The sequence below is a fragment of the Cervus canadensis genome, chromosome 24, assembly GCF_019320065.1.
Source record: "Cervus canadensis isolate Bull #8, Minnesota chromosome 24, ASM1932006v1, whole genome shotgun sequence".
NCBI lineage: Eukaryota > Metazoa > Chordata > Mammalia > Artiodactyla > Cervidae > Cervus > Cervus canadensis.
In genome coordinates, this window is record NC_057409.1 from 36089939 (window position 1) to 36162027 (window position 72089).

At 40.4% G+C, this 72089-nt stretch overlaps 1 protein-coding gene across 3 annotated transcripts; it reads left to right on the forward strand.

Annotated features, from left to right (window-relative positions):
* The first annotated feature begins 9439 nt into the window (after window positions 1–9439).
* Window positions 9440–57012, forward strand: LANCL1 (LanC like 1). Of its 3 annotated transcripts, none has more exons than XM_043445089.1 (10): window positions 9440–9484; window positions 9797–9893; window positions 13322–13439; window positions 30968–31175; window positions 41780–41915; window positions 42444–42590; window positions 45684–45866; window positions 52667–52843; window positions 53291–53363; window positions 53972–57012. In XM_043445089.1, exons 2-10 carry the CDS (start codon window positions 9810–9812, stop codon window positions 54046–54048), a joined length of 1203 nt encoding a protein of 400 aa, XP_043301024.1. In that variant the 5' UTR covers window positions 9440–9484; window positions 9797–9809; the 3' UTR covers window positions 54049–57012. The 3 variants fall into 3 exon arrangements, with proteins under 3 accessions (XP_043301024.1, XP_043301025.1, XP_043301026.1); XM_043445090.1 differs by having other exon boundaries at window positions 9483–9622; XM_043445091.1 differs by lacking the exon at window positions 9440–9484 and adding an exon at window positions 9489–9588.
* Window positions 57013–72089: the final 15077 nt, after the last annotated feature.

Consider the following 72089-nt stretch of genomic DNA (forward strand, 5'->3'; position numbering starts at 1 on the left):
CAGTTAGTTTTCTATTCCCAAAACCTAGGAAACAATAGACGTTCCAGAAACATCTACTTGAAACACCTATTTGAAAAGTAAAGAGGTGAATGAATAAACAAAAGAACCAACCCAAATGAATCAGAGAATATAATTTGGAAGCATGTTAGAGGTCCAGCCCTTTACCAGTCCCCACCCCCTACCCCCAGGCAGGGCTAAATCTGAGTACAAATCAACTACATGGAAACAGATAAAATGTGATTTTTGCAGGCACGTGTAAAATTTTACCTCCCACCACATACATCTGCAGCAGTTTATTTGAACTCAAATGTTCAAAGCACCTTACCTTCCTCCTAAGAAACCTGTATGCAGGTCAACAAGCAACAGTTAGAACAGGGCATGGAAGAGTGGACTGGTTCAAAATTGGGAAAAGAGTACATCAAGGCTGTATATTGTCACCCTGCTTATTTAACCTATATGCAGAGTACATCATATGAAATGCCAGGCTGGATGTAGCACAAGCTGGAATCAAGATTGCCAGGAGAAATATCTGTAACCTCAGATATGCAGATAACACGACCCTTATGGCATAAAGCAAAGAGGAATTAAGAGCCTCTTAAAGAAGGTAAAACAGGAGAGTGAAAAAACTGGTTTGAAACTCAGCATTCAAAAGATGACGATCGTGGCATCCGGTCCCATCACTTCATGGCAAATAGATGGGGGAACAATGGAAACAGTGACAGACTTTAGTTTCTTGGGCTCCAAAACCACTGCAGATGGAGATTGCAGCCATGAAATTAAGACGTTTGATCCTTGGAAGTAAAGCTGTGACAAACCTGGACAGCGTATTAAAAAACAGTAGGTTTTTCAGGTAGTCATGTATGGATGTGAGAGTTGGACCATAAAAAAGGTTGAGTGCCGAAGAATTGATGCTTTCTAACTGTGGTGTTGGAGAAGACTCTTGAGAGTCCCTTGGACTGCAAGGAGATCCAACCAGTCAATCCTAAAGGAAACCAACCCTGAATATTCATTGGAAGGACTGATGCTGAAGCTGAAGCGCCACAACTTTGGCCACCTGATATGAAGAGCCAACTCATTAGAAAAGACCCTGATGCTGAGAAAGACAGAAGGCAGAAGGAGAAGAGGATGGCAGAGGATGAGATGGTTGGATGGCATCATGAACTCAATGGACATGAGTTTGAGCAAGCTCCAGGTGATGGTAAAGGAGAGGGAAGCCTGGCATGCTGCAATCCATGGGGTCACAGAGAGTCAGACATGACTGAGCAACTAAACAACAAATTCAAAGCAAGAGAAATACAGACTTGGAGCAGGAAAAATAAATAAGAATATTTAAGGAATGGCAGGGATAATGAGTAGCCGAGGGGCAGCACTGGAGCCCTGATGTCAGCGGGCGAAGGTAGAAGCTCTGAGGGCTGGAGCTGCCTGAGTCCAGTGACAGGGATCATGTGGGAGCATACTGCTGTCCATTTGGAAGATCTAGGGCCACCTCTTGCTCCATGGTGGCCTTGGGAAAGTGTCTTCACTTTGTAAGTTTCACTTGCCTCATTTGCAAAAGCAGGACATTAATAGTAGTGACAACTCACAAGACTGTTGCAAGTATCAAAGGAAACTCAAGGGAAGCCCCAAGAATTACCGGGTCGCTATTTCTTTCTCCAGGGTATCTTCCTGATCCAGGGATCAAACCCAGGTCTCCTGCATTGCAGGCAGATACTTTACCATCTGAGTTGCCAGGGAAGCCCAGTAAAGTTCACAGCACACAATATAAAGGCTTTGTATACAGTAGATATTATTATTAGAATGGGACTGTGGACCAGTCTCTCTCTTCCTTGGCCTCTTTATAGCCCCATCAGAAACACCAAATGCTCCAGCAGGTTTATGAGTGGCAGCAACCTCCTGCTCCCTTCAGCACTATCTGCCTGGTTCCCAGCTTGATGAGTCAGGGCTTTATTAAAGAGCTCTTAGTTAGCCCCAGTATGAAAAGATGTAAAATGCAATTATGTAAAACACTGCCTGAAGAAAAGCAAGCTAAAGTTTCAAAAAGACTTGTCCTGACAAGTTGTTCTCTATCTTGCTCAAAAGATGTTTAAACTTCTGGTTAAGAAATAGGTAGGTTAGCATCTAGGTTGCTTCCATGTCCTAGCTATTATAAACAGTGCTGCGATGAACATTGGGGTACACGTGTCTCTTTCAGATCTGGTTTCCTCGGTGTGTATGCCCAGAAGTGGGATTGCTGGGTCATATGGCAGTTCTATTTCCAGTTTTTAAAGAAATCTCCACACTGTTTTCCATAGCGGCTGTACTAGTTTGCGTTCCCACCAACAGTGTAAGAGGGTCCCCTTTTCTCCACACCCTCTCCAGCATTTATTGCTTGTAGACTTTTGGATAGCAGTCATCCTGACTGGCGTGAAATGGTACCTCATTGTGGTTTTGATTGGATTTCTCTGATAGTGAGTGATGTTGAGCATCTTTTCATGTGTTTGTTAGCCATCTGTATGTCTTCTTTGGAGAAATGTCTGTTTAGCTCTTTGGCCCATTTTTTGATTGGGTCATTTATTTTTCTGGAATTGAGCTGCAGGAGTTGCCCATCAGCAGATGAATGGATAAGGAAGCTGTGGTACATATACACCATGGAATATTACTCAGCCATTATAAAGAATTCATTTGAATCAGTTCTAATGAGATGGATGAAACTGGAACCCATTATACAGAGTGAAGTAAGCCAGAAAGATAAAGACCATTACAGTATACTAACGCATATATATGGAATTTAGAAAGATGGTAATGATAACCTTATATGCAAAACAGAAAAAGAGACACAGATGTACAGAACAGACTTTTGGACTCTGTGGGAGAAGGCGAGGGTGGGATGTTTCGAGAGAACAGCATCAAAACATGTATATTATCAAGGGTGAAACAGATCACCAGCCCAGGTTGGATGCATGAGACAAGTGCTCGGGGCTGGTGCACTGGGAAGACCCAGAGGGATCAGGTGGAGAGGGAGGTGGGAGGGGGGATCGGGATGGGGAATACATGTAAATCCATGGCTGATTCATGTCAATGTATGGAAAAAACCACTACAGTATTGTAAAGTAATTAGCCTCCAACTAATAAAAATAAATGGAAAAAAAATAATAATAAATAAAAATGCAGATTCAACCCCAAACTCCTGAATCAATCTCTGGCAGTGAAGTTAGAAAAGCTGCATTTTTAATAAGTTCCGAGGTGACATAATGTGTCAATTGCTTTAGAACTTGCAATTACCTGGGGGAAAAGTCACTCCTTAGGTTCCAAGGCCTGTCCCTCAGGGCTGGGAAATCAGCCTAAGAATTTGCTCCCGGCTTTCTCAGCCACTTCCAAAGGGCAGCTTCTAGGCTTCAAGGTTCAACCCAGATGTTGTAACAGTGGTGAAGGAGCCAGCCCATCCCGGGTCTGCAGCTCTTCTCTGCACCAAAGCCACTGGTTGACCAGCAATGTGGTCAGTTCCAGATAACCCCACGTGGCAGTGGCAGGACAAGTCAGCTGAACTGTTTTTTACTTTTTATTTTCAATTGGATTATAGCTGATTAACAATGTTGTGATAGTTTCAGGTGCACCCAGCTGAATTCTTGAAGTTTCCTTCTAAATCTGTTAAGTTGTATAGCAAAGCTCATATACCCTGAAGTAGCAGTTTCTCTCATCTCTTTTTATAAACTAGTTACTCCCTGATCCATCTGAACTGTCACCTCTTATGGCAAATACAAAGGAAAGATGAAGTACAAATAACGTGGCTACCAGGCAAGTTGGGAAATTTTGAAGTTTCTCTTTCAAATGATTGAAAAGTACCCGCTGTGAGGCAATTCTGGAGCTTAAAATGAAGGACTGGATGAACCAGAGTGTCTCTCTGTTGGGAAGCAGGACTGCCAGAGATGCCAAAAGAACACCTTGAAATGGGACAACATTTTCCAAGGCTTTGGTAATAAATCATTTCATTCCATAGGTGAGTTTTACATGCTTGAGTGAGGATGGAAGCAAATATAAACCACCTGATTAATGATTTGTTGTCATGAGAAGGCTGCTCATTTCTACCTTCCTTATGCATATTAAGCATATAGAAAATGGAGATCTGCATAATTTTAACAACCAGTAGGGGGTTCAACACCCACTCCAGTGTTCTTGCCTGGAGAATCCCAGGGACGGGGGAGCCTGGGGGGCTGCCGTCTATGGGGTCGCACAGAGTCGGACACGACTGAAGTGACTTAGCAGCAGCAGCAGCAGCAGGGGTCCAACAATAACAGAGAAAACCTCTTTTTTTATTTTGCTTGTAAAGACATGAACTAACACTGTTGATCAAGATCCCTTCTCAAATGTGAAGTGTAGAGAGGAAAAGACAGTTTAAATGTTTGTACTTTTTTTTTTAATCAACTTTCTATACTTTTTTTTATCAACTTTCTATACACAGTCTTTAATCTCGCAAGGAAACCCCAGCACACCTGTCTCACATAATATCGGTTCTCACCCAGCAGGTACACTTAGAGAAAGGAATCTGACAGCACACTGACAACACTCCTGACAAGGGAGGGAGGAAATGCTACCAGTACCTTAGGAAATACTGTCTCCGGGAAATTAAAAGTGTACCTTAGTGCGTGTGGTGTATGACTGTTTATGTTCTTGTTTCCTCCTCTGGCAATATAGTTCCTGTCAATCCATGAATTCTGTACTGTAAACAAAATAGAAAATTGTTTTAATATTACACAGTCCCAGATGGATGTTAAACCAATAGCATAGTGATATTAAACTCAAACTTAGATAACGCTTGCTTTATACTTCTTTGAGCTGAAGTTAAAATAGGGTACTCTTCACAGAAAAGATAATACTTAGGTGAAAAGTGAAAAAAAAAATCATAGCCTTTTGCCTGATTTTGTGCATATGTTTCAATCTGTTTTGTTTTGAAAGGGGATAATTTTCTAGGGAAAAAAAAGATATGGAGTCTTACAGTCTGTCTTCTATCATAAGTCAGTGACCCAGTCAATGACCCAGAAAGTTCAAGGGAATATGCAGGAGGAAACACAGATGATGTGGTTGCTAGGAGGTCAGAGGAAAAGGGAACACCACAGAAATTTAAGCATGTTGCCCCTTTGATGGGAGACACAGAGTATCAATAACTAGAATTTCCATTCTGCGTTGGCGATCAACTGTCTACCACAGCGGGTCTTCCCTTTCTTTTATTCTAGGTGGGCATTAAGCAGCTCAGCAAAGGATTTCATCCCACAGCCACCCAGGCAGCTGGAGGTAGCCATGTGCCTGGATTCTCACAGATGGAATACTGGGGGAAGTGATTGGTTCCACTTTCTGCTGAGGGTGAAGGCATCAGATGGGTACTTCTCTGTTTCCCCGACCCTCCCACAACCTGGAAGAGACATGCCTATGGCCAGCATGGATCCTGCAGATGAGGATGGCTCAGTAATGGAGGAAAAAACAACAAGATGGAAGGAACCTAAGATCATAAATGGCTACACTGAGCAAAGCTACGCTCAAGTAAGAGAAAAATAAATTTCTATTTATGTCAGTGATTGTGCTTTTGAGCCTCTTTATAACTGTAACTTAGTGTTCACCCTAATACACATCATAGCATTTTGAAATTAAGATCTTAGAAGAGAACTAAGGAGCTCACTGATGATACATGTTTTCTCAAGGAAGTTTAATATAACTTCCTAGATTTCTAGAGGTATTCTTTTTTAAAGGAAATAATACAATAACTGTTTCCTAAGGGTCCACACAAAACAGATTCACAAATTAAGAGAAAGAACACTATAATGGTTTTTTCAAAAAATCTAAATTTATCAAAAGTGAATGGTCCTTGAAAAATAATCAACAACCAAACTGGTATTAACCACAGATGTATGCAGACACTATTGCCATATATGAAAACATAAGCACTATTATGGGTTGAATTGTGTTCCCCCAAATTCATTTGTCGAATCCCTAACTCCCAGCACCTAAGCACATGGCTAAATTTGGAGACATAGGCTTTTCAAGGAAATAAGGTGAAATGAGGTCATGGGGTGGGCCCTAATCCAATATGACTGGTGTCCTTATAACAAGAGCAGATTAGTTCGCAGACACTTACAGAGAGAAGACCATGTTAAGACACAGGAGAAAACAACCATGTGCCAGGAAGGAGAGAGGATTCAGGAGAGATCAAGCCTGCTAGAACATTATCTTGGCTTTCCAACCTCAGAACTCTGAGATGATAATTTCTGCTGTTTAAACCAATCTGTCTGATTGTACTCTGTTATGGCCACCCCAGAAGGCTTATACAAGTATGTCAGAACCAAGGGGAAATTCTTTGGGTTGCTTCTAAAACAAGACAAATGAGTTCTATTTGATTTCTGGTCATTCCAATCTTTGGTTTTTTTCTGATTAACAAAGAGAGAACTTGTCCTGCTTTGACTATATCTTAACTTTCAAAACAATTCTACACCCTTCCAAAATAATTTTGGACCCAGGCTTTATACTATATTCATAACTGAACTCCAGATAGATTAAAGACCTAAACATTAAAGTAAAAACCTAAAAAGAAAAAAAAAAAACAGTAAAAAGCTAATAAAATAAAATGTAAGTTACCTTTGAAACTTAGGAATGGATACAGACTTTTTGAGCATGAAGTTAATCCTGAAATTACAGTGTTAAAGTTGAATTGGCTTACCTTCATCAAAATGAAGAATTGTGGTTCAATGGAGAAAAGCTTAGAAAAAGTTAACAGATGAGAAGATATCTGTAACAGCTAAAGCCAAAGGAGATTAATAACTGGAATAAACTCTCCCTCCATCAAAAAAACAAAAGCAAAAAACAACTGCTGTTAATCAATAAAAAAATAATACAATGCCCAAAGAAAAATGGGTAAAATATGTACGTAGGTAAATCTTAGGGAAAGGACAGATTGTCTAACAAGTATACAAAGAACTCAACACTATTAGCAATAAAAATACTGAAAGTTTAACAATCAATGAGATTCCACATTGCCATTGGAATTGCAAAAAAACAGAATACTAGATAATATCAAGTGTTGGAGAGGCCATGGGAATGTCAGAAGCTATTAGGTACTGTTGGAGGGAATATAAACTTGCCCATTAGTTCTGGAGAGCAATCTAACAGTACTGTGAAAATTAAATATGAAGACATCCTATGATCTAGAAATCCATTTATGGTACATATCTCAGAAAAAAATCACAACCAGATCCTTTTAAGCACAAGTACTTGGATATTCCTGGCTGTATTATTTGCGATATGGAAGTTAGAATCAATGCCTATCCTTGAGGGGAAGGATAAGTAAGATGAGTTGGAGACATATCATAAAAATATTAAGTATACAAGTATCTAAAACAACCAAGTATACATAGAGCAACATGAATAGATATAAAACACAAGTTGTTATTTATAGCACTACTCCACTTATTAAAAATGCATACCTACACAACCCATGACATATTTTCCAAATATTATCTAAAGTAAACATAATGTTATGATTGCCTCCTGAAGGAGAAAAATGAGTGAGAAAAGGGAATTAAGGGAAAAATTGAAATAGAACATGGTCTTTCATGCATTTCAGTGGTTTACAACCAGAGTCAATTTTGTACTTCCTTTTCCCCAGGATACTTGGCATTTGGCAAAGTCTGAAAGCATTGTTAGTTATCACCACTTGGGGACAAGGTACTACGGTCATCTAACGGGTAGGGGCCAGGGATGCTGCTAAATACACTACAGTGAACAGGATAGCTTCCACAGCAAAGAGTCATCCCTTCCAAAATGTCAATAGTGTGAGCATGAGGGCCCCTACACTATCTCACCACATTATTTATTCCCTTCTTTGGTTGAGAGGCTGCCTTTCAAGCTGACTAAAATGTTTCTTTCTTCTTTCCCATCTTCCTCTTCTGCCATCTCTCCCTGCATCCTCCTTCCACTCTTCTTACATTTCTGCTCAAGCTCAATCTACTGTTTTATGATGCCTTCCTTCTTCTCAGTAGCTAAGTTGTGTCTGACTCTTTTGCAACCCCATGATCTGGGGCTCACGAGGCTCCTCTGTCCATGGGATTTCCCAGGCAAGAATACTGGTGGGTTGCCATTTCCTTCTCCAGGGGACTCTTCCTGACCCAGAGATAGATTCCCAGTCTCCTGCATTGGCAGGTGGATTCTTTGCCACTGAGTCACCTGGGAAGCCTGACTCCTCTAGTAGTCATGAGTATAAATAAATATCACTCTGATTTTAATTGCTCAAAGACTGTGAATAGGATAAACTGATAGTAAGCCTTAAATAATTAAAGAAAAATAATTGAAAATGGCTCTCACTCTATTTCTTTCCTCTTACGAGTTGCTCCTCCACATACCCATCTATTACAATAAGAAGATTTCCAATTTAAGATTCACTGAGGTTCTTCTACTAAATTTTCATGAATTTGATGAAGGAGCTAACAAGTGTCCTAGTAGGGCAGTGGTTCAAAAGAACAAGCTGAGCCAGAGCAAGGGCAGGAGACTTTGGGATGACAGCCACAGAGGAACAAGCTTAGGCCACGATGGGGGTGGGCTGGGGATTGAACTTCCACAAGAGGTTTGGGGCCAGGGACCTTCATTGGAACATGAGGAAGGAAAGAGAAGAGAAAGTGACCGTTTTTGATCATTTAACTGAAATTCAGAATTCTCTGAGCAACAGAATGGGCCTAATGTGTACCAGGTGGGATTTAAATGAAAGCAAAATTTTTCAAATACTAGAGACTGTTAAGCATTGAAATTGAATGTTACGTCTTGCTCTGTTGGACATTGTTATCTTTTTAAAGGGCTTGGGTATACAGTATTATGGTCTAATTTAAACTAAAGGAGCAGATTAAAGTTCTTAAGAGCTGTGATTTGTGCTTTCATGTTATTTTCCTTGAAGTTTTAGCAGCTGCCATGTGACACCTTGCCGTTGGCCACTCACATTGACTGGGTGCCTTTTAGGTTAAATTATCATAAATTATCTCCAAAGATCTTTGTCACTAAGAGTGATGATGGTGTTTTATTACATTTTTTGTTTAAGAAAAAAAAAGCTTGGCAAATCTCTGGAGAGACATAATCCTCCTCAATTTTATTCAGTCCTTCAGTCCTAGCAGTAGGACTATGAATGTGTTTAGATCTCAAAGTTTTCTTCTCCAAATTAAAAAAAAAAAAAAAAATGAATTCTTGAGAATCATCTGGACTTAAATTAGTTTACTTGATTTTTTTTTTTTAATTTAAAGGAGAATAAAGGTAGGAAACATTGCCGACAGTTGCACATTACTCTAAGATCTGTTCTGTCTCCAGCTCTCCAAGAATTAAATCACCTGTCCCACCCTTTAGAAACAACACTTCTGTCTCTTTAACAACTGAAAATGAGAAGGGGGCGGGCCTCCGGAGTAGCGAAGGCTCTGATTGGTCCAGCTGGCAGGAAGTGGGCAGTGAAAGCGTCGCTTCAGTTTTGTCCGGAGGCGGCGGGGTGAGTGGCCAGAGACCGAACCGGGCTTTGGGACCTTGGACGGGTAGTTGCTTAAAATCGCAAGAGTGTGAACGTGGGGTGCAGAACGGACCCCCTTCGTCGCGGTGGGTTAGGAGCCCTGGCAGCCCTTTTGCGGAGGTGCCACACCCTGACGGCTGGGCCGCGGGGGGCCAGGGGTCCTCTCGAACCGCCAGGACCGCGCAGTGGCCGAGGGACTGGAAGGAAGGTGTTCCCCGGGCGCTGGCCGCCGCCTTCGGAACGCGGCCTTGGCCCGTATCTCAACGTAGATTCTCTTTTTCCCCTGTTCTGCAGGCTCGTTTCTGGCATGATGGCGCAAAGGGCCTTCCCGAATCCTTATGCCGATTATAACAAATCCCTGGCCGAAGGCTACTTTGATTCTGCTGGGAGGGTGAGTTTGGGAAATTTCTGCCTCCACCCCTACCTCCAAACCGCAGTGTTTGGAAAGTAGTTCGATTTTGCCTGAAAGAAAGGGATGACCATCCCTTTTTTAAAAAATACATAATTTCAGTATAAACATATAAAATACTTCAAATATATAAAGTACATATGAAAATAGCTTGAGCTCTAACATGTTGAACTTATATAAGAAGTTGTTGATAATATTTGTAATAGTAATTGATCATTGAAATAACTTCAGCCATTGATATTTAAATTATCAAAATTGGCAGCTCTGCCATTTACTGTGTAATCTTGCTTTTTTTTTTTTTTTTTTAATCATTTTTGGTTTGTTTTTAAAGAGAGGTGAGAAATCGTGCTGGCTTTTCACATGGGCAGTGTTACTGTTTTCTCATTGAACAGGAGTACCGGCAGGATAAGGACGAGGGTAAACCAGAATGCAATGAAGACATCTTTAAACTGCAGCTGCTAAGAGAGGTTTGGGACACAGGCCTGAAATCTTTGTCCCATTTCCACTCAGCCCCACAACTGGAAAATAAATAAATGAATGAATACGTGAAAGTGGTCAGTTAAACTGATGGGCACCTCACAAGTCACCGTAGGGTTACAAAGAGAACCTGGGCTTGAGATTCCAGAGGCCTGTGTTTTCTCATGCCTGTGAACATAATTGTTAAGAGGATATACACCTAGTCGAGAAAGTGTTGGGTGGGAAGTGTTAAGTGTTAGGTGGGAAGAGTGATCTCTTTAAATGTGCACACATTTTTAAATTTTACCAGCTAATTTCTTCTAGGCTCATCAGCCATACAGAAAGCATTTTGCTTGTGATTGAAGGGCCTTAGAGATTCCATATCTGCCCCAAGTGAACTTTCAGTAATTCTGTTGATTCTTTAAAACACTAAGCATTGTAGTTTAACTTGGGTAGTGCAAGTAGGAGGAATGGAAGAGATGGCAGAGAGTTGTAAGATAGAAGGCTGCCTAAGTGTATATAGAGCTGGAATTAATATGATTCTTTTAAGACCAGAACTGAACTGCCGAAACAAGGCCTCTAATCACTACCTTGAAGCCAGATGGCTTCCTTTTGGCTTTTTGGACCTGGGTTCTGCCTAGCTCTGCAGATCTTGAAGCTGAAGCATTTGTCTTGTCTTGTCTTTTTGGAGGAAGATCTGCAGCTTCATGTTTCTTGGCAAAGAGAACAGTTGAGTATAGATCCTAATGACAGAAGCCTTCAATGGAACGTAGCTCGCTGTTTAGGCTGCTTATAAAGTAAATGCTAATTACAAATTTAAGTCTGTATCTAAGGGAGAAAAATAACAATACTCATAAATTTGAACTCTGGCACCAAAATAATAGTGTAATTTATTGCCTGACACATGGTTTTTGGACAATCCTCTTCCCACTCCTAAAATTGTTTAATGTTGAACACTTAAGAAACAGACCCTGGAGATCTGTCCTCCTTAATTTGTTAATGCAAATATTTCAATAAGGAACTGCTCTGTTTTCTGGCGTCTATTGAAAAAGGGCTTTTAGAAACTCTGCATATTTTTGCTAGGTTTGAATAATTTTTTGGTCTGCCACAAGCAATCAATATTCTTAGGCAGGTCGCTTTTATTAAATGCAATTATGTGCCAAATGGAAGGTAACGTCCCTTCTTGAGGCTGAGGCATTCTCATTATTCTTGGTCGCTTACAGTAAGGTCAGGCAAGATGATAAATTATCCATGATCTACGAACAGAATATGACATGTTCTTATGTAGATGCACTCTTCTATCTAGTTAAGATTTATAGGCCTTTTATATTAATACTGAAGTATATTTTATCTTACTAAATGTGTTTTTAAGGCTTGTTGAAATCTTAACGTCTTGGCAGACATTGTTAAATGATGGGAATGTGTCCGTCAATGTGGTTTCTTCTTCAGAGTGTGAAATAAGGGATCATAATGATGCAGATCATAGTGATGCTTTAGAATAAATAACCCAGGTATGGTTGATCATCTAATTTGCCTTATCAGAGGTAGTCTTCAAAGTATCAGTAAAATTTAATGTCTTTTATTACCACTAATAATTTTGATACTGCCTTTCCTACATTTTTCTTTCCTACATTTTTTTCCTACTGCCTTCCTACATTTTTTAAAAATGCCTTTTTAAAAAAAATGAGGTTATGATGCTTCCAGGTCATTGTTACATATGTTTTTACCATCCTTATGTGATGAAATGTTTGTACCTTCGTAATGTTCCCCAACATTATTTCACTATTTTAATGCTTTGTGAAGTCCAAGTCTGAGAATCAGAGCAGATTACTAAAAATAGAGGTATATATTAAAGTGACCTTTTAATACACTTAATGATTCAACGTATCCAGAACTTCCTAAATGTTTTTCAGTTATTAGAACAAATAACATAACTTTTTGGTAAGCCTCACCATTTGCCCTTCATCTGTGGTCCTTTACATGGATGTCACCAACCCCACACCCCAGTCTTAGTGTGTTTTCAGTCTATATCCAAAATATTTTTATAGACCATTGGATTGCTTAAAATAGTAAAAATGTCAGCATTTAAATCCCTGAATGCAAAGGATATGAGACCCATGATCTCATTTGGTCCTCAGTGCACCTTTGACATTGGTGGGTCAGGTGTTATTATCCTGACTTTACAAGGCAGCTGAAGCATAAAGAAGTTACAGGTTGAGCATGGTCACTCAGCTAATAGCAGACAAGGATGTAGCCTGGCTCATTCATTGAGCGATATTTGTGAGGCCCGTAGCCTGCCAGGCACTGTGCTGGGCATGGGTTTTTATGTGGGTTTTTGATCCAATGTTCTTTCCACTCTGCTGAAGGCTCCTAATATCTGTGAATTTATTTAGCTTTTCTTATGCTACTTCTACAGTTTTTTTTTAAATGTTTATACATTTTTTTCTAAATGGATTTTTTATAAATATTTATCATCACTTTTTAAACAACAGAAGCAATTAGTATTTTTTTAGGGAATTAACATTGCATCTGCCTGAATACTAAAAATCCAATTGCTTGAAAACAGCAAATATCTTCTGTTTTATGCTTAGTTTAATAAAATGGTTTTTATTATAAAAAGAAATATTGAGTTAAATAATAGATGATTCCTAGTAAATGGAAATAACTGTGATCCTGTTTATCACTGGCAGTCTAATATTTAATTAAAATTTGTATGTAAAACATTTAAATTACACTAAAAATATTTTGTTACTTGAGTAAGAAAATACAGTAGCACTTTTACATTTTGTTCATTCATCCTTGTTGTTTAAGAATAAAATAATTGTCCTGTTCTCTCAGGCAAAAAACTGCAGCTTGAAAGGAAATGAAGTACCCTCCTATTTCTAACAGCCTATAGTCTAGGACACCAAGTGGCCTATATTTTTTGACACTTGTTTTCCCTTTAATATCTACAGCTGACTCCTGAGTTCTCACAACGCTTGAACAATAAGATTCGAGAGCTTCTTCAGCAAATGGAGAGAGGCCTGAAGTCAGCAGACCCTCGGGATAGCACTGTTTACACTGGTTGGGCAGGTATGAAGTGCTGACGGGGAGCTGGCTCAAGCGTAGGAGAGGAGAGCTGCCTGGCTGAATGGTACACCCTTAAGTGCTTCCTGCATCTGCATAGGAGTAATTGCTTCTGGGGAGAAGGCTGTGCTCTCAGCCTAGCCTGGTATCTTCTGGATCTTTAACAGTGTCCAGAATTTAGAGCAGAGTAAGCATATTCCTAGAATTCGTGCCTGACACAAATTTGGGTGGCTTTCATACTTGGGTGAAAAATTGATGTTCAGTGTTACATAGTTAATTCAGAAACGGAGTTTCACTGAGAAGAGTTGGAAAGATTCCCAAAATGCAGTGCATGAAACAGGCGAATTTACCCATGGAAAATAAAACATGTCCAAAATTGTCTTTTTTTTTTTTTTTTAAGTTACCATATAACAAGTGTCCATACGGGAACTCAGTATAGAGTATAGATTCCATGAACTAATCCTCCCTTATAGTCATTGCTCATTGATGTGCATTCACTGTTTTGCTGGCCATTGAGAGGTTGAGAAAGTTTGGGGGGAAACTGTACATAGATGTCAAAAAAGTGAGAAAGAGGGAAACCAAAGAAGGAAAGTTGAACTGCAGCTAGCTTACAAATGCAGAGAGGGAAGACAGCTTTCTAATCTTGAAGGAAACACAGCTTAGAGACTTCATGTTTCCCAGTCATTCTGAAAAGCAGACAAGGAGGAATAGGTTTTTAGCTTAAGAGGTTTGGATTTGATTTTAAGGCAATGGTGCTTATCATAAAAATGCAGGTTCTTAGGCCTCACGGCAAGATTCTGCCTCAGTACTCTTGAGCAGGACCCAGGAATCCGCAGTTTACAAGCCTCCATGGTCCTGATGCAGATGGTGATGGTCTTTCTCAGAGCATACTTTGAGAGCTTTTCTAGTAGAGGAATTTACTGTTAATAGTAGCAGCCTCTTAGTAATCCTCTGTTATGGCAAGTGATTCTGTTCCTTCTCTTGAGTATGGGAAGGCAGAGTAAAATTTTAATCTCTCAGGGATGTTTAAGGTCAGTATTTTATAAAACAGAAGGAGTGGTCTAGATAGTGTTATTGTTAGTTGCTCCGTTGTGTCTGACTCTTTGAGACCCCACAGACTATAGCCCGCCAGGCTCCTCTGTCCATGGGATTTTCCAGGCAAGAATACTGGAGGGATTGCCTTTCCCTTCTCCAGAGGATCTTCCCAAACCAGAACCCGGGTCAACCCGGTCACACCCGGGTCTCCTGCATTGCAGGCAGATTCTTTACCATCTGAGCTACATGTTGGACCCTCCTTTTTATAGTATAGTGTTATAATTTTTGTGGATTTAGAAGCTTAACACAAGAAATGTTAAGATGACAATAAAATGAAAGTATTTTGTTTCAAGAGAGACATTATAGCAACAGCTGTCATTTATTGAGTAGCTATGCTGTGTTCCAGGTGTGCAGTCATTGGTAAATAAATCTTATTGATTAGTATTGCTCTTCTTTATTTAAAATTATGAGGATTTGAACAGAACAGGACAACTGAGACAGATGGCTGGATCTCATTCCGTAACTGATTGTTAAAAGAATGACATAAATCTGTAACTCACCTCCTTCAGGTGAGCTTATATTATTATATATCATAAGGTACCTTGCTTTAGGAGCAAAAGAAGTGGTGATTGATTTCAAGTTTGAATTGATCGTTTGACAACCTAAGGAAAAACTTCACTATTGGCAGAGCTGGTTGAGAATCAAAGTTAAAATTTCTTTGGAAATAGAAAAAAGAAAAAGTTACTCCAAAGTAGAATGCAAGTTTGTTTAAAATTTTTCTGGCAATATGGAGTTTTGGGCATCATTTTCTTTGAATTGCCTGTGTCCTTCAACTCTTTTATCCTTCCGTATCTATGATATTCATTGCTGTCTCCTGAAAGCAGGGGCAAATTGGCATAGTAAGCAGTTAAGGATTTCTGCAGTTGTTGGTTATTTTATGATGTAGCATTAAATTTTCTAGATAAATTTGATAATGGCTTTCAAGGCAAGGTTCCTAATGCCTCCTGATCAAGCACTGCTATAAAGCCGTTGTTGCCACATAGAATGGATTGTCTCCTCCAGTGTTTTCCTAAGTAAAATGCTTTCCTATGCAAATATTCCATCTGAACAACATAAAATTTGTTGCGGGAGAAACTAAAGCTGATTCAACCACAGAATATCATAATATCATATTATGTTTTATCAACTATCATCTATTCATAACTGCACTTTTATTAGCAAAAATACATTCATGAGCATCTTAACACAATAAAAATACTTTGTGTTCTGTCTCAAAGCAGTGTTTACATACTAATGGGTAGCTTTGTGTGTTACTTTTGTGCCTTATTATCTTTCAAAAAGTAATTCTTTTGAGGAGGATTGTATATTTTTAACTTTGGTCACCAAATTTAGGATCATATTTCTATAAATATTATTATTTCCTCTTGTTATTAATTTTGCCAAAATAACATTCCTTTGGGAAACACTAATTATAGAAACTTTTTAAAACTTTATTTCCTTCTTCAGCATTCACGTCTATTAAATATTTATTATCATATGCAGTAAAACTCTTTTCATATGATATGTGGTTTATTTGAGAAACTATGATTGTAACATGGTTGTTACAATTAGAACCTTAAATTTCTGTCTTATTTTGTTAAGTTGCACTCCCCAGTAGAAATACAGTCTGATTTCTTTGCTGATTTGGATAGGATTGTTTTTGGACTAGGATTGGGTTCAGTTTCATATACCCAAAATAATCAAAATTACAGTGGCTCAAACACGATAAATTTTTTTTTTCTCTGATGCAATAGAAGAGGCATCGCTTTGCTGACTGTATAGTCAAAGCTTTGGTTTTTCCAGTAGTCAAGTGTGGATGTGAGAGTTGCACCATAAAGAAGGCTGAGCACCAAAGAATTGATGCTTTTGAGCTATGGTGCTGGAGAAGACTCTTGAGAGTCCCTTGGACAGCAAGTAGATCAAACCAATCAATCCTAAAGAAAATCAGCCCTGAATATTCATTGAAAGGACTAATGCTGAAGCTACAATACTTTGGCCACCTGATGCGAAGAGCCGACTCATTGGAAAAGATCCTGATTCTGGGAAAGATTGAGGGCAAGAGGAGAAGACGGAAGCAAAGGTTGAGATGGTTAGATAGCATCACTGACTCAATGTCCATTGAGTTTGAGCAAACTCAGGAAGATAGTGAAGGACAGGGAAGCCTGGCCTGCTGCAGTCTGTGGGGTAGCAAAGAGTCAGACATGCCTTAGCAACTGAACAAAACAAAAAGATGTAAAGGAAAGCCAGAGGGAGGTGGTCCAGAGCTACGGTGATAGCCTCAGGATGTCAAAAGGAACCCAGGCTCATTTCTTTCTCTCCATCGTCCCTCAGCCAATCCTTTGGCATTGCCCTTTTTTGGATTTCAGAGAGTCAGATGCCACTTAGTGACTCAGCAATAGCTACAACATCCCTCAGCACTAGCTTCTGTCCCTTGACCAAATAACAACTGAATATCCAGCGATTATATGGGCTTTTCAAGGCTGCAGGGAGGAAAAGGGCAAAGAAAAAATGCATTTCTTTCTTTAAAATAAGACTTCCAGGAAATCCTACTCAGCATTTCAACTCTACTTTCTTTGCATTGGGTAGAACATAGTCACATGGTCATACCCCTTAACAAGGAAGGATGGTGAATGTAGTCTAAGCTGGGGTCTGTTACTGAAGGAAAGAGGAGCGTGGATATGGGGTAAGACCTAGAAATCTCTAAGTTCTGTACAACATGAAAAAGGATCCTTTTTTGTTCCTTTGTTCGCACAAGGCATGTAGACAGTAAGCCACAGTTTTTCCATCTGCAAAAGGCTCTCTAACCTGGCTCTCTAATTTGGGAGAATTTTTATAAGGATAAATTTATCATTAACATGAGTTGGAGTAAGCTCCGAGAGTTGGCAGTGGACAGGGAAGCCTGGCGTGCTGCAGTCCAAAGGGTCACAAAGAGTCTGACTATTTCTCAGACTGAACTTCTGAACTGAACTGAACTGATAAATGTTTGAAATATGCTAAGCAATATTTTGCCTACTCTGTATTTCTAGGGAGATTAATATTTGGATTTTGACTGAAAATTTCTTACTCACTTGTAAGTTCCTTAATTTCTATAAGTAATAGTCTTTTCATAAAACCTGCCATAGAAAGGAACTATTCTAGAAATGCCAAATCATAAATCATTTTTCTAGAGCCAAGTATAACTTAAACTTAGAAATGGGGCTATAGCAGGCTCTAAACACTGTGAAACATTAGTGGTTTCTCAGCCCCAGTAGACAGCTCTCTGCCTCTCCTTTCCGCTTCCTCTCAAAGTCTCGCTGGCTTGTCACAGAGTTATAAAGTCCTTAATTTGTTTGTAACATTTGTCAATTCTCAGTACACCCTGTAGTCCTGTATCTGTGTTTCTGGTTCATGACTCCAAAGAAAACCACAGGGCTAGGCTGCCCAACTTCATGATACTTCATTCATGCTATGCCTAGATTTGTCTCAGTTGTTCAGCTTGATCTTGAAAGAGTTTCAGTGAAGAGAAAAAGCACCCATATGTTTTTAATGTTTATATATGAACTTACATATGTAAGTTTTAATGTTTACATATGAAAAATGGGACTCGAATCATTTTTTAATTTTCCAACAAAAACTGAGACTAATAGTGATAGATTACTTTTCTGCTAGAGTACCTCTGTGTGTTGTATGTGCTTTAGAAGACACTATACTGCTTTACTGGTAAGGGTGACATATACAAGTTTAAATTGACACTCAAAAGAAGTAGATCATTGCTTTAGAAAGTACTTAACATCGACTTTACAAACTTTTACAACTAAAATTATCTTGGCTTTTATTTTTAAATGAAAGCAGAGGATATATATAATATGGTGATGAGAGTGATTAACATAAACTTTTAATAGGATTCAGATATCATCTCTGAAGCCTTTATTTATACCTGTGGGTTGTCGTAGTGCAGTTTTACAAGGTGTATTCTTTGGTGTTTATCTTTTTTTATTCACTGCAGAGAAGTGATATGCTTTGATCCTTAGGTAGGAAAGAAAGAATAATTTTAAAATCTCATAACTATCTCTTATTGGCAAATGAAGCAATTTTTACCACAAATCCCTCTGGTCTCTTTTTTACTTATTCAGGAATGAAGTGTTGTGAATAATCAATTTTTTCAGTCAGTAATTGAGAATTAACACATTATTACTGTACATTAATGTTCAAAACACAATTCAATACTTTAATAATAAAATACATTGATTGAATGAATTTTGGCTCCTAAAGGAATGAGGATCGTCAGTATGCAATTTCATGATCATTTGACTGTGGAAAGATAAGGGGAAAAATTAAAATTTGATTCTTGTTAATAAAGTGCTAATAGGACTTACATTTGAATGACAGGAGCGAGTGTGTGTGTGCATATATGCCAGTCACCGATGTTATATGCCAGGCTTCAGGTAGGTGCTCTGCATTAAATAACGCTTCTACATCTCAAGGCAGCTCCATGGCATGCATACTATTCATACCCTGATTTTGCAGATGAGAAACTGAATCAGAGCGAGGCTGAGTACCTTGTTCAAGGGTACACAGCTAGTTGGTGACAAAGATAGAGCCCTGCTCTTTGGGCTCTGAGAATGTGTGTGTGTGTTGGCGGGGGTGGGTGGGTGGAGTTTACTCTCCACTCCTACATTGGGTTTACTCCATACATTTGATAGGTAAAAAAGACAAGTGAAGAAGACCAACACATAAGCTATGAGATGAAGTAATGTGAGCCATACCAACTTTTTAGACATGGCTAATGACTAGTCAATTATAAGTGTTTTAGAAAAAGTCAGAATAAGCCCTGCAAAAACATGACAGGAATTTGGAAAGATTGAGGGAATCATGGCTTGTTAGAAAGGCAAGAATAACTACTATTAAAATGTCTACAGGAAAAAGTTATTTGCGACTGGACATAGAGTAAAAACCCTAGAAAGATTTAAGGGCATTTGCAGCTAGAAAAGTGTAATCTGCAGCTTTGTTCCTTAGAGTGTTCTTCCGCTTTCTAATCCTAAATTAATATATTCAGAGCATGGCTTCAGGATAGAAAATTAACTGGGCCAAAACAGAAGCTTTTCCTCGTAATTGCTTGTATTTGAAAAGGCTTGTTGAGGATCCTCTTGTGTAAAACATTACCCATAGTCTGAAAGCAATCAGTAGCTCTTGCAACTGTTAATAAGCAATATTTGACATGAACAGCCTCAGCTCTTTTCACTGAAATCCTCCCCTGTAAAATCGAATACACAGAAGTGTACTGCATCGTGATATTGATGTATGACATACACCAGCAGTAAGCATTGAGTTGTTCATTTTTAGCTTTAATCCTTTCCCAGTAGAGTTTCAAGAATTCTTTGCTATACACTGCCAGCTTGGGAGGCAAGGGAAGCCGTTTAGATCTTTAGGTGCCCCTTCAAGAACCGTTCACTGTGCCCATGCACACAGCAGACGGTGCGTCTGTCTGGCATAGCAGGCATGGAAACCCCTTAAGATCAAATCTGAAGTCCAGCTATTAAGTGATGGTAGGTGATGCCCCTGCCAGGGACTGAACCCATGCTCCCTGCACTGAAATCATGGGATCCTAACCACTTACTGCCAGGAAATTCCTATCCTAGTAAATATACTTAATCACAAATTGAGATTGTTTTCAAAGGTTATTTTTCAGAGATAACTCCAGATCAAAGACCCAGCAAGGGTTAGTCCATTTCTGTTCAGTAGCTTGTTTTTTGAACCATCCTGAAGGACTAACAGAAGGCAAGTTTTCAATAACTTTTAAGTAAATTATGGTTAAATGAGTTAAGTTAAAAAAAACTCATCTAATAACTTGCTCGCATTTAAAAAATGAATAGGGACTTCCTTGACAGTGAGCTTCCCATGTGTCTCAGTGGTGAAGAATCTGCCTGCCACTGCAGGAGATGCAGGAGACACGGGTTCAATCCCTGGGTCAGGAAGATCCCCTGGAGAAGGAAATGGCAACCCACTCCAGTATTCTTGCCTGGGAAATCCCATGGACAGGGGAACCTGGTGGGCTACAGTCCACAGGGTCCCAAAGAGTCAGACAGGACTGAGCTTGCATGCACACATGTGGTGTCCAGGGATCTGTGGGGACTCACCAGAGGACATGATGCCCCCTGCCATCTGGGTTTTGCTCCAAGTCGATTTGTTCTAGGAGGGAGAAGATTGTAAAGTGCTTTATAAAATGGAAAACGTGAAGCACTGGTGAGGTACTATTATTATAAAGGATTAGTGAGCAGATGAAGTTTTCTCACATTAGAAATTAGCATTTAGTAGGAAAGATTGCTTCCCTTGCAGATAACAAAGTAAGAAAAGTAAACCCAAGGGATGGCTGATCTCACTAGTGTCTTTAAGAGGGAATGAGGAAAGGTGCTAGCCCTCATTTAATTTCATTTTTCCCCACTCTTAACTATGATAATTCCCAAGGGAAATAATGATCGACTCACATTTAAAAAATACACACAGGACTCTAGCGGCTTTAGTTCTAAAAGACATGACCCAATCTTCTGTACCAACTCGCAAAGTTAATGAGGCTAAGATTGGCATATATTTCCTCTTTTCAAGTATTAGATAACATTTTAAATAAGAGGATGTGCAGCATAATCCCTAGAGTAATATTAACTCACGCTCTAAATGCAAGTTATTAAAGTGTTTCAAGATGCTGTTCCTCTGATCTGCCAAATGTATAGCCTCTGAGCTACAGTTTTAGCATGTGGGTCTTAGTTTCTGCTGATACCAGATATTTGAAAGGAATTGCTCTGGCCAGGTGTCTTTTCTTTGCAATTTGATATTCTTCTAAGTAGCTCTTTGTCAAAGCCAGCATGTCAGTGTCTAATTTGAGCCTTGACCAAGTGTCCTTCACTGTCATGAGAGGCATCGGTGCCTCCCACCCAACACTGTTAGGACAAATGGAAGGAATCAGTGGCGTGGATCTCCAGTGGGGCTGTGAGGGCCCTTCACGATGATCACTGGATAGATGCATGCACCGTGAATGCTGCCTGCTTTCTTTATGCCTACAGTTTATAAGGTGCGGATGTCATTGCACTGTCAGTGATCTTACTAATAAATGGCTGAGACTGAGGCCTGAAACAGCTGTAGGGTTTAGATATCACCAGTGTGCTTGGGGGAAGCAGGGTGAGAGTGTTTGTAGGTAGATCAGAATTGACAGGAGGTAAAGAAAGAAGACATACATCTAAGCATTTTATTTTTACCCACAATACCAGGTGGCATGTCTTGTCAATTTCATTCCATTAACTTTAGCAGTTAACACAATGCCAAGTCCATAGTTGGTGCTTAATAAATATTTGTTGAATGAATGAATGGATAAGTGAAAGGGAAATGACCTGTCTTTTACTACTCTAGCTACCATCTGTGCAAACTAAAAGCAGTAACAAACAAAACTAGAATGGGGAAAGAGTGAGAATCCAACTCATTTCATGTCTCAAGGATGTGAAAGAGTTCATTACATCCCATTCCCTTCAACCTCTGATGCAATTGAGAAATGAACTCAGCAATGAGACAGGGCTCATACATAATATTCACTTTATACTTGGCAGGATTGGATAAAGAGCATATCGTTTAGACCTGGACATAAAGTGGGCTTCCTCCTTCTTGCCCCCAGTTTAAACTTACCTGCTGTCATGTGCGTGCATGCTCAGTTGTGTCCAATTCTTTGCGACCCAGTGGACTATAGCCCACCTAGCTCCTCTGACCAAGGGATTCTCCAGGCAAGAATACTGGAGTGCGTTGCCATTTCCTGCTCCAGAGGATCTTCCTGACCCAGGGATCAAAACCCAAGTCACCTGCATGTCCTGCATTGTCAGGAGGATTTTTGACCACCATGCCACCTGAGAACTCCCTAGACTTAAAGAGCCTCTGGACAGCCAAGGAGTAGATGACAACATGAAAACAGGATTGAGGAGAAGAGAGACGGCCTTATTCGGGGAAGATTTTCAGAACATGTGCAGGAAACACTTTGCTAACCCTCCTCAGAGGAGCCAGTGAGAGAGGAGAGAGGCAGGAGCTAGGAGGAGGAAGAAGAATATGGTTCCCTCTGTATTTTCTGTCCCTTTAGATCAGGCATCAGTGTTGAGACAAAGCAACTCATTCAGCACTCAGAGAGAACCCCAGACTAATGGGAGCTGGGCGTTCACTGAGTAGTTACTGGGTGCTGAAGACGGTTGTGCTGATCAGAATGATTTACAGTTAACTATGGAGCAGCTGGGCTTCCCAGATGGCGCTGTTGTTAAAGAACCTGCCTGCCAATGCAGGAGACATAAGAGACACAGGTTTGATCCCTGGGTCTGGAAGATCCCCTGGAGGAGGCATGGCAACCCACTCTAGTATTCTTGCATGGAGAATCCCATGGACAGAGGAGCCTGGCAGGCTACAGTCCATGGGTCACAAAGAGTCAGACATGACTGAGACGACTTAGCATGCACACACACATACATGGAGTAGCTACTGTTATTTCCAGTTAATAGATAAAGATGCTCAGGCACACATAGGTTTAGTAAGTGGAGTGAGATCACACAGCTAGGAAGTAGCATAAATAGGCTTCGATCTCAAGCAGTGAGTCACGAACCTGTACTGTTAATAACTATTGTGTTAAAGGATTTATCACCTATTATGGCAGTCTAAGGCTTACCTGATGGTTCAAACGGTAAAGAATCTTCCTGCAATGTGGGAGACCCGGGTTCAATCCCTGGGTCAGGAAGACCCCCTGGAGAAGGGAATGGCTACCCAGTCCAGTATTCTTGCCTGGAGAATGCCGTGGATAGAGGAGCCTAGCAGGGGGCTGCAGTGCATGGGGTCGCAAAGAGTCGGACACAACTGAGTGACTTAACACTTTCACTTTCCATGGTAGTCTGAATAACGAATAGGAGCGCTTCCTAATTTGACAGTTAGGAAACAGTACTCTGCAGGGCACTGAGGGAAGGAAGGAGGAAAGTATAATATCCCTCTTTTTTTTCAATTTTAATCTCTCTTCCTGTTTGGTTCTGGAAATAGATAATGGAGAAAAGAAGACACCTCTTCAGCGTGCTCATTTGCCTTTTTTTATTTACAATTCCACCTCTTCGTTTGGGTCAGTATTTTTAAATTAAGGATTTAAAGTCACAACTAGTTTCCTCCTCAGCTTACCTGTATTAAAAGTGCTGGAGTATTTGGGAAGCCTGCGCTACGCCCAGCTTCAGTCTGAAGACAGACTGGATGTACTGGTCCGTCCAGTGCTTGCATCCAGACTCTGTGGGGAATGACTGCAGGGACCGGGAACCCCGCCCTAAAGATGCTGTCGTTTTGCTGAGGAAATGGAAACACACAGACTCAAAACACACACGGTTAAGATAATTATTAAAAATAATGCATTAGAAAATACCAGCCTGCTTAGAAAGCAGGTGATCATACTAGATGGGGTTATTTAGAGAAAACTTTCATTTCTCATATGTCTATTAATCTGAACAAAAAAAAAATTGGTGAGCTTTTGAAATTTCAACTAGAGAACCGTTCATTTGAAACTTAGGGTGAAGCAACCCATTCCCCCTCCTTTAGGAAGTTCTTGTCTCCATATCACTCAAAATTATTAAGACCCGTTCTTGGGCGTTGACCGAACATCTCCAGTGGTTGCAGCAGTATCCATAATCTGAACGTGATTTTCCCCACCAGAGCATACATGAAGAAGAGTCTTCAAAAGCACCTAACCTATAAGGAAATAACTTGCAGAGCTGAACTACCAAGGCAGAGGTTTTTATGTCAGCGTAGGCTGGTTGTAAAATAAATGAATAATGTTAAGGAATAATCTCAAATGCAGAATTACGGAGAAGTGCTTTGAGAGCTTCATACATCTGTGGAGATTTTTATCATCTCCATAGACATTTGAGATGCATCAAGGTCTTGATTGGTCAAGATGAATAGGACTAATGATCCCTCAGAAATTCAAAGGCTTCCTATTAATTACTTCTCAACAGCTGGCTATATTTATAGTACTGCTGGGGATAAGTAGCTGAGTAAGGAAATTGCAGATTTAGAAGTGCCCCTAAACAATTCACCCTCCCTTGCCAGAGTTGTAGCTACAGAAGGAAACAGAATAGAAAAAAATCTGGTTCAGAGCATTTATACTGAAAGCCAGGATCCGTTACAGCAAAGTTTTATTTGTTTTTTGTCTTTCAAGTAAATTAGTTTTCAACAATTTAAAACCGAGAGATTCCTGGGATGATCTGTAAGCAGTGCCAGACATCCTGAACTTTTTATATAAAGAAGGACATCTGTCCCTAATGCAGTAATGTCCTTGAACCTTTCTGCAGTGATGAATATGTTTCTTTTCTGTCCATTCAGCAGCCACTAGCCATATGTTAATTACATTTCCAAGTGTTGGAAATGTGGCCAGTGTGACTGGGAAACTGAATTTTAAATTTGTTAATTTTAACTAACTTAGGTTTCTGTAGATACTTAATGGTTGCAGTCTGTCATAGTGAACACTGTAGTTCTGAGCAACCAGACAGATTCCACAAGTTATTAGATCAAAGTAATAGATATCTGGGTTTCTACTGGCCTCTGAGATCATAGGAGATAAGTAGGTTCTTTTTTTATTTTCTGGAGGACATTTGTCCAACCTGTCTTCCCTAAACTCAGACCCATGCATCCTGCTGCCTGCTTGATATCTCCACTGAGATGTCTGATGAACATCTCAGAACTGACCTGTCCAAGATCTGGCTTCCTCTTTCTGCCACCTCCCCACCAGGCCCTGTATCAGACAGTTCTAGTGCTCATTCATATCTGGTTGCCCCTCTCCTTCTTGGTTTCCAGGAGGGTTAGACCTCTCAACTTCTTTCTAGTTAGGTGAGACCCCCTCTGGTCCAGGGGCCGCACGTGGGAGCAGCATGCAGTTGCTGGCATGAGGCCCTGCGGTACCCTTCATGTTACTTGTGTCCCTAGTGAAGTCCTGCATGTTCAGTCCCATCTTGCAGGACCTAGACTAACACATATGGCTGAATTTATCTTTGAAAAATAGTGTTTTTGAATACTCCTTCTTCACATAAATTGACAGTAAATTAGCATTAAATCTAAATTTCTGTGTCTCGTTTTTAACAATTTGAACCCCCAAGGAGTCCAGTCTTACTAGCCAGGTCATCCCCTGGTCTTCTTGTCCACGTGGATTTGCTTAGATGATTCCATGTGCTGGGAGCACTCTCTGCGTTTGCTCTGTTTCAGGCTTCCCACAAATGAAGCTTCCCTTTCAGTCCACACTCTGCCCATACCTCCTTCCTGATGATGTTTTTTTATCTCTGGGGTAGAAGAGGGTGCTATAGAGGGTACTGTGTCCACCTGTCTGTTCCTCCTCTACCAGGTCAGCGTCCGAGGCTATGAATAACCACAGAATTAACATGCTGTTTCTAAAGCAATTACTGACTTATCATGCTTCATTCTAAATGGCACTTGATTGATTCATTTTTACTGATATTACTTAAACGTGTCTGACTTTACATGTAAACTGGAGGTGGCGGCCCAGTAACAGCTTTCCTGTTCCCTTTGGGAAGTAAAGACACCATCCAGAGCAGGAATGGTCTCTTCTTCCTGAAGAAAAGTACTCATTGCTTGACAGAATTAGAATATTTTCCCCAATACTTCTTATAAAGTCACCTTTAATGACTTGAAGATTAATGGGAAAATAATGGATTAGATTTTGCTTTACTAATAATCTCAGTGTATAGCTTCATGTGGGTTATCTTCTCTTTAAAATAGGTCAGTATGTTTCCTAACCAGATAGTCAAATTAAGACCAAAAAGCATTAGTTTTCATAGTTTAATGACGGTGGTCATCATGGAGTGGGCCAGCTAAAATAATAGAAGAATATTTTAACTTAAATTTTATATCAATGAAAACTTCATCCAGATTCATAAAAGGTGGGGCAGTCTTTCCTTTTTCTTAAAAACATAATTCTAAAGTCTAAAACAATCTGGAGCATATTTTTACAATTAACTGCAAACAAATTTTAAATCTCATTTCAGTCTTTTCTGGTCTAGAAGAAAAGGTGAAAGGGTAGAAAAAGGAAGGAAATCTTGATTATTCTACCATTTGCTTACCAAACAATAGAGAAGGACATTTTATCTGCTGCTCAAATTTGAGCCCAAGAATAGTCTTGATTTCGTAACATATTCTGTGATTGATGAAAACATTAAAAAGTTTAAACTCCATATATCATCCTGCATTGAGCCTCATGACCAGTTCTGATGGGTGTTACCCTAGAAACCACTAAAAACATTCTTTCTCATTACATCAAATGTCCATTAGGAATTGGAATCATATTTGGGAGTGAGTTTATGAATGGATACAGCTGTAGTCTTCCCTCCTAAGTGGCCCTCCCCTCGAGGTGTTGGCCATCTCAGAGGTGGCACCGTCGCCCATCCAGCCGTTGAAGTTAGGCACCTGGGAGTCCTCCTGGTATTTCCCTCTCAATCATTCCCCAGCAGGTTCTGTTGACTTGTACCTTCCAGACAGGTGTCTTTTCCATTCAGTCTTACTTCATCTCTACTGCAACTACTGTGCCTCTCACTTGTATTCCTCAGCCATCCTCCTAACTGCTCCTGCATCCACTGTTCTGTATATTCTTTTCCAAATCTTACAGTGCAATTGCAGTGAAATTTTTTTTTTATAAAATATCTTTTAATGTATTTTTTTTTAACTGAAGGATAGTTGCTTTATAGTATTACATTGGTTTCTAGCAAACATCAGCATGCATCAGCCATAGATTTACCCATGTCCCTCCCACTTGAACATCCTTCCCACCTCCCTCTGCAGTGAAATATTAAAAACACAAACTTAGTTACGCTCTTAAATGGTGCTTTTCAAATAAAGCCCCAAATCCTTAACCGGTTTACAAGACCCTATGTGGTCTACGTTCTGCCTACCTCCTGAGCTTTGAAGAGAGCTTTGTTCTTTAGGATTAGGCTTGCTCGCGTAAGGGGAATACACCTAAAATAACAGTGGCTTTAACACAACAGAATTTCTGTCTTGTGTAAGATAGTCATAATGTGGCACCTTCACAGTCCTCTGGCTTCTAAACTTCTTTGATCTTGATGTTTTACCATCCTCATCACAGAACTACCACCTCATGGCCTAAAGTGGCTGCTCTAGGTACACCATCACCTCTACATTCCAACCAGGAAAAAAGAAACAGCAGGTCTGCTCCCTTCAAGAACATTTTCTGAAGTTACCCCTATTATTTCCACTTTGTCTCATTGGTCAGAACTTACCCATGCACATGTTCTTACCCAGACTGTTCTGGGTAACCATGTGCCTAGCTAAAATCCAAGGCAGTATTGTTTACAGAAAAGGGAGATAAATTTCGGGGTTCCATTTAGCTGTCTCTATTGCAAGAGTTAAGCCCTTATTTTTCTGGAGTGAAATGTGAATCAGAAGTATTTGATGAAGAAAAATCAAGACAAAGCACATAGCTTGTTATTGGAAATATGAGGCAGATACAACAGAAAATAACTAAATTATTGAAAGTGGTTGCTTCTGGGAGGCAGGAATAGAAGTAGGGCAAGAGACTGCAAATGTATATTAAGCGTTGCAGTACTGTTTGACTTTTTCCATGAAGGACACATTTATTTTGATTTAAAAATTCCATTTGAAAAGAGAGTTTAAAAGCCTGGATTGAGGCCAGGGTTGTGAGGAAATGTAAGGACTGGATGAGTTTACCCTGAGAGCCCTTGAGGTTGTATCTTTTATTTCCCACCTTGCCAGTTATCAGTCAGCCTTCAGTATTATGCAAAGATGATGTTGTATACATGACTATTGTCAAAGGTTAGAAGATCATAAGAATCAAGTTCAAGATGTTTGGTCACAGACAATTCCCTCATTTTTTCTTTTATTAGGCTCCCTGGGGTAAAATATATTGATGGAACATTAAATGTCTTTGACTATTATAATGCATCTTGCTTTCTTTTCCTGACCTAGACTGGTTTATGCTTCCCCGGTAACTCAGATGGTAAAGAATCTGCCTGCAATGCAGGAGACCTGGGTTCGATCCCTGGGTCAGGGAAGATCCCCTGAAGAAGGAAATAGCAGCCCACTCCAGTATTCTTTCCTAGAGATTCCCCGTGGACAGCTACATTCCATGGGGTCTCAAAGAGTCTGACATGACTGACGACTACCACACACACACAGACTGATTTATAATAAGTTTGCCCAGGTAGATTTTTCTAATTGGCAGTAGCACTCCTCACTCGAAACCCTTCTCTTCCTTCAGTGTCTCATAGCAGGGAAGAAGGTAGGTAGTGTAAACTATAAACCTGCAGAAGATTGCTTAATCAAAATATGTGGACACAGAGGCCCAGAATGAAAACACAGAAATAGAACCTGAAGCTGTGGAAAGCTAATTTTCTGCTGATCAAAAAGAAATAAAAAAAATTTCCATCTAAGTGAAGTATCATGAGACTTGTAAATAATTACATTTTTTCACGAGAAATGCATCAGACTTTAAAATTGCACACACCTTTAATGAGTTTTGTTTGTTAAATGTTTAGTCCAAAAGGAATTGTTGATAATGAGAGACAAAGGTCTGAAAAGGAAAACAATCATCGGGCTTGTATTTAATCACTTTTTATTTTCTCGGACCTCAGTCATGTCATTATCTGGCTTTGGTGCCTACATAACTTAATTAGGGGAGTTCAGGCAGTGATGGGAACAGGAGGGCAAAATCAAAGAGTAACAGTTTAAACAGATTGTCTGCAGACGCCTGGTATGGATGGAGATGAAGCCTATTAAGAACCTAATTCTAGAAGAAGCTCTTGACGTTGATCATTTGTGAAAAGGAGAATTTTTTTTTCTAACCCACATGCATGGCTTTGTACACTTATGTCTATAAACCTTAAGTATTGGTATGTCTGATCAGCAGCTTATGGAATTACTAACACCAGGCCACTTTGAAAGAGCAGACAAGGTTATTAACTTTGGCAGGAAATGAAAATTTGGCCTTAATATACATGCGAAATTGAATTGTCTGTAGCACAAAGCTTTGGAGGTTACCCATGCAAAATGAGAAAACTATCTAAATTTAAAATTGTCCTCAGTACAGTGAAAAGTAATTTTGCAAACTGCATTTTTACAGCCCCGAAATCCATGAAGAGATTGGCTCTATTAATTTAGATTTAAACAGAGGCTCTGTATCTTCTAAAAATGGTAAATGAGATGGAAAATGTACTTTAAGGGAAGAAATGAGTTTCTGGAAATGCTGCAGGCAGGCAGGCTCTCTACCCCACCACTCTGAGTCTGCCCTGAGACCAGTCGGCTTCCGAGAAAAGGCTCTATCTACTGTGACAGGCATTTGGAATGTGGACATGCACACAAGGCCTCAATTACATGTAGCAACCTTCAAGAGCAGGATAAGAAGCAAATCAAAGCCCAAAGCAAAAGTTATTGGCAGCTTTTCTAGTATAGTTCCTAAAGTGGCTGGGTCTTCAACAGGGTTAAAAAAAAAATTGAGAAACTGAATTTATTTTCTTAGATCTCAAATAGCTTAATACTTTTCATATAATCCCTGCCTGGAACGGTACTGGGATGGAGGATTTGATTATTACTCTACCTACCTTCTCATGCAAAACATGATCTTCTATACAAAGAAAAATTGAGTTTTTCATTCCCCAGTCTTTGAATTTTTTTCAGCTCATAAGAACAAACATTTCTTGTTTATTATTAAGTAAATTGTTATTTGTAAAATAGATAGGTGATGATTTATTATACCAAAAATTGGTGACGTATAATTTTTGTCATCAAAAACAATACTATCAGCGGCTTCCCTGGTGACTCGGTGTTAAAGAATCCACCTGCCAATGCAGGAGACACAGGTTTCAACCCTGATCTGGGACGATCCCACATGCCGTGGGGCAAGTAAGCCCCTGCACCACAACTCTTGAGCCTGTGCTCCAGAGCCAGGGGGCCACAGCTGCTGAGCCCACGTGCCGCGACCACTGAACCTCACGTGGCCTGAAGTCCCTGCTCGGTAGCACAAGAAGCCACCACCATGAGAAGGCCGTGCACTGCAACTAGAGAGTAGCCCCCGCTCACCGCAGCTAGAGAACAGCCCATGCGGCAGTGAAGGCCCATGACATCCAAAAATAAATAAAATAGGAGGACTCTCAAAAGAAAAAAAGAACACAATAGCTGGAGCATAACAAGGATTCGTAGTAAACTTGGGTTTAGCGTTCTTAGAGTTCCTATTTTAATTTTGAGTTGATGAGGAAACTGAGAAAAAGTGAGTATTTTCCTTAGAGCTACTTAGTAATAAAGCTGAGTCTAGAACTAAGGTCATCTGAATTTTCAGATAATTTACATATTTGCTGTTAGCTTATCAAAAATCAACACTGCTGAGTAGACAATACCCCAGAACAGTACAGTCAACTGCTCTTTCCTTATCTGTACATGATTTTCTTTTTGCTTTTCAGGTATTGCTGTGCTTTACTTACATCTCTACGATGTGTTCGGGGACCCTGCCTACCTACAGATGGCACATGGCTACGTAAAGCAGAGTCTGAACTCTTTGAGCAAGCACTCCATAACCTTCCTCTGCGGGGACGGGGGCCCCCTGGCGGCCGCTGCTGTGGTGCATCACAAGATGAACAACGAGAAGCAGGCGGAAGAGTGCATCACCCGGTACTCATGTTTCTTTTTGAGAATTACTATCTACACGTTTTGCCTTAACTCCGTGTGTGTTAGCAGAAGAACGTTTTATTGAATTTACTTTTCTCTCAGCAGTAAATCTTACTGCTGTCATTTGATCAAGTCTCACATTATTCCTGAGTTGTAGTTAAGGAACAACCATTGTAATCCTTATTTATTGCAAGATGTAATGACACTGACATGTTCCAGATCAAACCTCAGTTCCTTAAGGTAAATGGGATCAAAAGCCTAGTCATGTGATTACTAGTCCAGGGTGCTATCCAGGATCAATAATTCGAAGAAATGTGGTGCATGTGCTGTAGTGGGCGGAAGAGGCCTCCCGAGGGATCACAGAGCCAAAATGGCTCTTACAGAACTAATTACTTGCAAATCCAGTTTCATTTTAATATAAATCAGGGCAGCCCCGAGAAGCTTGTGAATAATGAAGAATTATGAAACTTTTATACTAACAAACTACAGTTTTTGCTTTAGTAAAGTTTGTTGAACACTTTCAGCATTCTACTAAGAAATCTGTCTGCCTTGCAACTCTGCATGCCGTACTGTTAAAGTGAAAGTCACTCAGTCATGTCTGACTCTTGGAGACCCCAGGGACTGTAGTCCATGGAATTCTCCAGGCCAGAATACTGGAGTGGGTAGCCTCGCCCTTCTCCAGGGGATCTTCCCAACCCAGGGATCGAACCCAGGTGTCCCACATTGCAGGCGGATTCTTTACCTGCTGAGCCACCAGGGAAGCCCAGGAATACTGGAGTGGGTAGCCTACCCCTTCTCCAGGAGTCTTCCTGACCCAGGAATCGAACCAGGGTCTCCTGCATTGCAGGCGGATTCTTTACCAGCTGAGCTACCAGGGAATCCCAAGGCTCCCCCTAAATATTCTTACACACAGAGAGTTGCAATTCCAGCAGAGGTTTTTGTTTTGTTGTTTAACAGACCTGACTTTTCAGAGCAGTTTTCAGTTCCCAACAAAACTGAGAGGAAGGTACAGAAACTTCCCCTACATCCCCTGGTCTGTACATGCATAGCACCACCGCTCCCCCACCCCCACCATTATCAACATCCCCCACAGAGTACGCTAGCCACAGTTGATGAACCTGTGTTGACACGTCATATCACCCAAAGTCTGTAGTTCACTCTTGGCTTTGTACATTTTATGGGATTGGATAAGCGTATAATGACAGGTATACATCGTTACAGTATCATACAGAGTAGTTTCACTGCTCTTGAAATCCTCTGTGCTGTGCTTATTAATCTCTCCTCCCTTCTTCCTATTGTTCTTTTTACCATCTCCATCGTTTTGCCTTTTCCAGAATGTCATAGAGTTGGAATCGTATAGTATATAGCGTTTTCAGATTGGCTCCTTTCATGGGTAGTATGCATTTAGATTTCTCCATGTCTGTTCATGGCTCCATAGCTCTTATTTGTAGCACCGAATAATATTCCACTGTCTAAAGGTACCATAGCTTATGTATTCATTCACCTATTGAAGAACACTTTGGTTTCTTTCAAGTTTTACCAACTATAAACAAAGCTGTGAAAAACATTCATATTCAGGTTTTTGTGTGGACATATGTTTCCAGCTCTTTTCAGTAAAATACCGAGGATCATAATTGCTGAATTGTGTGATAAGACTATGTTTCATTTTGGAAAAAACTTAAACTGTCTTCCAGAGTGGCTGTACCATTTTGCATTCCCACCAGCAATGAATAAGAGTTCTTATTGCTCCCATCTTTGTCTGCATTTGGTGTTGTCAGTGTTCCAAATTTTGGCCATGTTAATAGATGTGTACTGGTATCTCATTGTCTTAATTTGCATTTCTGTGATGACATATGTTGAGGGGCATCATTTCATATACTTATTTGCCATTTTTTTTTAATTGGAGGTTAATTACTTTACAGTATTGTAGTGGTTTTTGCCAAACACTGACATGAATCAGCCATGGGAGTACATGTGTCCCCCATCCTGAAGCTCCCTGCCACGTCCCTCCCCATCCCATCCCTCAGGGTCATCCCAGTGCACCATTTTAATATCTTCTCTGGTAAAGGTTTAGCCTGTTTTTCAAGTGGATCCATGATTTTAGTAAGTGATCATCTCTGAACTGACCAGGGTTTTTGATTCTCACTCTTCATTCCTATAAATTACTGTTAGAATAGCATTAGTATTTCTGGTTTTATTTGCTGAGGATCCCTCTGCTTTAGAGGTTCGCAAGAAAGTCTCATTCAATGAATCACTCTTAAGTTTCATAAAAATTAATTGTAGTAGCCTTGAAAACTCAGCAGTGGCCACAGGACTGGAAAAGGTAAGTTTTCATTACAATCCCAAAGAAAGGCAATGCCAAAGAACACTTAAACTACTGGACAATTGTACTCATCTCACACACTAGCAAAGTAATGCTCAAAATTCTCCAACCCCGGCTTCAGCAATGCATGAACCGTGAACTTTCAGATGTTCAAGCTGGATTTAGAAAAGGCAGAGGAACCAGAGATCTAATTTGCCATTGTCCGTTGGATCATTGAAAAAGCGAGAGAGTTGCAGAAAAACATCTACTTCTGCTTTATTGACTATGCCAAAGCCTTTGACTGTGTGGATCACAACAAACTGGAAAATTCTGAAAGATGGGAATACCAGACCACCCGACCTGCCTCCTGAGAAATCTGTATGGAAGTCAGGAAGCAACAGTTAGAACTGGACATGGAACAATAGATTGGTTCCAGATTGGGAAAGAATACGTCAAGGCTGTATATTTGACACCCTGCTTATTTAACTTACATGCAGAGTACATCATGAGAAACACTGGGCTGGATGAAGCACAAGCTGGACTTAGGTTGCCAGGAGAAATATCAATAACCTCAGATATGCAGATGACACCACCCTTATGGCAGAAAGCGAAGAAGAACTAAAGAGCCTTTTGATGAAAGTGAAAGAGGAGAGTGAAAAAGTTGGCTTAAAACTCGACATTCAGAAAACTACCATCATGGCATCTGGTCCCATTACTTCATGGCAAATAGATGGGGAAACAATGGAAACAGTGACAGACTTTATTTTGGGGGGGATCCAAAATCACTGTAGACAGTGACTGCAGCCATGAAATTAAAAGACGCTTGCTCCTTGGAAGAAAAGTTATGACCAACCTAGATAGCACATTAAAAAGCAGAGACATTGCTTTGCCAACGAAGGTCTGTCTAGTCAAAGCTATGGTTTTTCCAGTAGTCGTGTTGAATGTGAGATTTGGACTGTAAAGAAAGCTGAACGCCAAAGAATTGATGCTTTTGAACTGTGGTGTTGGAGAAGACTCTTGAGAGTCCCTTGGACTGCAAGGAGATCCAACCAGTCCATCCTAAAGGAAATCAGTCCTAAATACTCATTGGAAGGAGTAATGCTGAAGCTGAAACTTCAATACTTTGGCCACCTGATGCAAAGAACTGACTCATTTGAGAAGACCCTGATGCTGGGAAAGATTGAAGGCGGGAGGAGAAGGGTACGGCAGAGGATGAGATGGTTGGATGGCATCACCGACTCAATGGACATGAGTTTGAGTAGACGCTGGGAGTTGGTGATGGACACGGGGGCCTTGTGTGCTGCAGTCCATGGGGTTGCAAGGAGTCGGATACGACTGAGCAACTGAACTGATATTCTCCATATAATGTCAGCCTCTCTCAAAATATGTACAGCCAAATAGTAATAGTTTCATAAATGACGAATGTTATTAGGTATTAAATGAAAACAAGATTTGTGTATTCAGATGCAGTGCGGAAATACTAATTAAAGTTACAGCATGCTTTTACTGGCTTCTCAGAGTCTTCAGTAACTTTTAAACCCAGGGGAAACTCAGCTGACTCTAGGGAGCAGAATTTGCCACACTTGTCTCTTAGGCAACCTCAGGACTTTTTAGGGTCTGTTGTTCTAAGAAACACTCTTTAGGGAACAATACCATTTATTAATATTGGCTTATTATAAAACACTTAGAATAAAATTTGTTTTTTCTTGATACCTTGGTATTAAAAGTGTTATTTATATCATTTTTTGTTTTACAGCATTTCAGCAATACTTTATTTATAGACTTAAGGTTAAAAATATAGAATGCAGGTGTATGATAGAAAAATACCTCTTTTTGGCCTCAGGTTTGGTTTTTTAGATTCCTGAAGTTCATGGCAGACCAAAAAGAAACAGAATTATTTATAAATTACTTTCACATCTCCTCCCTTTTAAGTGAAAAATTTCAAAGTCTTTTCAATTTAACTTCAGGAAATCCAAAATTACTTGATGACATCAGTTATTTAATAAAGGTAGGGCTTCTTAGCTTTGGAATCTTGAGAAACTTAGGGCTTCCAGAGGTATATAGAAAACTCCTAAATTATATTCAGTGTGGAGAGAACATTTATACTTTTCTTGGCGGGGTCTGTGACTCCCCAAAAGGAATGTGTGTACATGTATGTGTTCTTGTTCAAAATTGTCCGGCAGTTGGCTGAGACAAGTGGAGAGAAAGATAGCAAGTAGTGCTAGTTCTTCCCACAGCTTGATTTATACTGTTTTCTCCCTTCCTCCTTCACAGAGATAGTTGGTGCTACTACATGAATAAAGAGCATTGCCTGTTTTGTGCCCAGTTAAGTGACTTACCCTCACACACAACATGCTTTCAGGCTAGTGCTTAGAGTGACGAAGAACTTTGGCTTTCTGGTCAGAAAATGTATACCCTTTCTCTTTTGTAGCGATGAATAAGAAAAGGACTTCTTTTTTAAAAGTTACAAACCTTTTGAGGATAAAAGGCAAAAACTCTTTCTGGTAACACCCTGGGGAAATACTGCTAGGAGTGGAACAGAATTATCCTGTTTTTATGTCTTTATTCTTGCTTCAGTGACATGTCAATGACTTGTCTCTTCTAAAGATCGGTTGCTATTAATATCCACATAGCAAAACAAATAAGTGGAGCTGCAATGATGTGCTTCTGGGTTTGCGAGTTTCTGAAAACACATAAAATAACCATCATGATTGATAAATGCTGTCATTTCTTCATTTTGTCTTAATAATATAGCATCTAAAAGCATGACGTTAAAAGACCTAGTTTTAGTAATTGTTTTAGTCTTTCTCTTTCTGACTTTGTTTTTAATTTCTATTGAAGTATAGCATGTGTTAGTTGCTCAGTCATGTCCGACTCTGCGACCCCATGGACTGCAGGCCCACCAGTCTCCTCTGTCCATGGAATTCTCCAGGCGAGGATGTTGGAGTGGGTAGCCACTCCCTTCTCCAGAGGATCTTCCTGACTCATCAGTCCTGGGTCTCCAGCATTTGCAGGCAGATTCTTATCGTCTGGGCCACTAGGAAAACGCTTATTGAAGTATACTTGATTTTATACACATATGGGCTTCCCAGGTGGCTCAGTGGTAAAGAATCCTGCTAAGCAGGAGACACAGGTTTAGTCTCTGGATCAGAAAGATCCCCTTGAGAAGGAAATGGCAACTCACTCCAGTATTCTTACCTGGGAAATCCCATGGACAGAGGAACCTGGTGGGCTACAGTCTGGGGTTACAAAAGAGTCAGACATGATTTAGTGATTAAACAATTATATATTAATATATATATATATATGAGTTCCCTGTGCTCATAGCATATCCTTATTGATTGCCTATTTTATCTATAGTAATGTTTATATTTTAACCCCATACTCCTAATTAATTCCTCCCCTGACCCTTTCCCCTTTGGTAACCATATGTTTGTTAACTGTGTTTGTGAGACTCTTCCTGTTTTGTAAATAAATTCATTTATGTCATTTTTTTAGATTGCACATATAAGGGCTATCATATGATATTTGTCTTTCTCTGCCCAGCTTACTTCATTTAGTGTGGTAGTCTCTAGGTCCGTCCATGTTGCTGCAGATGGCATTATTTCATTCTTTTCATGGCTGAGTAATATTCCATAATATATATGTCCTACATCTTCTTTATCCATTCATCTATGCCCAGACTCTGAGGTGGCTTCCATGTCTTGGCAATTGTAAGTAGTGCTCTATGAACTTAGATGCATGCAACTAATGAGTTTTAATGAATTGAATTCAAATCCATAAAAAAATAAGGTACTTCCTTCTTAAGTACTCATTATAATGAGATGCACTGACCAATACTTTATTTTCAAGTATTTGAAAATAAGTACTTACCATCTACCTTGAACAACCAAATGTTTGGTTGCAAAATAATTGGTATGCTGATTATATATCACCACCTACTGGTTCCTTGTGGAAGCCACTGGGCTTTCCTCGTGGCTCAAACAGTAAAGAATCTGCTGGCAAAGTGGGAGACCTGGGTTGGATCCCTGGGTTTCGAAGGTCCCCTGGAGAAGGGCATGGCAAGCCACTCCAGTATTCTTGCCTGGAGAATCCCCATGGACAGAGGAGCTTGGTGGGCTACAGTCCATGGGGTCACAAAGAGTCAGACACGACTGAGAGACGCAGCACACACCAGTGGTGATGCAGGTCATGACAACGGCAAATAAAAGAATGGTATTTTCTAATTCACTGGTTCAAACACATTTTATTTAGATGAGAAGTCGTTGGAGTTAATGCAACATGTAGTAATTGTTTTTAGTAACTTCCATAGAGCAGTGTTTATTTAAAAAACTGCTAATCATTTCATTCTTTGAATAGTTCTTTCAATAATACCCTTTACAAAAATGAAAAGTGCTTTTCTATCTCTAAATTCTATACAGTTTGATGCATTTATATTAATACTTTGTAATAAATTCTTATGAAAACTCTGGCATGTTTATTCTGTTTACTACAACAGTTGAGTTTGTATCTAGTTAACAGATTTTAAGTTCTCAACATCACTGTGCTTCCAGTTCTGGTGTGAGGAAAAAAAATAGAATTTTTCTTAATAAATGTTTTTAAATTTTTTAAAATTATTAGAGATTTGTGGGGATGAGGGAGGGTATTAAAGTAGGAAAAAACCACCCTGTAGTTATAGACCAGATAACAGATAACCCTCTTGGCATTGGAGGGGAAAAAAATCAAGCAAGGTATTACGAGAAAATTGAAATCTACCTCTGACCACTGTGTCCATACTACTAATAACCACTGTTCCACTGAGAGTTTAATGCCTGTGTTTGTAATAGAAAAGAAATGCATAAGCCAGCATTTGCATGTTTAACCAATTTGATTGAGATGACTCCATTTGTTCAGGTATAAATATGGAAACATTTAACTTTGTCAGTAACTGCAACTGGCCAAGCTCTTTGAAATCTCTCTTTCCTGTCGGGGAGTAGGTTCCCTTAAGGATGCTTTCCTAACTTTTTCTCAGTTACTGTTTCAGCCCTTTTTACTCACCAAAATCATCGCATTCCTCTGGATGTGCCACAATTCGCTTATCCACATCACCTACTGACGGACAACTTGGTTGATTCCGAGTTTTGGTAATTATGAGTAAAGCTGCTGTAAACAACAACAAAAAATCAGTTCATTCTGCTTATTAAAGTGTGTCTTCTTCATTTTTAATCCTGAGAGTTCCCCTCCCACCACAGGCTTGTGGAAGTGCTTGGGGAGGGTTCGGGAGAGGAGGGTTGTTTTCTTTTTCGCAAGTACCTTCCCTTCAGAGCTAGGCCTCTCTATCTACTGATGGTGGTAGCAGTTGTTAGGTTCTTGTTTTCCTGTTTGTTTTTGTTGTTTGTTGATGTTGGGAGCCTCCAGAAATTAGAGGTAGGGGGCTGTGCACCCGCTCAGCTGTAACCTTCATTTTACCAGAGTAAATGAAGGCACAAGCAGTTAAGCAGACTCTGCATTTATTAGGAAGAAGACCCACGCACACAGTCAGTCCTCTGCCCTGTTCTTGTGGCTCAGATAAAGCCACATCCTCCCTGATTCTTCTTGGATCTTACTCATCAGACGGTGGCTAGAGCCTGTACCATTTCCCAAACATCCCACCCATCTTCACCACTCACTCCACCAATATTTCCTAACATTCTTTACTCCTCATGTTATCAAATCCTCTAGTGTAAATTTTTATAAAGTTATTTGAAGTGCCAGGTATCTCTGAATGTTGATTCCTTACTAAAATACTTCAGTTCACTCACTCACTCATGTCTGACTCTTTGTGAGCCCATGGACTGCAGCACTCCAGGCTTCCCTGTCCATCACCAACTCCCAGAGCTCACTCAAACTCATGTCCATCGAGTCAGTGATGCCATCCAACCATCTCATCCTCTGTCATCCCCTTCTCCTCCTGCCTTCAGTCTTTCCCAGCATCAGGGTCTTTTCCAATGAGTCAGCTCTTTGCATCAGGTGGCCAAAATATTGGAGCTTCAGCATCAGTCCTTCCAATGAATATTCAGGACTGATTTCTGGTTTGATCTCCTTGCAGTCCAAGGGACTCTCAAGACTTCTCCCACACCACAGTTCAAATGCATCAAATTTTTTGGCACTCAGCTTTCTTTATAGAATACTTCAGATATAACCAGTCACTCCAGGGGTATGATTTTTTTGTTACTTCAAATGCTTATTAAACATTTTTAGTAAGTAGACTAAAGTTAGATAATATACATATGCAGGCATAATTTATACTTCACTACTTTAAAAATAAATGTTTAAATTGGAAGGCATCATTCATCTTATAGTTGAGAAATTTAAAGTATAGAGATTAAATAGCATGTTTAGTATCATAAGCTACCTGATGACAAGATCATTTTTTTTTTTTTTGGTAAGACTAATGTCCTCTCATTATTCCTCTTTTCCAGAAGTCCCTGACTCTCTCCCTCATGCTTTTTTAGTATACTAAAATCATTTTGTCAAGCTTCATCAAAGCCTAAATCATTTTAATAATTAAAATGGTCTCACATTGAATTTGTAGGATAATTTAGGGATCATTGAAATGTGCTTTCAAAATTTCATGTGATGAAAAATGTAAAATACCAATGACATTTTTCCTGGCTATCATATTTCCTGCCCCCCACCAAAAGAGAAAAAGAAAAAAAAAGTTCATTCTCAGAGTTCAGACTACAAGTATAGTTGCTTCTCTGAGCCCGTATCCCTCTGTGAACTCCACGTACTTCCTGGTTCTCTGGGGCTTCCTGTTTTGATTCTCCGGAAAGAAGTGAGGCTTCGGTCACCCTACTCAGCCACACACGTCCCACGATTGGGCCTGCATCTGGGGGGTCAAGTGATGGGGAGGCTGGAAAGAGAAGTGAGGCGAAGGGCCTCCCGCCCCCTCAACACTCCTGGGGCTACAGCCTCTCCAGTATGCGTGGGCAGGTCCCTCTCAGAGTTCTGGCCCCTGTGGGCTCCCGGTGCCTTCACTTCTGCCAGCATGCGATTCCTGGTGGCCTGGGGAGTGAACAGAAAAATGAAGTGTTTCACCACTCTCTTAAGAGTTCCCTTTCCTCTTCTTTTCTGAGACAGAACTGAAGGGCTTCTTCCAGGACTCTTCCAGCCCACTGATGCCCACTTCCAGGCTTCAGGCAGCCCTGAGTTCAGGCCAGGGAAATACCAGAGGGGAAAATGTGGTAAACTCACCACTGGTTTGGCAGTAGTACTTCAAATTCTGGTCATCCCCATTCTGCTGGCTACTGTTTACCTTTCAGGGTTTTCAAATAGCTTCACACGTTCTCTGTAGGTTCTGGTCCTACATGTGCTGTGAGAGGCAGGATGGCTTATTCTTACTCCATCTCACCTGGGACCAGAACCAAAAATAACTTTTCTGGGGTGGGGGGTGGGGGGCAGCTGAACTGAGTCTATCAATAGGGAACTAATAAATTATAATCATTCGGTGGAATACTATGCACCTGTGATAAAGACAGAGATTATTCAGTGTGTGCTGGTCAGGAATGATTGTCCAGATGAATTGTTAAGTAGCTGAGTCACAAAACATTTGGGGAAACATGTTTATAAATAAGTTTATGTATTCTTACCTGTGCATAAAATAATTCTCGGAATACACAAGAAATTGCTAACCAGGGCTGTTTCAAAGGAAAGACTAGATGCCGGGAGACCGAGGAAGCAGGGGGCCTGACTGATCCCTTTGTGCTGTCTGTATGTGTAACTGACAGTGGTAGGTCAGGCTGCTGAGCAAACACTTCAGCCAGGCCAGATGACACGCTCCAGAGGTAAACCAGGAAAGGCGATAACTGGGCTGCCGCAGGCATTTCATGTTATGGAAACACTTCCTCAGACTGAATGTTACAATAGCCAGTAGTTCTTGGCTTCTTGGACGCCAACTGCTGGCCTCCGGGTGTGCTGCCATGAGGGGCTCGGGAAACTGTAGGTGGTCCCAGCCATAATCCTGTGTCCCTGCATTCTTTGAATTTCTTGTTTGTCTGTTCCCTTGTGAACTGAAGAAAAGAAACATAGTTGATGGTTAATCACTGACCCCTGACTACTCATTTATGGTCTGGCCCAGCCTACTTAATATTTAGAGTATACTAATATAAGTTATATGTAAATATACTTAAATATTATTTGATATATTTAATATAAATAATCCCACATATGTGTATATGTATAACTCTATATATTTATGTGTGTATGTTTTAATTGTACCATCTTTAAGTAACTATCTCGACCCAATCCCTTTCACATTATCTTAGGCATGTATTTTTATTCCCAGGCTGATTCACTTAAACAAGATTGATTCCCGTGCTCCAAGTGAAATGCTCTATGGAAGAATGGGCTACATTAGTGCTCTTCTGTTTGTGAATAAGAACTTTGGAGAGGAAAAGATTCCTCAGAGCCATATTCAGCAGGTACCACGTTTTTATGCTTTCTGGCGTCTTTTTAGGATCCCACTTCCTGTCTGCCTAAACTGTTGGTTTTGTTTTCCTCGTCAGCACATCCCAGGTAGCTGGCCAGGAAGATGTACCTTGACCTCTGAAGGTCAGGCATGACCCCAGCACCACCAGCCTCACGTGGGGTGCTGTGGGAAACTGAAGGGGATGAGTCAGTCAGGAGTCCAGCTGCTCCATCTGAGACTTCAGGGGCCATTCAGAGGAAGATAAGGGCCAGAGCTGACCTCTGAGGTGCAAGTGTTCCTTCTGTACCTGAGGGAGTTTTGCTTTCTTATGAGCTATAGTAAAAAAGAGTTCAAAATCTTCCAGACTCTCCCTCTTTGAGACAGAATAATCCCATGTGCTTCTCTGAGCACAGAGTCAAACTGTGCCCATTCATGGCCACAAGATGATGTCTAACTTGCCGTGTTCCCCAGTACCTGTTAGCAAAAATCCCTTGTCTCCATTCTAATGCTTTCCTTATTCTGGTTGCGTTTCTCTCTGTAGATTTGTGAAACAGTCTTAACTTCTGGAGAAGACCTAGCTAGGAAGAGAAGGTTCACAGGAAAGACTCCACTGATGTATGAATGGTACCAAGAATATTATGTGGGGGCTGCTCATGGCCTGGCAGGAATTTATTACTACCTGATGCAGGTAAGAGGTGGTGATGATGGAACTAGAATGTGGTTCCTACTATACTGTCTAGGGTGAGAAAACAAGTGCTCTGGCTCAGTTTTTCATAGTCAACGGCTGCCTCACTCTCCTGGTAATTACCTGGCCTAGATAAACAAGAGTAGTGCCTGCCAAGGGCTTCCCAGGTGCCTCAGTGGTAAAGAACCTGCCTGCCAGTGCAGGAGATACAGGTCTGATCCCTGGGTCAGGATTCCCTGGAGAAGGAAATCACAACCCACTGTAGCTTGCCTGGGAGATCCCATGGACAAAGGAGCCTGGCGGGCTACAGTCCCTGGGGTTGCGAAGAGTCAGACACAGTGCAATGACTAAACACCAACAGTGCTTGCCAAAGTGTATCTGAAGTGTGTTAACGTAAAGGCCCTGCGCTTTGAGATGCCGTTTGATTTGTAGGTGCCCACCTCATGCCACTTGTGCAGGCTAAGTGTTTTGACCTGTTCTTCTCTATGAAGTGCCCTCTGCTCTGCTCTGCTGTTTGAGCAGATGCCTTGAATTAGTACTGCTCCTCATTATAAGGCACAGCCCACTGAAAGAAATTCCAGGAGTAAGAACAAAATCACTAGAAAACAAGGAAGGATCTGCTGCCTAAAGCGCAGTTAGAGCACAAAACTAAGGAGCCTTTTCAATGGATTTTGTGTAATTTACCTGAAAAATAGCTGAATATGCCATGTTCCGGGGTTTCCCTGGTAGCTCAACTGGTAAAGAATCTGCCTGCAATGTGGGAGACCCCAGTTTGATTCCTGGGCTGGGAAGATGCCCTGGAGAAGGGATAGGCTACCCACTCCAGTATTCTTGGGCTTCCCCGGTGGCTTAGATGGTGAAGAATCTGCCTACAATGTGGGAGACCTGGGTTGGATCCCTGGTTTGGGAAGATTCCCTGGAGGAGGGCATGGCAGCCCATTACAGTATTCCTGCCTGGAGAATCCCATGGACAGAGGGGCCTGGCAGGCTCTCGTCCAAGGGGTTGCAAAGAGTTGGACATGACTGAGCAGCTAAGCACAGCATATGCCATGTTCAACAGTTCTTTGGTGCTAATACTCTTGGGGACATCAGCCAAAGCCAGATAGACCGAGGGCAAATCGAGTATTATAGCAAGCATAACCTGGAAGGGGAGATCAGAAGAGGGCTCCTCATGAGAGCATCATTTCCAGGGGCTTGTCTAACTCTGCTGAAGGAGAAATCGGCACTTGTGCTTAAGAATAAGAATTCATGGCAAAAGAATACTGATTTTTAATGATGGTAAAGGTGCCCCACCTCAATTTCCCAAACTACAGTGTAGCATAACAGAAAATGTTTCATTAATACGTTCAACAAGAGAGCTTGGATATAAATGTCCATAGCTGGTTGAGCAGCTGTAATAATGCCAAATCAACCTCACACGTGTCATTTCCGTCTAACTAAACAAGAAAGGCAGAGCTGAAAAATAAAACCTTATTATTGCTTTTGAATGCATAACCATACTTGGAGTGTTACTGGCAGTTAGAGACCAACGGTGACGTTTAGTCTGCACTTCTCAAGTCAGAGTTTTATAATTAGGGGTTGTGACACTTTAAGCTTAAATTCCTTTATTTTTCCGGCACACTTCCCTCACTGACTCTCTATTTCCAGAAGTAAATACAGATTCTTGAAAGTTTTCAGGAAAGAAGAACAACCTTGACATGCCAAGGTGAGTTAGTCATACGTGTCAGTGACTGGATGGCCTCATGACCTTTCTTTGAAGCAGATCATCAGGAGGTGTCTTACCCTCTGCTTCTGTGTGTTTGGTTATAATAAGAAATCTGGAAACCCAAGTATTGCATTTTCCATTTGCACATTATTATCTATTTGAAATGATTTAATTTTTAATCCTCAAAGTCCATTCTGATAGGTGCATAAGTATCAACATAAAATGTAGTTTTTAGGCCATTTTGAGAACTTCTGCAAGTTTGAGGAGAATCCAGTCATTCAGCTCTCGCATTTTAAACTGCGTGTGAACAATATTCTGTGCATCAAGTGGAATCTGAGTGTGCCTACAGAACTTCATGCATGTTCAGTGTCCACGAAAGCCTTATGGTCGGAATCGTCTCGTTCCCTGCCAGCACTGCCTCCTGCCTGACTTCACAACACTGCCTCCCTCCCACCCCAAATGCCCAGCCCCTGCCTGGCAAAGACAGCACTGAATTCATTGTTTAAAAGACGTACGCAGTACACTGAATTAGGACCAGGACCAAAACTATAAATTATATCAAAAGTAGAGGCTCATACGCCATATGGCACCAAATCCTGTAATTCTGTTCATTATTGTATCCAAATAAGCCTTCATAAGTATCAGTTCCATCTTTTGCAGAAAGACTTAATCTAGAGTCACACCAATTGGGGATTTAGATCCTAGGTCTCCCAACTTGTTAGCATCTTCTTCTGTTGGAAATATCACCCACCAGAACTCTAAATGGGCTTCACTGGTGGCTCAGTCAGTGAAGAATTCGCCCATAATGCAGGAGACTCAGGTTTGATACCTGGGTCGGGAAGATCCCCTGGAGGAGGAAATGACAACCCACTCCAGTATTCTTGCCTGGGAAATCGCATGGACAGAGGGGCCTGATGGGCTACAGTCCACGGGGTCTCAAAGAGTCAAACACAATCTAGCGACTAAACTACCACCTCTACTGCTTTGGATGAAAGTTGTACTTGATTTGTCTAATGCATCTCTTTGTGGTCCTTAAAGTGTGCTTAAGGTACTAAGACCTTAGAAAGCTTCTCTTAGCTCACATTCTTAAGCACTGGCTTTGGAAATTTTTATATGTATCTAGATAAAAATAAATATTGAAAATAATATGTATATAAGGTTCCAGATGTAAACCGATAGCCTAATTTTGGTTTGTGTCAGTAGGTGAAAAAATTGGCTGGAATCCGAAACCATTTAATGACTTCCAATTCATTTTGGTCATCTTTTCCTCTCTTTTTAAACCCATCCCTGAGCAAGTGTCTGACAGGACTGAGTGACTAACAGTTTCACTTTGAGTGTTAAGAAGGACTGTTTGTTTCAGCAAAACTAATAATTCCCATTCTTGTTTTTAGCCCAGCCTTCAAGTGAGCCATGCGAAGCTACATAATTTGGTCAAGCCCAGTGTGGACTATGTCTGCCGACTGAAATTCCCTTCAGGCAACTACCCTCCTTGTGTGGACGACAGCCGTGATCTGCTGGTCCACTGGTGCCATGGTGCCCCCGGGGTAATCTACATGCTCATCCAGGCCTATAAGGTGATGTGAATTTTCTCGTTTTTAGAAACAAGTTAGCAAACAGAATATAAAATTCTATCACCTTAACTAGTTTTCTGTATAATGCTTCAAGGATACATAGACAAACCATTTGTTGGACCTAAACTCACTTGGCTATGTGAATTATAATTCATTCTCACAGTATCCATTTATACCATAGCACACATTATTTCACGGAACGAGGAACCACTTCACTGACGGGTAGAGTAGCCAAGATCTATAATATTAGTGGCAAAGACAAGATAAATATCCCAGGAGCTCAATTAAAAATAGAAAGGATTCTCCCTGGACATTGCTGGTGGCAATATAAAATGGTACAACTACTATAGAAAGCAGTTTGGCAGTTCATCAAAAAATTAAACACAGGATCAAACATATGCTCCAGCAATTCCACTCCTTGGTATATACCCCAAAGAAGTGAAAATGAGGTTTCAAACAGATATATGTACACCAGTGTTCCCTAGCAGCATTGTTCACAGTAGCCAAAAAGTGGAAACAATCCAAGAGTCCATCAGCAGATAAATGGATGGACAAAATAGGGTGTCTACATGCAACAGAATATGATTTATCCCTAAAAAAGAATTAACTTCTGATCCATACTACAACATGCATGAGCCTTGAAAACATGATGCCAAGTGAAACACGCCAGAAACAAAAGGGCAGACCCAGTATGGCTCCACTTACATGCTGTGATGGTTAATGTGAGATATATAAAATAGGCATATTCATAGTGAGAGTAGCATAAAAGTTACCAAGGGCTAGGAGGGTGAGGATGATTACTTCATGGGTACAGAGTTTCTGTTTGGGAAATAGATAAGAGTGATGGCTATATTAATACATCATCAGTTCAGTTCAGTCGCTCAGTCATGTCCAACTCTTTGCAAACCCATGGATTGCAGCACGCCAGCCTTCCTTGTCCATCACCAGCTCCTGGAGCCTACTCAAACTCATGTCCGTCATGTCAGTGATGCCATCCAACCATCTCATCCTCTGTCGTCCCCTTTTCCTCCTGCCTTCAATCTTTCCCAGCATTAGGCTCTTTTCCAGTGAGTTGGTTCTTGGCATCAGGTGGCCAAAGTATTGGGGTTTCTGCTTCAGCATCAGTCCTTCCAATGAATATTCAGGATTGATTCCCTTAGGATGGACTGGTTGGATCTCCTTGCAGTCCAAGGGACTCTCAAGAGTCTTCTCCAATACCACAGTTCAAAAGCATCAATTCTTCGGCACTCAGCTTTCTTTATAGTCCAACTCTCACATCCATATATGACTACTGGAAAAATCGTAGCTTTGACTAGACGGACCTTTGTTGGTAAAGCAATGTCTCTGCTTTCTAATATGCTGTCTAGGTTGGTCATAGCTTTTCTTCCAAGAGGCAAGTGTCTTTTAATTTCATGGCTACAATCACCATCCGCAGTGATTTTGGAGCCCAGAAAAATAAAGCCTTTCAGTGTTTCCATTGCTTCCCTGTCTATTTGCCATGAAGTGATGAGATCAGGTGCCATGATCTTAGTTTTCTGAATGTTGAGCTTTAAGCCAACTTTTTCACTCTCCTCTTTCACTTTCATCAAGAGGCTCTTCAGTTCTTCTTCCCTTTCTGCCATAAGGGTTGTGTCATCTGCATATCTGAGGTTATTGATATTTTTCCCAGCAATCTTGATTCCAGCTTGTGCTTCCTCCAGCCCAGCGTTTCTCATGATGTACTCTGCATATAAGTTAAATAAGCAGGGTGACAATATACAGCCTTGACATACTCCTTTTCCTATTTGGAACCAGTCTGTTGCTTGTTGCTCCATGGTTGCTCCATGTCCAGTTCTAACTGTTGCTTCCTGACCTGCATATAGGTTTCTCAAGAGGCAGGTCAGGTGGTCTGGTATTCCCGTCTCTTTCAAAATTTTCCACAGTTTATTGGGATCCACGCTGTCAAAGGATTTGGCATAGTCAAGAAAGCAGAAATAGATGTTTTTCTGGAACTCTCTTGCTTTTTCAATGATCCAGCAGATGTTGGCAATTTGATCTCTGGTTCCTCTGCCTTTTCTAAAACCAGGTTGAACATCTGGAAGTTTATGGTTCATGTATTGCTGAAGCCTGGCTTGGAGAATTTTGAGCATCACTTTGCTAGAGTGTGAGATGAGTGCAATCGTGTGGTAGTTTTGAGCATTCTTTGGGATTGCCTTTCTTTGGGATTGGAATGAAAACTGACCTTTTCCAGTCCTGTGGCCACTCTGAGTTTTCCAAATTTGCTGGCATATTGAGTGCAGCACTTTCACAGTGTCATCTTTCAGGATTTGAAATAGCTCAACTGGAATTCCATTACCTCCACTAGCTTTGTTCATAGTGATGCTTCCTAAGGCCCACTTGACTTCGCATTCCAGGATGTCTGACTCTAGGTGAGTGATCACACCATCATTGTTTCTGGGTCATGAAGATCTTTTTTGTATAGTTCTTCTGTGTATTCTTGCCACCTCTTCTTAATATCTTCTGCTTCTATTCATACCATTTCTGTCCTTTATTGTGTTCAGCTTTGCATGAAATGTTCCCTTGGTATCTCTAATTTTCTTGAAGAAATCTCTAGTCTTTTCCATTCTGTTGTTTTCCTTTATTTCTTTGCATTGATCACTGAGGAAGGCTTTCTTATCTCTCCTTGCTGTTCTTTGGAACTCTGCATTCAAATAGGTATATCTTTCCTTTTCTCCTTTGCCTTTAGCTTCTCTTCTTTTCTCAGCTATTTGTAAGGCCTCCTCAGACAGCCATTTTGCCTTTTTGCATTTCTTTTTCTTGGGGATGGTCTTGATCCCTGCCTCCTGTACAATGTCACGAACCTCTATCCATAGTTCTTCAGGCACTCTGTCTATCAGTTCTAATTCCTTGAATCTATTTGTCACTTTCACTGTATAATAGTAAGGGATTTGATTTAGGTCATACCTGAATGGTCTAGTGGTTTTCCCCACTTTCTTCAATTTCAGTCTGAATTTGGCAAATAGGAGTTCATGATCTGAGCCACAGTCAGCTTCCAGTCTTGTTTTTGCTGACTGTATAGAGCTTTTCCATCTTTGGCTGCAAAGAATATAATCATCTGATTTCAGTGTTGACCATCTGGTGATGTCCATGTGTAGAGTCTTCACTTCTGTTGTTGGAAGAGGGTGTTTGGTATGGCCAGTGCATTCCCTTAGCAAAACTCTGTTAGCCTTTGACCTGCTTCTTTGTATTCCTCAGCCAAAATTTGCGTTACTGCAGATAGCTCTTGACTTCCAACTTTTGCATTCCAGACCCCAAAACGAAGAGGACATCTTTTTTTGGTGTTAGTTCTAGAAGGTCTTATAGGTCTTCATAGAACTGTTCAACTTCAGCTTCTTCAGCATTACTGGTCAGGGCATAGACTTGGATTACCATTACATTGAATGGTTTGCCTTGGAAACGAACAGAGATCATTCTCTCGTTTTTGAGATTGCATCCAAGTACTGCATTCTGGACTCTTTTTGTTGACTGTGATGGCTACTCCATTTCTTCTGAGGGATTCTTGCCCGCAGTAGTAGATATAATGGTCATCTGAGTTAAATCACCCATTCCAGTTCATTTTAGTTCATTGATTCCTGAAATGTCGATGTTCACTCTTGCCATCTCCTGTTTGACCACTTCCAATTTGCCTTGATTCATAGACCTAACATTCAAGGTTCCTATGCAGTATTGCTCTTTACAGTGTCAGATTGTACTTCCATCACCCTTCACATCCACAACTGGGTGTTGTTTTTGTTTTGGCTCCATCTCTTCATTCTTTCTGGAGTTATTTCTCCATTCTTCTCCAGTAGCATATCGGGCATCTACCGACCTGGGGGGTTCATCTTTCAGTGTCCTATCTTTTTGCCTTTTCCTACTGTTCATGGGGTTCTCAAGGCAAGAATACTGAAGTGGTTTGCCATTCCCTTCTCCAGTGGACCACATTCTGTCAGACCTCTCCACCATGACCCATCAGTCTTGGGTGGCCTCACATGGCATGGCTCATAGTTTCATTGAGCTAAACAAGACTGTGGTCCATGTGATCAGATTGGTTAGTTTACTGTGATTGTGGTTTTCATTCTGTCTGCCCTCTGTTGGATAAAGATAAGAGGCTTATGGAAGCTTCCTGATGGGAGAGACTGACTGGGTGGGGAGACTGGATCTTGTTCTGATGGGTGGGGCCATGTTCAATAAATCTTTAATCCAGTTTTCTGTTGGTGGGCTGGGCTGTGTTCCCTCCCTGTTGTTTGACCTGAGGCCAAACTATGGTGGAGGTAATGGAGATAATGGTGACCTCCTTCAGAAGGTCCATGCTTTTGGGCACTGCTGCACTCAGCGCCCCCGACCCTGCCACAGGCCACCGCCAACCCACGCCTCTGCCAGAGACTCCTGGACACTCATGGGCAAGTCTGGGTCAGTCTCCTGTGGGATCACTGCTCCTTTCTCGTCGGCCGTGGTGCACACAAGATTTTGTTTGTGCCCTCCAAGAGTCTCTTTCCCCAGTCAGGTGTAAGTTCTGGCAGCTCTATGGTGGGGTTAATGGCGACCTCCTCCAAGAGGGCTTATGCCATACCCAGGTCTGCTGCACCCAGAGCTCCTGCCCCTGCCGCAGGCCATGCTGACCCACACCTCCTCAGGAGACACTGAGACACAGTTCTGGCTCAGTCTCTGTGGGTTGGGCGTGCATTTTGTGCCCTTCGCAGATGTGGGCGGCTCAGACAACCAGGTGTTTGGCAAGAGCACTGTCCCGGGGGGGCCGTGCGTCTCAATCACCTTCCCGGTCCCGGCCGCTTGGTTTCCTGGGTGTGCCACGAGGGCACCATCTCAAATGTGCTGCGTGTCTCCTCTGGAGACCTGATCTCAGGCTGCAACCCTCCTGGCAGGTGTCAGCCATCCAGAATCTCAGGAAGACTTGCTTAGCAGCTGGGAGCCTGCTCACAGTTTGGTGGAGGCTGCCATCCCTGTGGCTGTGATTGCAGCAGCCCCTTGCCTTCTGGCTCAAGCCTGCCTCTCTGCCTCTGGGCGGGGAGGGGCCGTGTGCAGGGGGCTAGTTCTCCTTTGGTATTCCCTCACTCCTTTGTTCTGTGAGCAGGCCAGACTGTGCATTAGGTGTTAGGTTAGAGCCTTTCACGGGAAAGTTCTTTTCCGCAGTTGCAGTTAGGCATGTATTCTGTGGTGTTTTTTTTTTTTTTTTTCTCCCGGTTATGTTGCTTTCTGAGATTCCAAAACTCCCCACAGACCCACCTGTGAGAGGATTTCCTACTGTATGGAAACTTCTCCTTCACGACTCCTTCCCCAGGACAGGTCTCCGTCCCTAACTCTTTTGTCTCTCTTTTTGTCTTTTATATTTTGTCTTACCTCCTTTTGAAGAGAATGGGCTGCCTTTCTGGGTGCCTGGTGTCCTCCGCCAGTGTTCAGAAGTTGTTTTGTGGAAGTTGCTCAGCATTCAAATGCTCTTTTGATGAATTTGGAGGGAAGAAAGTGGTCTCCCCGTCCTGTTCCTTCACCATCTTGAAACAACACAGGGGATGTAATTAATGCCATTGAATTGTCCACTTTAAATGATTAAAATGGTAACTTTGATACATATATTTTACCATAATTTTAAAAATGCAAGTATCACTTCTAAAAAGCATGTTATGACAGAGCCATAATCAAAGAAGCAAAGGTTTTTATTTGAGGGTAAAAAAAATGGAAGTAAACCAAGATATTGATGTTCACTGGTACGTGTTCTACAAATTACAATTTTATAGACTCTGAATAGTCTCTGGCATCTTATGGTCTGCATAAGCTCTTAGTATATCAGATTTTGCCTTCAGAAAGTCAAATATAATACAAAAACTTTTAAAACTGTCTTGCTCTACTTTTATACTGCAATGAGATATTAAAAATATCTACTCAGAAAATATTTCTCAGGAATTCCCTGGCAGTCCAGTGGTTGGGACTGTGTCCTTCTACTGCAGAGGATATGGGTTCAGTCCCTGGTTGAGGAACTAAGATCCCACAAGCTATATGGCATGGGAAAAAAATACACACACACACACACATATTTTTCACATCTTTAATAAAGAATTAGGAGGTCACAAAAGATTGTAAAGATGTATCTCTATTTTTCTGACAAAGTGTAGTGTTTTATAATCAATTTTATAAACAGTTTCTTCTCCAGGGTATAAAGAAACTTTCTAATAGTGAAGAACATCATGTTACAGAGAAGATAGTGTTTATCCTTTGCAAAGTGACTAAGGATAATAGCAAGTTGCAAGTATATTTACTTGCAAGGCTACTTCACCAGAAACATTCAGGTATACAAACACCATGGCTCCATGATAAAGAATCCACCTGCCAATGCAGGAGACATGGGTTTGATCCCTGGGTTGGGAAGATCCCTGGAAAAGGAAATGGCAACCCACTCCAGCATCCTTATGTGGGAAATCCCATGGACAGAAGAGCCTGGTGGGCTTCAGTCTCTGGGGTCACAGAGAGTCTGAAAAGACTTAGCAACTAAAAAACAACACCACCACAAACACACATGCATATAAAACTCAGATCATACAGACGAGGTTATGTCCAGCTATGTATTTAAAAATGAAAGAAATGCTAGTGAATTATTGTAATTTTCCCCCCAATATAACTTATCTCTGTGTCTCTGAATTCTTTACCCTTTCTTACTAAGCCACCTCCTGTTCTCCTCCTCCCTTTCCCCATCTCCTTTTCTCTCCTATCAGGAAGGAAGGTCAGTAGAAGTGTCTTTTATATCCCTTGTAATCAACTGTCCCTTGACTCTGCAGGTGTTCAAAGAGGAACGGTATCTCAGTGATGCCTATCAGTGTGCCGACGTGATCTGGCAGTACGGCTTGCTGAAGAAGGGGTATGGGCTGTGCCACGGCACCGCGGGGAATGCCTACGCCTTCCTGTCGCTCTACAACCTCACGCAGGACGCGAAGTACCTGTACAGGGCCTGTAAGGTGGGATTCAGGGCCGCCAGACAGCAGCCTTTGCCCAGGAGGTCCTAGAAGTGGCTCTGGCTAATCTGACTTAATTTGTTTATTTTTTTTAAACCATAAGTCTATAGAACAAACACAGTTTAAGAAAAGTCATTCAACTGAATTAAGTGTTTGTTTTTGTTTTTTTAAAAGGATATAATTCTACTCAACAGCCTTGGCAGGTGATGTTGTGTTGCTGGGAGCTGTAAGGTGGTTTTGTTCCTTTCTTCTTTGATAGCCCTGGAGACGTGACTCAGAAGCTCATTGAATTCCTCCCATGCTTTGTACTTTCTTTTTAGACCATCCATTTCTCTGCCTTTAGAATAGTTTTTGACTTTTCTGAGTAAATCTTGGAGACAACCCCTCTGTCAACATTTAGGAGTCTCTAGAAGAAATCATTTCAATAATTTAACTTGGTCTCATTTTCAGTTTGCTGAATGGTGCTTAGATTATGGAGAACACGGATGCCGAACACCGGACACCCCCTTCTCCCTCTTTGAAGGTATTTTCCACACATTACTTATTTGCCTTATAATATCAGCATCCACTTCTCTGCTTAGTAATATGTTGCATTTTATCAACAAATTAATTTTATAGTTACTTCTTAAACTACTTCTTTATTTACTGATATGATAACTCAGTATTAAAAATCCATTAGCACCCAGACCACCGTGGATCCAATAGTAGTAATTATGCTGACTGCTATTTATGGAGCCAGGCACATGCTAGGCATTTTGTAGATGTAATCATAAATCATCTCATCAGAAATACATATTATTATTATCCTCATGTCATAGGTGAGATCTCTGAGGCTCAGACAGGTAAGTGGGGCCATGATGAAGGAGCTCACATATGGTCGATGGTCGGGCTGTGCCTTAAACCAGCCTGGCCCCACTCTCCCTCCTCCCTCCTGTCTTCTACCTGCATAAAGAGGCTGGCCACCTTACTAGTGATCCCCTCTAATGAGCTGCAACATATAAAAACAGACACCTACTTCATTTAAATCATATAAATTATATCATCATGTTGTTTATGCTGCAAAATGAAGCCACTCTATAAAAAATATCATCTTTTTGGTATAATCACTTTTGACTCTTTCTTTTCCTTCAGGGATGGCTGGAACAATATATTTCTTGGCTGACCTCCTAGTGCCCACAAAAGCCAGGTTCCCTGCGTTTGAACTGTAAAAGGAAAGCTCCCCCTCTGCAGCTCACTGCATAAACCTCTGTTACCAAACCTTGGCTAAAGCAACAATAGAGTCAAGCTCTGTATGTAATTTAGTTGACTGTTTTTTTTTCAGAATATGTCTTTAGTTCAGTTCCTTTTTGTTATTGACTTTTATTTTAAAACATCCAAGGAAATCTTAAGTAACTTCAGTTTCTCCTAAAGGAGGGTAGGTGATATGTATAATATTTTGAGGGCATATATGTATATATTTCAGAACTTAGGGGCAATTGTATTCTTACTTAAGCTTATGAATATAATCATCTGTTACTGTTCTAAAAATATTTAAAAGAAACTAGATGTAGATAAAGACATGCTTCTTGTTTGATATTGCCCTCCACCTCTTCTCTTTAGTATTTTAATAACAGTTTTATGACTTTGCTTTTCTCTAAGTGGTTGATTATGAAAGGGGACAAAATTTGAAAAAGTTGTCAACTAAACACCATTTTTCAAATTCACAATCTTTATCTAAACTAGAGATAAACATATTTTCAAATTTGCCCCTTTTAGGAGAGCATTCAGGCTGTATAATCAAATGCATTTATCAAAAACTTCTAAAATGGGATGGTTGTTATAGGAAAATTCTGATTGGATGGTTATTTCAAGATAAGCTAACAAAAAGTTTGTTTTTTCCAGATAAGCTAATATGTTTTAGAATTAATATAAATGTGTTTCTCCTTTGGAATTAGTAAGATCAGGAAATGAGATTTTTATGTGTGAATGTATTACGACCCAGGATTTGAATCCACCCTTTCTGACTGACTTTCTAAACTTTAACTTGTGTTTTACTTATCTTGCAAAGACTACGCTTTATGAAGTGTTGCCTGCTTGGTACAAGCCATAAGATATTTTCCTTCTTATCTATCTAGATGTTGGTCTTTTCACTAAATAGTAGAGCATTCTACTTGTTTAAAGAGGGGGAGGGATGCTATATGGCAGAATCGCTAAGCTTTTGATAGAAATGCTGTTTATTGAGACAGTATTACCCAGTGATCATTGTTAGAACAAATGGCTTTTGTCTCTTTGCATACTCTAGGCTTTAACACTCATCAATTTCTGAGCCCTCAGAATTGGTTATTTATATGGTAGGTGAAGAATTCCTGGTGCTTTAAATTCCATACCAATGTTATGACTTATGAGCTCCCATTCCTCCTCCTTACATTGCTGATTTTCCCAGGCTTGTTTCATCTTTTCTATGTATATTGACTGATTTTGAAACATTTCGCCGCTTTAAAAAACAGGGTCTAAGAATTTTAAATGTGCCTATTTCACGGCTCTCTTGGTCACAGAAATATGCTATTTTTAACTGGAACTTTGAACCAAATCCCACTGAGTGTATGTTGGTTCCTGTGGGTAGAAATCCCCTATTATTTTCCAGGTAGCACCAAAATAGCTAATATTATTGGAAACTGCCTGACCCTTTAAAGGCTAATGACAGTGGGATCTAAGACACAGCCCACTGGCTCAGTTCCCAGGATTAGCTTATTCTGTGACTTGTGTTAGTCAGGACAAGCTTGTGCTTCTCAGATTTTGAAGTGCTGCTGGTAAGCTGTGTGCCAGCCTTGCCTTTCTCCTGAGTGTGAGCATTTCACATCAAAGGTGTCAGCATTCACTGTAAAGCTAATTTGCCTTTGGATGGGTGTCCAACTTGAAAGAGTAGAGCCTGTATGGTTTAGTTAAATGTCTTACTATACTCTACCTGCACTTTTAGCTACTATATTTACTAACCAAGGGAAAAAGAACAAAAAACACTTTCTACTAACCAGAGGACACTGATCACAGTGCTTCATCAAACATCTTAATTAGTTTTAACTCCAGGAAGACATCAAGGCAGGGAGTAGAACATTTTGAATAAGATTCTTGTTTGTATTTGGATTGCAGCTTAGCTACTGCCATCCGTTAGCAAATTTATCACTACTGACATGATTAAGTTATCAGTGATTAAACAGGCAAGATTTTATGCTTGTGCCATTGTTTGTTTCATTTATGTTTACGAGCTCAGAAAGTTTGATAGGATTTTAAACTCAGGCAAAGGGTATAAAACTCAGACTAATAACCTAACACCATGGTAGAAACTGAAATTTTATACTAGTTTTCTTAGTTTTGAAAGGAAGAGGCATCATTTCAGTTCTGTTTCTGCTATATCATTTTTCCCTCAGATATTTTTCTTTGTTAAAAAAGCAAAACAAAATGAAAAACTTCTCAAAAATTGCTTTCCAGAAAACTCAGTAGTATCTTTTATCTCTATGTAAAAACTAGGTAGTAAAACCTTAAAATTGTGTCAGGCAGTATTCATTTATCCTCTCGTGTGTTTCTGTGAATGTCACATCAATTATTTACATCAGTCCTATTGATCTGTGGTCCCATCAAGAAGTCAGTCTTTAATCCTTACAGTCATTTGACTCCCTTTTCATCTTTGATGTCAGTTCCAATTATTTGGCATCAAAAGCCTTCACGGTAGGTAGAGTTTTAGGTAAAAGTGGCCATTTTCTCTCTTTTATTATAGCGTCCCTGCATAACTTAATTGAAAGATATGCTTTGCTCATATGTCCTCTAGTTAATTTGTGTCTGATTTTATAATGCCTTGCCTTCTCTTGACTGAGTTTGAAATACAAAATGAGAAGAGCGAACATTTATTCATCTACTCCTTCAGCCACTTGAACTCATTTGTAGTCCTTCTTTATTCATGCTGAATTCTGTCTCCAGTGCTGCCCACCCTAAATAGGTCAGAGCACCCCACTTCTGTGTTGTTAAGCTGTAGAAGAACTGTTTCTCTCCTACAGGTACAAAACAAAGCGTTTGGGATATTCAGGAATCCTACGCCAATGTTACATTGCCATTTATTGGAAAGGGCTGGAATTGTATGTATTTCTATGTTCTATAAAGGATTTAACATACTGGTTCTCAATAAAATTTTATGACGATCATACATTGTCATCTGCTTCTTGTTCGCTCTAGTTTAAACTTAAGAAATATTTTCTTTCAGTGGTAAATGATGGCTTTTTCTTTATACTCATTCTCTAGGACTTGCTGCTGACATTTTGTTCATTGTCGAGTCAAACAAGATTGGAAATACTTTATGAATATAAAGATTTATTAGAGGAAAACATTTTAAAATCTGATCATTAAGAGAATTAGGAAGAATCTACTAGGCTTCAAGCAGAGCAGTATATTAACCATCCCGTACATATGAGAATCCACTCTGTGGTTAATAAAAGTCTCGTTGTAGAAATTTATTTCCCTGCTGACCAGTTCTGAAGGGAACTTTGAATGGAGGGGGGAGATTAAATGAGGCATAATTATAAAATGTATGTACAGAGGTTGGACATGCTCAGTCACCTGGCATGACTGTACTACTTCCTTTCATGACTCAGCCATTTAGTGTCACTTGGCACACCAGAATTTGCCAGATTATAAAACACTTGTTTCCATCCCCAAGTTATATTTTGTTCCCTGTACCTCTGATTAAAATGCCCTTCATTCCCTTTGTCTATCGTTTGAATGACTTATATTACTAAGGCTAAATTCAGTTATTTTTATTTTGCTCCTTTGATCAAATGAAAGTAGAAATGAGGGCACCCCATCTTCAGGGCTGTGGAGAGGACAGTGCTTTGCAGAGGCCACCCAGAGACTCCAAAGTGTTGTGTGGAGCATTCCCCCTACCTTGTCACAAGATTACATTTCAGTTGGTAAGGCAGCTAGCTTTGTTCTCTGGTGAGCTGGTTCCTGGCTCATCTTCCTACAGAAGAAAAACAGTGACAAGCGCTTTCAGTTGCACCACAGTTGTAACCTCATGAGCAAACAAAGCTTGAAGAAGTAATTCATCTCCTGCAACTTAGCCACAGTAGTTTATTTTTTCCTACACTTCGCATTAGAAAAAGCCTTTGCCCCGCTGCTTCCCATATTCTCTGACTAGAATACTCAGTTTGTGTCATTTCTTTTTCCCCAAGATAGTTCCCCACTGTGGACGGTGTCATAAAGTCTCATGTATTCTCGATTCTTACGGCCATCATTTAAAGTAAAAAAACTACAAGTCAGTCCCCTGATAATTTGCTTTCTCATTCTGTTTCTTATCCAGATTCACCCTCTTCCTTCTGAAGCCACAGGTCAGTTAACAAGGCAAGAGAACATTGGGCTTTTTCACATATTGGCTTCGTTGGTCCCATTATGTAAGCTTTGCAAACACTGTTTTCCAGAAGAAGCTGTGTGCCAGTGCGTCCTCTGGGACTTATTTGACAATTTTGTGAGTAATGAAAGAAAGCAGCAAACACAATAAGCCACAAGGTGAAATAATGAGGATAGATGAATGGATCTTAGCAGGACTGCTGCTCATAGTCGACCAGTTTAATTTCACAGTTCTACATTATGTTAACTTTTCATCCACATGCAAATCACAACCATGGTGACATTAAATCTGCAGCTAATGTTCTGTCACTCTACAAGTAAGTGGCAGAGAAAGTATTTGTGAGGCACTTAGTCATTATGCAGGGAAAAGCAGGACTCTTGATAAATCAGTTTATAAAGTAGTTGCATAATTTCTCTTCTCTAATGGAGCTGGGGTATTAAGAAAGTTATCTGTAACCAGAGAAACACTGATAACGGCTCATGGTGAAAGTTGGTGGTTAATTTTGATTGAGTATCTGGCATTCAGGTATTAACATCACCCCCTTGCTGGTATTATCTGAACTGCTGGCAATATTCATATGCTTCAGACTGCCATTTTATTTAATCATGCCTGAGAAATGCTTTAAAACCATTTTATTCCCCAAATTCATTAAGCATGTATGTTATAAGCAAGATGCCTGGCGGAGGATTCTGTGTGCATGAGACACACGTCCCCACCCTGGCAACTCAGCCTGGTGAAGAAGATGGGGGAGGAGACAACTGATTACAAGGAAACATTTTCAAATATTCCTGTTCACCTTCCAACTAGTCTTTCCCTTATACCACAAATTTCAAGTGTGTCCAAGTTTCTCCTGTGACCCATGGTTTCTATCTGTATTTAGATAACTGAGTTCAGTACTCCTCCAGAGTTGTTTTTAGTCACTAAATCTTTGTGACCCCATGGACTGCAGTCTGCCAGGCTCCTCTGTCTATGGGATTCTCCAGGGTCGAATACTGGAGTGGGTAGCCATTTTCTTCTCCAGGGGATCTTGCAGATCCAGGGACCCAACTTGGGTCTCCCACATTGCAGGCAGATTCTTTACTGCCTAAATCACCAGGGAAACCCACCTTATCTGCATACAAATCATTAGGAATCTTGTTAAGATGATTCTAAAAAAAAAAAAAAAAAAAAAGATTCTAAAATACCAGTCTAGTGAGCCCTCAGAGTCTGCATGTCTAACAAGCTCCCAGACGATGGCCACAGAACATTTGAGTACCGCAGGACTAGATAATGCATCACAGAATTCTGACTCTAGAGAAGAAGGAAAGAAGGTCAGGAGTTGGCTGATGAATTGAGAGAACTGATTGATGTTGTGATCAAAGAGCACATGCACTAATAGCAAGAGCATCAAAGAGCTGGGATGATTGGAGTCTGATTACTGATGTGACACAATTCCAAACAATGTCAAAGCAAAGGGTACAGCCTAGAAGAGATCAATTGTCTGTGATAGTGATTGTAGCAAGGTAAAGGAATGGACTTGGAACAAATATGTATTTATAATTTTAATGGAAAAATTGCCAAGGGTTTGGAATCTCAATTCAGAGTCCTAAGCTTCTGGTAATATGAGAATCATATGGAAGATAATCTATACTAAATAATTAATTTGAGTCATCTGGAATCAAGATTTGTATGAGGAAAATTAGACCCTTGCCATTGTTTAGAATTTATAAGGAGCCACGATTAGTCAACTAATTGTTAAAGGTATTTAAATACAAAAAATGATCAATCATGTCCCTTTCTTCAGGTTTTTTTTTTTTCTTAGCACATTCTGAGTAGTAAATGTACACCGGAGATGTCATTTACACTTTATTTGCCACCACCTGTCACTTGCCACGTTTCCTAAATGAGAATTTCATAAAGTGATCTGTAGTGTCACAGAGATCATTTATCCAGAGACACTTAAGTGCATGAGAACAGGGCTGAACCAGGAAGCTTGGAAATGTCACTAGAAGTCGGAAAAACTCATTCATTTTTAACTTCTAAATTGAAACACTGATACAAGTGAGCCTGGGCAGACACTCTTATTCACATTAGTGTGTTCCCTGCACGTTCTGTACGTAGGCTCGTGATCATGCTTAGTCACTCAGTCATGTCCAACTCGTTGTGACCCCATTGACTGTGGCCCACCAAGCTCCTCTGTCCATGGGATTATTTCCAGGCAAGGATACCGGAGTGGGTTGCCAGTTTCCTCCTGCAGGGGATGTTCTGTACTAGGAATTGATGTAAGATTAGATGACACATAGCCAATGCATTGTCTACCACTTACTATAGTGAAAGAACAGCATGTTGTATTTTACCTTTCACCAGTTCTCACCTGTCCAGTTAAGAATTAGCTTCATTTGCATATTACTGAAATATATTAATGACTCTCTGTAGATCTTATTTTGATGGTGTTTTCTTCTGTTTCCTTGAAAAAGCCAAATTCATCATCTTTCTACCAGTCACTTCAAACTGCCCTTTTTGCTGAGTTTCCTAATTCACGTAATGATTTCCTAATTCACTTACTACCTACGTAGGTGCTCAAGCCAAAAAACGTGAATTAACTTCTCAGATTGTTGGTTCTCAAAGTGCAGTCTCTGGCCCAACAAGGTTAATTAGCATTACCTGGAACTTGTTAGAAATGCAAACTCTAGGACCCAACCAAGACAAACTAAGTCAGACATGCTGGCATAGAAAGCAATCTGCTTTAACAACCCCAGATGATTCTGATCAAGCTTGAGAAAAATTTTAAAATAATGAGGTTAACATTACATATTCTGTAGCAATGTAATTTAAACTTTAGTGTTTTCAATTTTCTGTTTTCTTGTTGTATTTTACAAAACACACACCAATCTGTTGGCCCATGAAAAATACCTAGGCCTGTGGGGTGGTCCCAAGATGGTGGAGGAATAGGACAGGGAACCACTTTCTCCCCCACAAATTCATCAAAAGCTCATTTGAATGTTGAGCAACTTCCACAAAACAATGCTGGCAGAGGACACCAGGCACCCAGAAAGGCAGCCCATTCTCTTCAAAAGGAAGTAGGACAAAATAGGAAAAAAAAAAAAAAAGAGAGAGAGAGACAAAAGTCAGGGATGGAGACCCGTCTTGGGGAGGGAGTTGTGAAGGAGGAGAAGTTTCCACAATAGGAAACCGTTTGACAGGTGGGTCTGGGGGTAGTTTTGGAATCTCAGAGGTCAACATAACCAGGAGAAAAAAAAAAAGCCCACAGAATACATGCCTAATCGCAACTGCCAGCAGAGAAGTAGCCCAGAGGCCCATGTCCCCCACCAATGAGCAGGGGCTAGGCAGGGAGGCGGGGGTTGTAGCATCAGTCCCTAGGGTAAGACCTGGGCCTGACCTCCCTGAGGACAATCTGAGGGAGCTAACGTGAGACAGCAACCCAAAGCATGGGATCCAGAGAGAAAAAAAAAAAACTTTGCCACGAAAGGCTCTAAGGCGCAGCCTGGCCTGCTCACAGAACAAAGGATTGAGCAAATACCAAAAGAGAGCTAGCTGGCTGCATATAGGCCCCTCCCCAGCTAGAGGCAGAGAGACAGGCTTGCGAAAGCCAGCACCAGAAGACAAGGGCTGCTGCAATCTCGGCCCCAGAAAAGCCGTCCTCCACCAAACAGTGAGCAGGCTCCCAGTTGCCAACCATGTCTTCCTGGGATCCTGGACGGTTGACATCTGCCAGGAGGGTCGCAGCCTGAGATCAGCTCCCCAGAGGAGACACGCGGCACACCTGAGACAGCTCTCATGGCGCACTCGGGAAACCAAGCGGCTGGACCAGGGAGGTGATTGAGACGCATGGCCTACCTGGGGCAGTGCACTTGCCAAGCACCCAGTCACCTGAGCTGCTCAGACCTGGGAAGGGCACAAAATGCACACCCCAACCGCGTCTGAGCCCTTGCAGAGTACCCAAGACCCTGAGTGGCTTCGACCTGGGAAGGGCACAAAATGCAGGGCCCACTTGCGACAGTGCCCTTGCAGAGCACCCTGAAGCCTGAGCAGTGTAGACGTGGGAAGCACACGCCGCCTTGGCATGGGGCAAACAAACCCAGTGTGGTCCATACACTGCAAGCACTCCCCACACACGGCAGCAACATTTGTTTGCAGTGCCCCTCCCTCCCCACAACACAACTGATGCTAAATAAGTGACCACCTTCGCCCCCTTGTGTCAGGGCAGAAATCTGACACTGAAGAGACTGGCAGACAGAGGAAGCCAAAATAAAGAAGAAGGAACTGCTCTGGAAGCAACAGGTGCAACAGACTAAAATCCTGTAGTTGATACTGACTGTGCAATGCAGGGGGCCTATAGTCCTTGAGAACAAGTACAGGTTGGAACAAGGAACTATCTGAAACTGAACTGACACCACACTGCCCACAACAGCTCCAGAGCAAATCCTAGATATGTTTTTACCATTGTCACTTTTAAATTTTTTTTTTTTAAATTTAAGTTCTTTATTACTCCTTCAATTTTCATTTTTATAACCTACTATTGCCTTGCCAAAAAAGACCCTATTTTTAAAGCAAATTTCATATATATATATATATTTTTAATTTTTGTGATTGATTTTGTTTTGTATTTTTATATTGTATTTTTGAAAGTCTAAACTCTCTTCTAGCTTTTTAATCTTTGCTTTTTGATATTTGTTATCAATTTTAAACTTTTAAAAATATAATCTTCAAGTATCCATTTTTCACTTAGGGATTTGATTACTGGCTTGAGTGCTCTCTCCCCTTTTGACTCTCCCTTTTCTCTCCCTACATCAGTTGGATCATCAAAAAAGCAAGAGAGTTCCAAAAAAAATCTACTTTTGCTTTATCGACTATGTCAAAGCCTTTGATTGTGTGGCTCACAACAAACTGTGGAAAATTCTTAAAGAGATGGGAATACCAGATCACCTGACTTACCTCTAGAGAAATCTGTATGCAGGTCAGGAAGCAACAATTAGAACGGGACATGGAACAATAGACTGTGAGAGGAGTACGTCAAGGCTGTATATCATCACCCTGCTTATTTAACTTCTATGCAGAGTACATCATGAGAAACCCTGGGCTGGATGAAGCAGAAGCTGGAATCAAGATTGCTGGGAGAAATATCAATAACCTCAGATATGCAGATGACACCACTCTTATGGCAGAAAGTGAAGAAAAGCTAAAGAGCCTCTTGATGAGAGTGAAAGAGGAGAGTGAAAAAGTTGGCTTAAAGCTCAACATTCAGAAAACTAAGATCATGGCATCTGGTCCCATCACTTCATGGCAAATAGATGGGGAAACAATGGAAGCAGTGACAAATATTATTTTGGGCTCCAAAATCACTGCAGATGGTGACTGCACCCATGAAATTAAGACACTCCTTGAAAGAAAAGTTATGATCAACCTAGACAGCATATTAAAAAGCAGAGACATTACTTTGCCAACAAAGGTCCGTCTAGTCAAAGCTATGTTTTTTCCAGTAGTCATGTATGGATGTGAGAGTTGGACTATAAAGAAAGCTGAGTACCAAAGAACTGATGCTTTTGAACTGTGGTGTTGGAGAAGACTCTTAAGAGTCCCTTGGACTGCAAGGAGATCCAACCAGTCAATTCTAAAGGAAGTCAGTCCTGAATATTCATTGGAAGGACTGATGTTGAAGCTGAAACTCAAATACTTTGGCCACCTGATGTGAAGAACTGACTCATTTGAAAAGACCATGATGCTGGGAAAATTGAAGGTGGGAGAAGGGGATGATAGAGGATGAGATGGTTCGATAGCATCACTGACTCAATGGACATGAGTTTGAATAAACTCCAGGAGTTGGTGTCGGACAGAGAGGCCTGGCATGCTGCAGTCCATGGGGTCACAAAAAGTCAGGACATGACTGAGTGACTCAACTGATTTTCCCCCGGGTCACTTCTATCTCCTTTCCCCCTCTTCTCTTCTCTGTGTAACTCTACAAATCTCTCTGGGTGTTCCAGGATGTGGAGAGCACTTAGGGAATTGATTACTGGCTAGATTGCTCTCTCCCCTTTTGACTCCCCCTCTTCTCCTCCTGGTCACCTCTATCTCTCTCCTCCCTCTTCTCTTCTCTATGTAACTCCATGAATCTCTCTGGGTGTCCCTTGCTGTGGGGAATTATTTCACCATTAACCTAGATGTTTTATCATCTGTGCTGTGTGGATGGGAGAAGTCTTGAGGCTACTGAAAGAGAAGTACTGAAAGCCAGAAGCAGGAGGCTTAACTCCAAAACTTGAGAACATCAGAGAACCCCTGACTCCAGGGAACATCAATAGACAAGAGTTCACCCAAAAATCTTCATATCTACACTGAAACCAAGCTCCACCCAAGAGCCAACAAGTTCCAGAGCAAGACATACCATGCTAATTCTCCAGCAAAGCAGGAACACAACCCTGAACATTAAAAGACAGGCTGCCCAAAGCCATGCCAAACCCATAGAAACCCCAAAACTCACTACTGGACACTTCATTGCACTCCAGAAAGAAGAGATCCAGCTCCACCCACTAGAACAGAGAAACAAGCTCCCCCAACCAGGAAATCTTGACAAGCCACCAATCCAACCCCATCCATAGGGAGCAGACTCCACAGTAAAGAGGAACCATGAACATCCAGCCTACAGAAAGGATACCCCAAACACAGCAATATAAACAAAATGAAAAGGCAGAGAAGTATTCAGTAGGTAAAGGAACATTTTAAATACCCACCAAACCAAAGAAAAGAGGAGGAGATAAGAAGTCTTCCTGAAAAAGAATTCAGAATAATTATAGTAAAGATGACCCAAAATCTTGAAAACAAAATGGAGCTACAGATAGAGACAAGGACTGAGAATATGCAACAAATGTTTAACAAGGACCTAGAACAAATAAAGAAAAGTCAATCAATAATGAATAATGGAAAAATTGAGATCAAAAGCACTCTAGATGGAACCAACAGTAGAATAAGCCAGGCAGAAGAGAGGATAAATGAGGTGGAAGATAGAATGGTGGAAATAAATGAAGCAGAGAGGCAAAAAATAAAAAAAATTAAAAAAATTAAAAAAAAATAAGGACAATCTCTGAGACTTCTGGGACAATGTTTAACACCTCTATATTCAAATCATAGGTGTCCCAGAAGAAGAAGATTAAAAGAAAGGGCATGAGAAAATACTTGAGGAGATAATAGTTGAAAACTTCCCTAAAATGGGGAAGGAAATAGCCACCCAAGTCCAAGAAACCCAGAGAGTCCCAAACAGGATAAAACCAAGACAAAAACCCCAGTTCATTTCAGTTCAGTTGCTCAGTCATGTCCAACTCTTTGTGACCCCATGGACTGCAGCAAGCCAGGCTTCCCTGTCCATCACCAACTCCTTGAGCTTACTCAAACTCACGTCCATTGAGTCAGTGATGCCATCCAACCATCTCATCCTCTGTCATCATCAGGTGTCAAAACACCCAAGACACATATTAATCAAACTAATGAAGATCAAACACAAAGAGCAAATATTAAAAGCAGCCAGTGAAAAGCAACAAATAACACACAAGCAGATCCCCATAAGAATAGCAGCTGATCTTTCAATAGAAGCTCTTCAGGCCAGAAGGGAATGGCTGGACATACTTGAAGTGATGAAAGAGAAAAACCTACAACCAAGAATATTGTACCCAGAAAGGATCTCATTCAGATATGAAGGAGAAATCAAAAGTTTTACAGATAAACAAAAGCTGAGAGAATTCAGCACCACCAAACCAGCTCTTCAACAAATGCTAAAGGATCTTCTCTAGACAGGAAACACAGAAAACGTTTATAAAATTGAACCCAAAATAATGAAGTAAATGGCAATCGGATCATACTTATCAATAATTACCTTAAATGTAAATGGGTTGAGTGCCCCCACCAAAAGACAAAGACTGACTGAATGCATACAAAAATAAGACTCCTATATATGCTGTCTATAAGAGACCCACCTCAAACCAAGGGACATATACAGATGCAAGGGCTGGAAAAAGATATTTCATGCAAATGGAGACCAAAAGAAATCAGGAGTAGCAATACTCAGACAAAATAGACTTTGAAATAAAGACCGTGAAAAAGAGACAAAGAACACTACATAATGGTCAAAGGATCAATCCAAGAAGAAGATATAACAATTATAAATATATATGCAGCCAACATAGGAGCATTTCAATACATAGGCAAATGCTAACAAGTATGAAAGGGGAAATTAACAGTAACACAATAATAATACCTGCTCACACCAATGGTTAGATCAGTCAAACAGAAAATTAGCAAGGAAACACAAACTTTAAATGATACAATGGGCCAGTTAGACCTAACTGATATCTATAGGACATTTCACCCCAAAACATTGAATTTCACCTTTTTCTCAAGTCCACACAGAACATTCTCCAGGATAGATCACATCCCAGGCCACAAATCTAGCCTTGGTAAGTTCAAAAAAATTGAAATCATTTCAAGCAACTTTTCTGATCACAATGCAGTAAGATTAGATGTCAACTATGGGGGGTGGGAAACTGTCGAAAATACAAACATATGGAGGCTAAATAACATGCTTCTGAATAACCAGCAGATCACTGAAGAAATCAAAAAGGAAATAAAAATATGCATAGGAACAAATGAAAATGAAACACAACAACCCAAAACCTATGGGATTCAGTAAAAGCAGTGCTAAGAGAAGGTTCACAGCAATACAAGCTTACCTCAAGAAACAAGAGAAGCATCAAATAAATAACCAAACCTTACATCTAAAGCAACTAGAAAAAGAAGAAGTGAAGAACCCCAAAGTTAGTAGAAGGAAAGAAATTGTAAAAATCAGAGCAGAAATAAATAAAAAAGAAACAAAGGAGACTATAGCAAAAGCCAACAAAACTAAAAGCTGGTTCTTTGAGAAGATAAATGAAATAGACAAACCACTAGCCAGACTCATCAAGGAAAAAAAGGGAGACGAATCAAATCAATAAAATTAGAAATGAAAATGAAAAAACAACACTGAAATACAAAGAATCATAAGAGACTACTATCAGCAACTATATGCCAATAAAATGGACAACTTGGAAGAAATGGATGAATTCTTTGAAAAGCATAACCTTCCAAAACTGAACCAGGAAGAAATAGAAAATCTTAACAGACCCATCACAAGCATGGAAATTGGAACCGTAATCAAAAATCTTCCAACAAACGAAAGCCCAGGACCAGATGTCTTCAAAGATGAATTTTACCAAAACTTTAGAGAAGAGCTAACACTTACCCTACTCAAACTCTTCCAGAAAATTGCAGAGGAAGGTAAACTCCCAAATTCATTCTATGAGGCCACCATCACCCTAATACAAAAGCCAAAGAAAGGTGCCACAAGAAAAGAAAACTACAGGCCAATATCAATGATGAACATAGATGCAAAAATACTCAACACAATTCTAGCAAACAGAATCCAACAATATATTTAAAAGATCATACATAATAACCAAGTGGGCTTTATCCCAGGGAGGCAAGGTTCTTCAGTATTCTCAAATCAATCAATGTGATACACCACATTAACAAATAGAAAGATAAAAACCATATGATTATCTCAGTAGATGCAGAGAAAGCCTTTGACAAAATTCAATACCCATTTATGATTAAAAAAAAAAAAATCTCCAGAAAGTCAGCATAGAAGGAACATACCTCAACATAATTAAAGTCATCTACAATAAAACCACAGCAAACATTATCCTCAATGGTAAAAAATTGAAAGCATTTTCCCTAAAGCCAGGAACAAGACAAGGATGCCCACTCTCACCACTACTATTCAACATAGTTTTGGAAGTTTAACCACAGCAATCAGAGAAGAAAAAGAAATAATAGGAATCCAGATAGGAAAAAAAAGTAAAACTCTCACTGTTTGCAGATGACATGATTCTTTACAGAGAAAACCCTAAAGACACCACCAGAAAATTACTAGAGCGAGTCAATGAACATAGTGAAGTTGCAGGATATAAAATTAATACACAGAAATCCCTTGCATTCTGCTACACTAACAATGAGAAAACAGAAATAGAAATTAAGGAAATAATACCATTCACCATTGCAATGAAAAGAATAAAATACTTAGGAATAAATTTACCTAAAGAAACAAAAGACCTATATATAGAAAACTATAAAACACTGATAAAAAGAAATCAAAGATGACACAAATAGATGGAGAAATATTCCATGTTCATGGATTGGCAGAATCAATATAGTGAAAATGAGTATACTATCCAAAGCAATCTATAGATTCAATGCAATCCCTATCAAGCTACCAATGGTATTTTTGCACAGAACTAGAACAAATGATTTCACAATTTGTATGGAAACACAAAAAAACTTTGAATAGCCAAAGCAATCCTGAGAAAGAAGAATGGAACTGGAGGAACCAACCTGCCTGTCTTCAGACTATACTACAAAGCTACAGTCATCAGGACTGTATGGTACTGGCACAAAGACAGAAATATAGATCAATGGAACAAAATAGAAAGCCCAGAGATGAATCCACACACCTGTGGACACCTTATCTTTGACAAAGGAGGCAAAAATATACAGTGGAGAAAAGACAATCTCTTTAACAAATGGTGCTGGGAGAACTGGTCAACTCCCTGTAAAAGAATGAAACTAGAACACTTTCTAACACCATACATAAAAATAAACTCAAATTGGATTAAAGATCTAAATGTAAGACCAGAAACTATAAAACTCTTAGAGGAAAACATAGGCAGAACACTCACTGACATAAATCACAGCAAGATCCTCTATAACCCATCTCCCAGAGTAATGGAAGTAAAAGCAAAAATAAACAAATAGGACCTAGTTAAACTTGAAAGCCTTTGCACAACAAAGAGAACTGTAAGCAAGGTGAAAAGACAGTCTTCAGTATGGGAGAAAATAATAGCAAACAAACAACTGACAAAGAATCTCAAAAATATACAAGCAGCTCATGCAGCTCAATACCAGAAAAATAAATGACCAAATCAAAAAATGGGCCAAAGAACTAAACAGACATTTCTCCAAAGAAGACATATATATGGCTAACAAACACATGAAAAGATGCTCAACATCACTCATTATCAGAGAAATGCAAATCAAAACCACAATGAGGTACCATTTCATGCCAGTCAGGATGGCTGCTATCCAAAAGTCTACAAGCAATACCAGAGAGGGTGTGGAGAAAAGGGAACCCTCTTACACTGTTGGTGGGAATGCAAACTAGTACAGCCGCTATGGAGAACAGTGTGGAGATTCCTTTAAAAACTGGAAATAGAACTGTCATATGACCCAGCAATCCCACTGCTGGGCATACACACCAAGGAAACCAGAATTGAAAGAGACACGTGTACCCCAGTGTTCATTGCAGCACGTTTACAATAGCTAGGACATGGAAGCAACCAAGATGTCCATCGGCAGATGAATGGATAAGAAAGCTGTGTTACATATACACAATGGAATATTACTCAGCTATAAATAAGAACGCATTTGAGTCAGTTCTAATGAGATGGATGAAACTGGAGCCTATTACACACAGTGAAGTAAGTCAGAAAGAAAAACACCAAATACAGTATATTAACACATATATATATGGAATTTAGGAAGATGGTAACCACGACCCTACGTGCAAGACAGCAAAAGAGACACAGAGTAAAGAACAGACTTTTGGACTCTGTGGGAGAAGGCAAGGGTGGGATGATTTGAGAGAATAGCATTGAAACATGTATATTACCGTATGTGAAATAGATGACCAGTTCAAGTTCGATGCATGAAAAGGCACTCAAAGCCTGTGCACTGGGACAATCCAGAGAGATGGAATGGGGAGGCAGGTGGAAGAGGGGTTTGGGACAGGGAGACACATGTATACCCGTGACTGATTCACATCAAAGTGGGCAAAAACCACCACAATATTATAATTAGCAGCCGATTAAAATAAATTAATAAAAAAAAATAAAAAGGCCCAGGTGAAAGGGGCACAAAAAAAAGGGGGGGGGGGAATACCTAGGCCCAAGGAACTATGTATTGCCTAATGGGAAAAATAAGACTGCTCTGGTTTATTCTTTCTGCAAAGATGGTCTTGGAATAATGTGTACCATGTGATTGCCCTGCTGCTAAAAAAGGAAGCCTTCTGGATATAACACATTCTGAAATCATCTGTTTAGATATGTTTTTCCCCACCAGACTCTCCACTTCTTGCAAAAGGCTCTGTCCAAGTACTGAACCCACTGTGTATATAGAGAGGGCAATGCATAGAGGGCCCTCAGAAAGTGTGTATTAAACCACCAAACTGAACATGGCTCAACCAACTGGAGAAATGGATTTAGAAAACTTTACTTGGATTTGCTGCTTGTTGATGAATGATTTATGTTTAGCTGAGTTCTCTTTTCTATTTTGTTTAATACAGCTTTGTTTGATTGGTAGTAACCATCTAGTTGGGCTTCCCAGTGGTAAAGAACCCACCCACCAATGCAGGAGACAAAAGAGACGTGAGTTTGATCCTTGGGTTGGGAAGATATCCTGGTGGAAGGCACTGCAACCCACTCCAATATTCCTGCCTAGAGAATCCCATGGACAGAGGAGCCTGGCAGGCTACAGTCCATAGGGTCACAAAGAGTCAGACACAAGTGAGCGACTAAGCACAAGCAATCATCTATTAATAACTATTAAATAGTAAGCAGTAATGAGTTGCTAATATAATGAAAAACAGATTTTGTCCAGCAGATGTCAGTAGAGCTCAGTTTAATAATTTCACTTGTTAATGAACTTGAAAAATTAATGAAGATGATGGGAGGGAGAAAATACTTGCAGCCAGAGTAGCATTTTTTCTGTTGACATTTGAGGAGATGACTTTTACATCAAAAAACCCATACAACCATTCAGGCATCTTGAAAATGCTGCAAGTATTGACTTTAAAACAAATACTGCCTCAGTGTTGAATTTCTTCCACTTCAAAGTTCAAAGCAGTTTAAATTGGGCATTAACTTATTGTTAAGCACAGCCAAAATTGTGAGAGGTGAGGGAGTGCAGGGCTGTATATAGGAGATTATATAATGTGGGTTATGATGCTGGTTAAGGCTCTATAGATCAGACTTTATTTCACTTCTGCTGGAGAAGGAATAGGCTGCCCACTCCAGTGTTCTTGAGCTTCCCTCATAGCTCAGCTGGTAAAAAACCACATGTAATGTGGGAGACCTGGGTTCAATCCCTGGGTTGGGAAGATCCCCTGGAGAAGGGGGCTACCCACTCCAGTATTCTGGCCTGGAGAATTCCATGGACTGTATAGTCCATGGGATCACAAAGAGTGGGACACGACTGAGCAACTGACTTTCACTTTCACTTATTTGGATCGTTCTTCTTTCTTGAGAGTAATATTAAGCCATACTCTTATACTTTTAGAAATCCAAAGGTTTTTCCATGACTTTACTTAAAAGGAGAGAGGGCAAGGTAAAAGGGAGCCCAAAATATCATTTTTTTAATTGAAGGGAAATTCATCAAACCCAAAAGAGACTTATAAAGCCATCACAAGGAAAAATTATTGTATCCTTTGTATTATTATACATTCCTTAGTTCTGAATATCTAATTTTTTCATGCCTAAGAAAGTTAGATCTTTCTAGTGAGCATGAAAAGCCTACCTTTATCTAACACTGTGTCCTGGAATCAGGCCTCTATCTTATGGCCTCTGACTCTTTCAGGCTCCTATACCCTACCATTCTCCAGGGTTCTCTCGCCACTCCAACCACACCTTTCTTTCAGTGCCTTGAGGACAGATACTATATGAAATCTCATCAACATGTGGTCATTACATAGATATCTATCAGGACTGCCTCAGGGACATGGCAGAGGTATAGGTAGAAGGCAAGGAGACC

What these genes read in the sequence shown, in the direction of transcription:
- LANCL1 (XM_043445089.1), top strand. Translation starts at nt 9,810, where the DNA reads ATGATGGCGCAAAGGGCCTTCCCGAATCCTTATGCCGATTATAACAAA. An exon ending in GCGGAAGAGTGCATCACCCG is followed by an intron (nt 31,176 to 41,779) that starts GTACTCATGTTT and finishes TTTTATTCCCAG; the next exon opens with GCTGATTCACTTAAACAAGA. An exon ending in CTCAGAGCCATATTCAGCAG is followed by an intron (nt 41,916 to 42,443) that starts GTACCACGTTTT and finishes TTCTCTCTGTAG; the next exon opens with ATTTGTGAAACAGTCTTAAC.